Genomic DNA, 71,171 nt, shown 5'->3' with positions numbered 1-71,171 from the left:
CCACCCCCAGCGCCTTATGTGCCACTCACTCACCGGCATTCAGCTGCACCAACTGCCATCCTCTGGGCACCTCTGTCCCTCCCTCCCAGTACCCCCCTCAGTGCCACCCTGGATCCCCAGTACCCCCCTCAGTGCCACCCAGGATCCCAAGTACCTCCTCAGTGCCACCATGGAAATTGCCAGTACCCCCTCAGTGCCACCCTGGATCCCCAGTACCCCCCTCAGTGCAACCCTGGCTCCCCAGTACCCCCCTCAGTGCCACCCAGGATCCCAAGTACCTCCTCAGTGCCACCATGGAAATTGCCAGTACCCCCTCAGTGCCACCCTGGGTCCCCAGTACCCCCCTCAGTGCCACCCTGGCTCCCCAGTACCCCCCTCAGTGCCACCCAGGATCCCAAGTACCTCCTCAGTGCCACCCTGAATCCCCAGTACCCCCTCAGTGCTGCCCTGGATCCTCAGAACCCCCTCAGTGCCACCATCGCTCCCAGTACCCCCCTCAGTGCAACCCTGGCTCCCCAGTACCCCCCTCAGTGCCACCCTGGATCCCCAGTACCCCCTCAGTGCCACCCTGGCTCCCCAGTACCACCTCAGTGCCACCCTGGCTCCCAAGTACCCCCTCAGTGCCACCATGGAAATCGCCAGTACCCCCTCAGTGCCACCCTGGATCCTAAGTACCCCCTCAGTGCCACCCTGGCTCCCCAGTACCCCCTCAGTGCCACCATGAAAATCGCCAGTACCCCCTCAGTGCCACCCTCGATCCCCAGTACCCCCTCAGTGCCACCCTGGCTCCCAAGTACCCCCTCAGTGCCACCATGGAAATTGCCAGTACCCCCTCAGTGCCACCCTGGATCCCCAGTACCCCCCTCAGTGCCACCCTGGCTCCCCAGTACCCCCCTCAGTGCCACCCAGGATCCCAAGTACCTCCTCAGTGCCACCCTGAATCGCCAGTACCCCCTCAGTGCTGCCCTGGATCCTCAGTACCCCCTCAGAGCCGCCATCGCTCCCAGTACCCCCCTCAGTGCAACCCTGGCTCCCCAGTACCCCCCTCAGTGCCACCCAGGATCCCAAGTACCTCCTCAGTGCCACCATGGAAATTGCCAGTACCCCCTCAGTGCCACCCTGGATCCCCAGTACCCCCCTCAGTGCCACCCTGGCTCCCCAGTACCCTCCCCAGTACCCCCCTCAGTGCCACCCAGGATCCCAAGTACCTCCTCAGTGCCACCATGGAAATTGCCAGTACCCCCTCAGTGCCACCCTGGATCCCCAGTACCCCCCTCAGTGCCACCCTGGCTCCCCAGTACCCCCCTCAGTGCCACCCAGGATCCCAAGTACCTCCTCAGTGCCACCCTGAATCCCCAGTACCCCCTCAGTGCTGCCCTGGATCCTCAGAACCCCCTCAGTGCCACCATCGCTCCCAGTACCCCCCTCAGTGCAACCCTGGCTCCCCAGTACCCCCCTCAGTGCCACCCAGGATCCCAAGTACCTCCTCAGTGCCACCATGGAAATTGCCAGTACCCCCTCAGTGCCACCCTGGATCCCCAGTACCCCCCTCAGTGCCACCCTGGCTCCCCAGTACCCCCCTCAGTGCCACCCAGGATCCCAAGTACCTCCTCAGTGCCACCCTGAATCCCCAGTACCCCCTCAGTGCTGCCCTGGATCCTCAGAACCCCCTCAGTGCCACCATCGCTCCCAGTACCCCCCTCAGTGCAACCCTGGCTCCCCAGTACCCCCCTCAGTGCCACCCAGGATCCCAAGTACCTCCTCAGTGCCACCCTGAATCCCCAGTACCCCCTCAGTGCTGCCCTGGATCCTCAGAACCCCCTCAGTGCCGCCATCGCTCCCAGTACCCCCCTCAGTGCAACCCTGGCTCCCCAGTACCCCCCTCAGTGCCAGATTCCCAGTGTCACTGCCACCCAACTATTCCAATACCCAATGCTGTGCCTGCAATGCTGCCCCTACTAACCCAGTTAGGCCCGCCCCCAGTGCCCCCTATGCCCCCGTGCCATGGTACTTAGCCGCCCAAGCTCTTACGTTGGTCAGAGACAGTTTGCCGGTAGCGGGAAGAGACAGAGACTCACCTGGGCGCCCCCTGCTTGTACCCACAGACTTGCCCCACATACCTGTTGGCTTGGTGCCCCCGGGCAGCACTTACCATTATCACTGCTGCTATTCTCCTCCCCCGTTATTGGCTCTGAATGCTCATTGGATGTCTTCTCTGTGGCCCGCCCACCCCGCAGGGTCATGGACAGCTGGCGCTTGATCTTCTTCATCCGATCCATGGTTCCCTGCGGGGGGGAAGGTTGGGCGGTGAGGTTCCGGGCAGGAGAGAAGGGGCCCCCCCGGAACTGGAAAAATGGGGTGATTTAACAGGGGGGCCCCCCCGGAACTGGAAAAATGGGGTGATTTAACAGGGGGGCCCCCCCGGAACTGGAAAAATGGGGTGTTTTAACAGGGGGGCCCCCCGGAACTGGAAATATGGGGTGATTTAACAGGGGGCCCCAGCGGAACTGGAAATATGGGGTGATTTAACTGTGGGGCCCCCCGGAACTGGAAATATGGGGTGATTTAACTGTGGGGCCCCCCGGAACTGGAAATATGGGGTGATTTAACTGTGGGGCCCCCCCGGAACTGGAAAAATGGGGTGATTTAACAGGGGGGCCCCCCGGAACTGGAAATATGGGGTGATTTAACTGTGGGGCCCCCCGGAACTGGAAATATGGGGTGATTTAACTGTGGGGCCCCCCGGAACTGGAAATATGGGGTGATTTAACAGGGGGGCCCCAGCGGAACTGGAAATATGGGGTGATTTAACAGGGGGGCCCCAGCGGAACTGGAAATATGGGGTGATTTAACTGTGGGGCCCCCCGGAACTGGAAATATGGGGTTATTTAACTGTGGGGCCCCCCGGAACTGGAAATATGGGGTGATTTAACAGGGGGCCCCCCCCGGAACTGGAAATATGGGGTGATTTAACAGGGGGGCCCCCCCGGAACTGGAAATATGGGGTGATTTAACAGGGGGCCCCCCCCGGAACTGGAAATATGGGGTGATTTAACAGGGGGGCCCCCCCGGAACTGGAAATATGGGGTGATTTAACAGGGGGGCCCCAGCGGAACTGGAAATATGGGGTGATTTAACCGGGGGGCCCCTTCCATTTCCCCAGTGAGCAACCAGCTCTCTCAACCTGACTCTCTGGGGCATGTGTAACAAATAACCCTGTCACTGTACCCCAGTCCTGTTACCCCTGCACCCCCAGTCCTGTTACCCCTGCACCCCAGTCCTGTTACCCCTGCACCCCCAGCCCTGTCACTGTACCCCAGTCCTGTTACCCCTGCACCCCCAGCCCTGTCACTGTACCCCAGTCCTGTTACCCCTGCACCCACAGCCCTGTCACTGTACCCCAGTCCTGTTACCCCTGCACCCCCAGCCCTGTCACTGTACCCCAGTCCTGTTACCCCTGCACCCCCAGCCCTGTCACTGTACCCCAGTCCTGTTACCCCTGCACCCCCAGCCCTGTCACTGTACCCCAGTCCTGTTACCCCTGCACCCCAGTCCTGTTACCCCTGCACCCCCAGCCCTGTCACTGTACCCCAGTCCTGTTACCCCTGCACCCACAGCCCTGTCACTGTACCCCAGTCCTGTTACCCTGCACCCACAGCCCTGTCACTGTACCCCAGTCCTGTTACCCCTGCACCCCCAGCCCTGTCACTGTACCCCAGTCCTGTTACCCCTGCACCCCCAGTCCTGTCACTGTACCCCAGTCCTGTTACCCCTGCACCCCAGCCCTGTCACTGTACCCCAGTCCTGTTACCCCTGCACCCCAGCCCTGTCACTGTACTCCAGTCCTGTTACCCCTGCACCCCCAGCCCTGTCACTGTACCCCAGTCCTGTTACCCCCTGCACCCCCAGCCCTGTCACTGTACCCCAGTCCTGTTACCCCTGCACCCCCAGCCCTGTCACTGTACCCCAGTCCTGTTACCCCTGCACCCCCAGCCCTGTCACTGTACCCCAGTCCTGTTACCCCTGCACCCCCAGCCCTGTCACTGTACCCCAGTCCTGTTACCCCTGCACCCCCAGCCCTGTCACTGTACCCCAGTCCTGTTACCCCTGCACCCCCAGCCCTGTCACTGTACCCCAGTCCTGTTACCCCTGCACCCCCAGCCCTGTCACTGTACCCCAGTCCTGTCACTGTACCCCAGCCCTGTCACTGTACCCCAGTCCTGTCACTGTACCCCAGTCCTGTCACTGTACCCCAGTCCTGTTACCCCTGCACCCCCAGCCCTGTCACTGTACCCCAGTCCTGTCACTGTACCCCAGCCCTGTCACTGTACCCCAGTCCTGTCACTGTACCCCAGTCCTGTCACTGTACCCCAGTCCTGTCACTGTACCCCAGTCCTGTCACTGTACCCCAGTCCTGTTACCCCTGCACCCACAGCCCTGTTACCCCTGCACCCACAGCCCTGTCACTGTACCCCAGTCCTGTTACCCCTGCACCCACAGCCCTGTCACTGTACCCCAGTCCTGTTACCCCTGCACCCACAGCCCTGTCACTGTACCCCAGTCCTGTTACCCCTGCACCCCCAGCCCTGTCACTGTACCCCAGTCCTGTCACTGTACCCCAGTCCTGTCACTGTACCCCAGTCCTGTTACCCCTGCACCCACAGCCCTGTTACCCCTGCACCCACAGCCCTGTCACTGTACCCCAGTCCTGTTACCCCTGCACCCCCAGCCCTGTCACTGTACCCCAGTCCTGTCACTGTACCCCAGTCCTGTCACTGTACCCCAGTCCTGTCACTGTACCCCAGTCCTGTTACCCCTGCACCCCCAGCCCTGTCACTGTACCCCAGTCCTGTTACCCCTGCAGATTATTCAGCCCCAGTTATTGCCCACAATGCACCGCTCCCTGCTGTTTCTCCCTCCTGGGCCTAATGCCCCCAGTTGCCCCGGCCGGTGGGGCAGTAAGGGGAGGGGGGGTATCTCACCCTGATCGCGTACCGTTGGGGCCGATATCCCGGGTTGGGGAGTCAGTGAGTCGGTTCAGGCCCTGCGGCTTCCCTGTAATCTCCTGCCATTGTCCGACTCCCTCCCGTTACTCCTCCCACTCCTCCAGCCCCGCCCCCTCCGCACTGAGCCCCGCCCTCCCCGGGAAACCGCACTGGCACCTACTGACTCCTCCACCCCCTGGCACCCACAGCCTGGCACCTACAGCCTGGCACCTACAGCCTGGCATTCACCTACCGACCCCCCCACCCCCTGGCACCTACAGCCTGGCATTCACCTACCGACCCCCCCACCCCTGGCACCTACAGCCTGGCATTCACCTACCGACCCCCCCACCCCCTGGCACCTACAGCCTGGCACCTACAGCCTGGCATTCACCTACCGACCCCCCCACCCCCTGGCACCTACAGCCTGGCATTCACCTACCGACCCCCCCACCCCCTGGCACCTACAGCCTGGCATTCACCTACCGACCCCCCCACCCCCTGGCACCTACAGCCTGGCATTCACCTACCGACCCCCCCACCCCCTGGCACCTACAGCCTGGCATTCACCTACCGACCCCCCCACCCCCTGGCACCTACAGCCTGGCATTCACCTACCGACCCCCCACCCCTGGCACCTACAGCCTGGCATTCACCTACCGACCCCCCCACCCCCTGGCACCTACAGCCTGGCACCCACCTACCGACCCCACCCCCTGGCACCTACAGCCTGGCATTCACCTACCGCCCCCCCACCCCTGGCAACCTACAGCCTGGCATTCACCTACCCGACCCCCCCACCCCCTGGCACCTACAGCCTAGCATCACCTACCGACCCCCCACCCCCTGGCACCTACAGCCTGGCATTCACCTACCCGACCCCCCACCCCCCTGGCACCTACAGCCTGGCACCACCTACCGACCCCCACCCCCTGGCACCTACAGCCTGGCATTCACCTACCGACCCCCACCCCTGGCACCTACAGCCTGGCACCTACAGCCTGGCATTCACTACCGACCCCCCCACCCCCTGGCACCTACAGCCTGGCATTCACCTAACCGACCCCCACCCCCTGGCACCTACAGCCTGGCATTCACCTACCGACCCCCCCCCACCCCCTGGCACCTACAGCCTGGCACCCACCTACCGACCCCCACCCCTGGCACCTACAGCCTGGCATTCACCTACCGACCCCCCCACCCCCTGGCACCTACAGCCTGGCATTCACCTACCGACCCCCCCACCCCCTGGCACCTACAGCCTGGCATTCACCTACCGACCCCCCCACCCCCTGGCACCTACAGCCTGGCATTCACCTACCGACCCCCCCACCCCCTGGCACCTACCAGCCTGGCACCCACCTACCCGACCCCCACCCCCTGGCACTACAGCCTGGCATTCACCTACCGACCCCCACCTGGCACCTCAGCCTGGCACCTACAGCCTGGCATTCACCTACCGACCCCCACCCCCTGGCACCTACAGCCTGGCATTCACCTACCGACCCCCCCACCCCCTGGCACCTACAGCCTGGCATTCACCTACGACCCCCCACCCCTGGCCCTACAGCCTGGCCCACCTACGCGCCCCACCCCCTGCACTACAGCCTGGCATTCACCTACCGCCCCCCCACCCCCTGGCACCTACAGCCTGGCATTCACCTACCGACCCCCACCCCCTGGCACCTACAGCCTGGCATTCACCTACCGACCCCCCCACCCCCTGGCACCTACAGCCTGGCATTCACCTACCGACCCCCCCACCCCTGGCACCTACAGCCTGGCATTCACCTACCGACCCCCCCCCCCCCTGGCACCTACACCCTGGCACCTACAGCCTGGCATTCACCTACCGACCCCCCCACCCCCTGGCACCTACAGCCTGGCATTCACCTACCGACCCCCCACCCCCTGGCACCTACAGCCTGGCATTCACCTACCGACCCCCCCACCCCCTGGCACCTACAGCCTGGCACCCCTACCGACCCCACCCCTGGCACCTACAGCCTGGCATTCACCTACCGACCCCCACCACCCCTGGCACCTACAGCCTGGCATTCACCTACCGACCCCCCCACCCCTGGCACCTACAGCCTGGCATTCACCTACGACCCCCCCACCCCCTGGCACCTACAGCCTGGCATTCACCTACCGACCCCCCCACCCCCTGGCACCTACAGCCTGGCACCCACCTACCGCCCCCACCCCTGGCACCTACAGCCTGGCATTCACCTACCGACCCCCCCACCCCTGGCACCTACAGCCTGGCATTCACCTACCGACCCCCACCCCCTGGCACCTACAGCCTGGCATTCACCTACCGACCCCCCCACCCCCTGGCACCTACAGCCTGGCTTCACCTACCGACCCCCCCACCCCCTGGCACCTACAGCCTGGCATTCACCTACCGACCCACCCCACCCCTGGCACCTACAGCCTGGCACCCACCCCCTGGCACCTACAGCCTGGCATTCACCTACGACCCCCCCACCCCTGGCACCTACAGCCTGGCACCCACCTACCGTCCCCCACCCCCTGGCACCTACAGCCTGGCATTCACCTACCGACCCCCACCCCTTGGCACCTACAGCCTGGCATTCACCTACCGACTCCCCCACCCCCTGGCACCTACAGCCTGGCATTCACCTACTGACTCCCCCACCCCCTGGCACCTACAGCCTGGCATTCACCTACCGACCCCTGGGCACCACCCTGTAAGCCTGGGGCATTCACCTACCGACCCCCCCACCCCTGGCACCTACAAGCCTGGCATTCACCTACGACCCCCCCCTGGCCCCACCCCCTGGCACCTACAGGCCTGGCATTCACCTACCGACCCCCCGACCCCCTGGCACCTACAGCCTGGCATTCACCTACCGACCCCCCCACCCCCTGGCACACCTACAGGCCTGGCCATTCACCTACCGACCCCCCCCAACCCCCTGGCACCTACAGCCCTGGCATTCACCTACCGACTCCCCAACCCCTGGCACCTACAGCCTGGCATTCACCTACCGACCCCCCCACCCCCTGGCACCTACAGCCTGGCATTCACCTACCGACTCCCCCACCCCCTGGCACCTACAGGCCTGGCATTCACTACTGACCCCCCCACCCCTGCACCTACAGCCTGGCATTCACTACCGACTCCCCCACCCCCTGGCACCTACAGCCTGGCATTCACCTACCGACCCCCCCAACCCCTCGGCACCTACAGCCTGGCATTTACCTACCGACTCCCCACCCCCTGGCACCTACAGCCTGGCATTCACCTACTGACTCCACCACCCCCTGGCACCTACAGCCTGGCATTCACCTACCGACTCCCCACCCCCTGGCACCTACAGCCTGGCATTCACCTACTGACTCCCCCACCCCTGGCACCTACAGCCTGGCATTCACCTACCGACTCCCCCACCACCTGGCACCTACAGCCTGGCATTTACCTACCGACTCCCCCACCTCCTGGCACCTACACCGGGCACTCAGCCTGGCATTCACCTACCGACTCCCCCACCCCCTGGCACCGCTCAGCCTGGCATTGACCTACTGACTCACCCACCCCTGGCACTGCACTGGACACACAGACTGGCACTGTATTGGGCACACAGACTGGCACTGTATCGGGCACACAGACTGGCACTGCACTGGGCACACAGACTGGCACTGTATTGGGCACTGGCACTGTATCGGGCACACAGACTGGCACTGTATCGGGCACACAGACTGGCACTGCACCGGGCACACAGACTGGCACAGTATTGGGCACACAGACTGGCACTGTATCGGGCACACAGACTGGCACTGCACCGGGCACACAGACTGGCACTGTATCGGGCACACCGACTGGCACTGTATCGGGCACACAGACTGGCACTGTATCGGGCACACAGACTGGCACTGTATCGGGCACACAGACTGGCACTGCACCGTTCACACAGACTGGCACAGTATTGGGCACACAGACTGGCACTGTATTGGGCACACAGACTGGCACTGTATCGGGCACACAGACTGGCACTGTATTGGGCACACAGACTGGCACTGCACCGGGCACACAGACTGGCACTGTATTGGGCACACAGACTGGCACTGTATTGGGGCACACAGACTGGCACTGTATCGGGCACATGTTTGGCACATAGACTGGCACTGTATCATGCACACAGACTGGCACTGCACCGGGTACAGAGACTGGCACTGTATTGGGCACACAGACTGGCACTGTATTGGGCACACAGACTGGCACTGCACCGGGCACACAGACTGGCACTGTATTGGGCACACAGACTGGCACTGTATTGGGCACACAGACTGGCACTGTATCGGGCACACAGACTGGCACTGTATTGGGCACATAGACTGGCACTGTATCATGCACACAGACTGGCACTGCACCGGGTACAGAGACTGGCACTGTATTGGGCACACAGACTGGCACTGTATTGGGCACACAGACTGGCACTGTATCGGGCACACAGACTGGCACTGTATTGGGCACACAGACTGGCACTGTATCGGGCACACACACTGGCACTGTATTGGGCACACAGACTGGCACTGTATTGGGCACATAGACTGGCACTGTATCAGGCACACAGACTGGCACTGCAGTGGGCACAGAGACTGGCACTGTATTGGGCACACAGACTGGCACTGTATTGGGCACATAGACTGGCACTGTATCAGGCACACAGACTGGCACTGCACCGGGCTCAGAGACTGGCACTGTATTGGGCACACAGACTGGCACTGTATTTGGCACACAGACTGGCACTGTATCAGGCACACAGACTGGTACTGCACCGGGCACAGAGACTGGCACTGTATTGGGCACACAGACTGGCACTGTATTGGGCACACAGACTGGCACTGTATTGGGCACACAGACTGGCACTGTATCGGGCACACAGACTGGAACTGTATTGGGCACACATACTGGCACTGTATTGGGCACACAGACTGGCACTGTATCGGGCACACAGACTGGAACTGTATTGGGCACACAGACTGGCACTGCACCGGACACAGACTGGCACTGTATTGGGCACACAGACTGGCACTGCACCGGGCACACAGACTGGCACTGCATGGGCACAGAAGCTGCCCATCCATGCCCGCCTACCCACCCCTGGCACTGATGAGATTGGTTCTGCCCCTCAGAAGCTGCCCACCCTTACCCATAATTAATGGGGGGCTGCCCCAGTTACAGGAATGAATAAGGAAGAGGGGGCAGAACATGAAGGGGCTCAGTGCCTCCTATTGGTTTCTGCAGGCTCCCTCTTGTGGCCTCTCAGGGCAGTGCAGCTCAGTGTGGGAGAGAGGAGGGGAGGAGTAGTTTCACATTATTACTGGCCAATGGGAAACCTGGGATTATGCCAGTTAATCATCTCCTCGGGGGTCTCATTGGGGCCAAGGGTTCCCTGTGCCAGGGGGGTGCCCAGTTGCCATCTTCTTGCTGCCTCTAAAGTGCCAGTGGGGCTGATTGGGACTTGGCACATGTGCCCCCTCAGGGCAGTACAGGGGGGGCCTGGGAATGGGCAAAAATATGGCATCTGTGAGCCAGGGTTACTTAGGGCAGAAGTGGGGTACTGATTAGTTCCAGTGGGGGGCACCCCCCAATCTGATGGTGCAGGCGACGTTAGGGCAGATCTTATATGTATGTGCCACACACTGAACCCCTCTGTGCCAATCAGCCTTAGGCTGAATCTGCCCTCCCCTGGCCTCTCTCCCTACCCTTCCCTGGCCTCTCTCCCTACCCCCGGCCTCTCTCCCTACCCTCCCCTGGCCTCTCTCCCTACCCCCGGCCTCTCCCTACCCTCCCCCCCCCCGGCCTCTCTCCCTACCCTCCCCTGGCCTCTCTCCCTACCCCCCGGCCTCTCCCTACCCTCCCCTGGCCTCTCTCCCTACCCTTCCCTGGCCTCTCTCCCTACCCCCGGCCTCTCCCTACCCTCCCCTGGCCTCTCTCCCTACCCCCGGCCTCTCCCTACCCTCCCCTGGCCTCTCTCCCTACCCTCCCCCGGCCTCTCCCTACCCTCCCCTGGCCTCTCTCCCTACCCCCCCGGCCTCTCTCCCTACCCTTCCCTGGCCTCTCTCCATCCCCTTCCCTTGCCTCTCTCCCTCCCCTCCCCTGGCCTCTCTCCCTTCCCTTCCCTGGCCTCTCTCCCTCCCCTGGCCTCTCTCCCTACCCTCCCCTGGCCTCTCTCCTTCCCTTCCCTGGCCTCTCTCCCTCCCCTGGCCTCTCTCCCTACCCTCCCCTGGCCTCTCTCCCTCCCCTGGCCTCTCTCCCTTCCCTTCCCTGGCCTCTCTCCCTCCCCTGGCCTCTCTCCCTACCCTCCCCTGGCCTCTCTCCCTCCCCTGGCCTCTCTCCCCTACCCTCCCCTGGCCTCTCTCCCTCCCCTGGCCTCTCTCCCTACCCTGGCCTCTCTCCCTCCCCTGGCCTCTCTCCCTCCCCTGGCCTCTCTCCCTTCCCTGGCCTCTCTCTCCCTACCTTTCCCTGGCCTCTCTCCCTCCCCTTCCCTGGCCTCTCTCCCTCCCCTTCCCTGGCCTCTCTCCCTCCCCTGGCCTCTCTCTCCCTACCCTCCCCTGGCCTCTCTCCCTCCCCTCCCTGGCCTCTCTCTCCCTACCCTCCCCTGGCCTCTCTCCCTCCCCTCCCCTGGCCTCTCTCCCTCCCCTGGCCTCTCTCTCCCTACCCTCCCCTGGCCTCTCTCTCCCTCCCCTCCCCTGGCCTCTCTCCCTCCCCTGGCCTCTCTCTCCCTACCCTCCCCTGGCCTCTCTCCCTCCCCTCCCCTGGCCTCTCTCTCCCTACCCTCCCCTGGCCTCTCTCCCTCCCCTGGCCTCTCTATACCGATGCCAATAATGAGTCAGGAGTCAGATGTAGGTAGGTAGGAGGACTCTCCCCATTTATTGATAGGCAGCAGTCTAGGTGCAGTTGTTCTGGAACAAGGTGACAGTGACCCCCAGGAGAGACTTCAGTTGGCTCTGCAGGGAGGAGATAGTCAGACCAGACTGGACGCTGTTGGCATTGTTTGGAGCGATGGAGCCCTCGGCTTTGGTTGGGCGCCCGTTGTTGTCCAGGCAGCAGAAGGCGCTCCAGACGTGGCTGGGAATGTTGACTCTCTGGACCCCATTGACGGAGATCCAGTTGTTTCCGGGAACGACCCCAGTAATGACGTGCATCTTGCCGCAGCCGGCAGCAATGTTCCTCACCCTCATCTCGTTGTTCCTCCAGGCTCCGCTGTTCAGGGGGCCGTGCATGGGTGCCACGTTGGTCAGGGTGTAGGTGACCAGCTGTCCTGCCCCAGCGGGATGGTCGGCGTTAGGGTTCAAGTGCCCCTTGTGGTAGTTGCTGCCGGTATAATCGGAATTGATCGCCTGGACTTTTTTTATGTGGTCTGCGGCTGTTCCGGTGAAACCCAGGGAACGAATTGCTGACTCGGTGTCGGGCTGAAGCATGATCTGCCTGGGGAGCCTTGTGTCCACCAACTGCAACGGAGAGGGATTCATCAATCCACCATATGGGGGTCCCTAATGTGGGGGGGCTCAGGCAGTCCCTATCTCCCCCAATGGGTACATGAGGTTCTTTATTCACCCTGGTCAAGATATAAGGATCTGGTACTGGACCTTTTCATCTTCATCTTCCACAAACCACCACCAGACACCCTATGTCCCCCCAAAAAGCCCCACAGAGAAGAAACATTTCAGTGGGTATGGGATAGACCTGGGGCTGTAGGTAGGACATCCCTCATTAATGTCATTTCCCGCCCTATTGAATGGGGTCCATGACCTTCTGCATTGGCAGGAGACCATCTCAGTTTCTAATCAAGATTGACCCCTACACCCCTGTACTTACCCTTATACAGGGCATGTTCTTCTCTGGCCATGGGGAGGAGAGCAGCCCACGAAGGAATCAGGGTTGGTAGCACAGGGATAGAGACAGAAGAAAGTGTAGGAGCATGGGGATAGGTAGGAAGCCATCTCAGCCAACCATGGAAGAGATTAGAAGAGGGTTCTCACCTGTGGCTCTAAACGGAAAGTCTGGTCACTCCCGGTGGTGTCCCCAGGTCGGGTGTCCAGGATATAAGCTGAATATAGAGGATAATGGTTCACCTTGTGGTACAAGGAAGCAAAGAAAGGATTGTTGTTGGTCTCGTACATCTGGCAGATTGGAGTAATCTGGCTGGAAAGGCTATCAAAGCCCACCGGGGGGGCGCTAGCGTAGAACTGCCCTCGGCAATCACTGAAGCTGGGGCTCACTTTGGCCAAGGCCCCATTAATGAGAGCCAAGAGCAATAAGCCAAGAGTAGCCATGGCGCTAAGTCTAGTGAGGAACCTGCTGTGCACGTTGTGTTGGCCACCGACTGAATAAAGCCCCACAGATCGAAGGCACCAAACCCCCAGGTGGTTTATACATTCACCCTGCACTGTTGTTTTTTCCAGACCGAGTTCAGATATAGATTCCATAGACACCTGTTGAGTTCTCACCCAAGTCATAATCACTAAGTGAACCCATAAGTGGGTCAGAGATATCTGTGGGCTCCAAACTCGGACCTTTCTCTAAACCACTCCTTGTTGTTGTTCCTGGAACCTTTATACCCTCAAAAAAAACACCTACTGCCCCTCATATACTGTAGGGCAAAGACTTCCATCCTGGGGCCTTCAGGTGTTGTCACCGTGCTGTCCTATGGCTACTAGTGATGAGCAAAAATTAGCGAATCTTTCAAAAGATTCACAAAACGGCAAAAAATTCACAAATGGTGAAAACGTCATGCCCGCGGCTATTCTTTTGTCGCCCCCGGCTATTCTTTTGTCGCTCCAGGCTATTCTGTTGTCGCCCGCGGCTATTCTTTTGTCTCCCCCGGCTATTCTATTTGACATGCGACTATTCTTTTGACGCCCGCCACTATTCTTTTTGACGTGCGACTATTCTTTTTGACGTGCAACTATTCTTTTTGATGTGCGACTATTCTTTTGTCACCCGCGGCTATTCTTTTGTCGCCCGCGGCTATTCTTTTGTCGCCCGCGGGTATTCTTTTGTCACCCGCGGCTATTCTTTTGTCACCCGCGGCTATTCTTTTGTCGCCCGCGGCTATTCTTTTGTCTCCCCGGCTATTCTTTTGTCTCCCCGGCTATTCTTTTGTCGCCCGCGGGTATTCTTTTGTCGCCCGCGGCTATTCTTTTGTCGCCCGCGGCTATTCTTTTGTCGCCCCGCCTATTCTTTTGTCGCCCCTGGCTATTCTTTTGTCGCCCGCTACTATTCTTTTTGACGTGCGGCTATTCTTTTGTCACCCGCGGTTATTCTTTTGTCGCCCGCGGCTATTCTTTTGTCGCACCCGGCTATTCTTTTGTCGCCCCAGGCTATTCTTTTGTTGCCCCCGGCTATTCTTTTGGACGTGCGACTATTCTTTTGTCACCCGCGGTTATTCTTTTGTCGCCCGCGGCTATTCTTTTGTCGCACCCGGCTATTCTTTTGTCGCCCCTGGCTATTCTTTTGTCGCCCCCGGCTATTCTTTTTGTCGCCCCTGGCTATTCTTTTGGACGTGCGACTATTCTTTTGTCACCCGCGGTTATTCTTTTGTCGCCCGCAGCTATTCTTTTGTCGCACCCGGCTATTCTTTTGTCGCCCCTGGCTATTCTTTTGTCGCCCCCGGCTATTCTTTTTGTCGCCCCTGGCTATTCTTTTGGACGTGCGACTATTCTTTTGTTGCGTGCGACTATTCTTTTTGATGTGCAACTATTCTTTTGTCACCCCCGCCTATTCTTTTGTCGCCCGCGGCTATTCTTTTGTTGCCCGCGGCTATTCTTTTGTCGCACACGGCTATTCTATTGTCGCCCCCGGCTTTTCTTTTGTCGCCCCTGGCTATTCTTTTGTCGCCCCCGACTATTTTTGAACGTGTGGCAAATTTTTCCATCCGTTTTGCAAAACAATTTGCCAATGGCGAAACGCGGAAATTCGCCACAAATCCATGCCTGCCGAAACATTTCGCCCATTACTAATGGCTACCAATGCTAGTCAGAGCCACAGGCTACTAGAGACACAACACGGCTAAAATGGGATGTTCTCCACGTGTCTCCAGTTCTCCAAGTGTCTCCAAGTCTTGTATCTCAGTAACATCAGCAATGAACTCTCACATAAACCACACAATTGCATTTTATTAGAAGCTGCTCCTTTGGTTTCTGGTAATTTCATTACAAAATAGCGTTATTTTGGGCCAAGAAAAGACAACTGTCCATCAAGTCCAACCCTTTAGTGTTTATTTGGAGCAGTCGGACAAGCGCCTAGAGATGACAGTTAGTGAGGAGTCGTGACGCACTTCGCATGATGCAGAAGATAAGTGAGTCTGTTGGTGGGAAGGGACTTCGAGAATGGTGGCCATACTGTAGGAACCATCTTCATCTGGCCCTGAGGGTCCCATAGTTACCTGCCCAGAGGGTATCTGGCCGCCCAACTTCCAAGTGACCTCAATCACTGCAGGATAAAATTTGCTGACTAAACACATAATATGGACTATGGGGGCTCTGGTCAGAGATTCCTCACTTCTCAGAAGAGTTACAGAAGGTTTCAACACATCGTTGCCTGCAAAATGTAGGAGATAAGATCAGTTGTAGGGGAGATCCCTTAGGTCTTGAGTCTTCTTCAAAGAGCCCCAGTTCAATATCTAATATTGCCACTGAATTGGTCATTTGGTTGCCCACCATCTCCTGTCTTACCCAGTATTGCCCACCGTCTCCTGTCTTACCCAGTATTGCCCCCATCTTCTGTCTTACTCAATATTGCCACCCATCTCCTCTCGTACCCAGTATTACCCACTATCTCCCACTATCTCCCATCTTCCCTGGTCTTATATCCACCATCTCCTCTCTTACCCAGAAGGTTTCCCACCATCTTCTGCATTTCCTGGTCTGTTACCCACCGGCCCCTCTCTCCACCATTATATGAATTACCAGCTTCAGTCTAGACCAGTGAGCGATGCCCAACTCGTGCCCCGCCCCAGTGTGGCACAACCAATGAGCATTCATTTAAAGGCAGAAGAAAGCAGACAAGAAAGCAGAGAAGAACGTTGGAACCGCACAAACACAAGAGGAGAGTAGAGTGGACCTTTCCTGCAGAAGATACTGAGAAAGTTCTACACAAATTAACGCACCCCCAGAGACACTGAGGAAGGTTCCGCCCCCCCAGACCGGATTAGAGCGCTCCTGGGACACCATGCAATAGTACCGGGCACTGTCGTTAGTTGTGACCCGCGGGATCAGTAGGAAGTGAGTGTTGTTCCCGATGTCTCTCATTGGCTGGAAGTGTTGAGAGAAGGCATCTCCCCGGTGGATGGTGGCATTGCTGTAATGAAGGAGGATGAAGGACGGGGGGCCACCAGGCATCTGCTGGAACCAATGAACACTCAAGTTCTGAATTTGTTGGCCACTCAATGAACAGCTCAGTTGGGCAGTGCCCCCCTCTGTTGCCACCATTCTCCTGGGCTGATGGACCTCAATCTGAGCGCAACCTTCAGAAAAAGGCACAGAGTTAATTTCCCCCAAATGTCTCAGGGAGTCCCCCAAATACCTCAGGGAGGCCCCAAATACCTCAGGGAGACCCCAAATGCCCTAGGGAGTCCCCAAATGCCCCAGGGAGAAACCAAATGCCACAGGGAGTCCCCCAAATACCTCAGGGAGACCCCCAAATACCTCAGGGAGACCCCAAATGCCTCAGGGAGTCCCCCAAATGCCTCAGGGAGACCCCAAATGCCCCAGGGAGACCCCAAATGCCTCAGGGAGTCCCCAAATTTCTCAGGGAGTCCCCCAAATGCCTCAGGGAGTCCTCGAAATGCCTCAGGGAGTCCCCCAAATGCCTCAGGGAGTCCCCAAATGCCTCAGAGAGTCCCCCTAATACCTCAGGGAGTTCTCAAAATGCCTCAAGGAGTCCCCCAAATGTCTCAGGGAGTCCCCCAAATGCCTCAGGGAGTCCCCAGATCCCTCAGGGAGTCCCTCAAATACCTCAGGGAGACCCCCAAATACCTCAGGGAGACCCCCAAATACCTCAGGGAGACCCCAAATGTCTCAGGGAGTCCCCCAAATGCCTCAGGGAGTCCCCCAAATGCCTCAGGGAGTCCCCAAATGCCTCAGGGTGACCCCCAAATGCCTCAGGGTGACCCCCAAATGCCTCAGGGAGTCCCCAAATTTCTCAGGGAGTCCCCCAAATGCCTCAGGGAGTCCTCAAAATGCCTCAGGGAGTCCCCCGAATGCCTCAGGGAGTCCTCCAAATGCCTCAGGGAGTCCCCAAATGCCTCAGGGAGTCCCCCTAATACCTCAGGGAGTTCTCCAAATGCCTCAAGGAGTCCCCCAAATGTCTCAGGGAGTCCCCAAATCCCTCAGGGAGTCCCTCAAATGCCCCAGGGAGTCGCTGAAATGCCTCAGGGAGACCCCAAATGCCCCAGGGAGTGCCCCAAATGCCTCAGAGAGTCTTCCAAATACCACAGAGGGTTCCCCAAAAAGCCAGACGTAATTTCTCAAATGGCACAGGGAGTGCCCCAAATGCCCCACAGCAATTACTACCATAAAGCCTCCAGGGCCCAGTTACTTGCACCACAGCAATGTTACTGTTTGACTTGGTCCAGCTAAAGATACTGTTTTACCATTGGACCATTCACACATGGCTGTGGCCTCCATGACAATTAAAGGGCACATTAGAACACAGTTTGGTACAAGACTTCCATGTTGGGGCCAATGGCCTTGAGGCTGGAGGCTGTGTCTGTATTTACGGCTTGGGATTTACTTACAGCTCAGTGCGAGGGAGACGAGAAGCAACGTCAGATCTGCAGACTCCATGGCGGGGGATTCCCAATCCCTGTGTGAGAGGAAGGGGGCAGTTGTTAGGGGCAGTTGTTAGGGACAGGTGTGAGGGGCAGTTACACCGACCGGCAGAGCAAAACATCACATTAAGCTGCGCTCACAGGAAGAGAGGGGGGTGCTGGGGGCAGTGAGGGGGGCACTGGGGGGTCTCCTGCTGGGGGTTTGGTCTCCTGGGAAAGTTCCCACCAATCAGCCGTGACCAACTGAAGGGTGAAAACAACATAGAAAAGCAAAAAGAGCCGTTTGGAAGAAAAAACACAAAACTGTGTAAAGAAACAGTGAGGTACCGGGAACCATGGAGAGACAGATGGAGGCACAGGGACACACGGAGGGACAGATGGAGGCACAGGGAAACACGGAGGGACAGATGGAGGCACAGGGACACACGGAGAGACAGATGGAGGCACAGGGACACACGGAGGGACAGATGGAGGCACAGGGACACACGGAGGGACAGATGGAGGCACAGGGACACACGGAGGGACAGATGGAGGCACAGGGACACACGGAGGGACAGATGGAGGCACAGGGACATGTAGGGAGAAGAAATAAACCAGATCTATAAGGATTTACAATAGGGGGTTTTAGATTTGGTTTTGGTTTGAGACCCCCCCATGCACCCCCACATTTGGTTGAGCCCGTAAGTACTGGGGTCACAAATACATGAAATTAACTCCATTTAATAACAGACTGTATGTGACTGGGGGGGTGAGTGATTGGCACCCACATATTGTACCCCCCAAGTAGTCACTGGGCTTGTGCCTCCGAGGGATGTATATCGTCCACAGGAGAACAATATATAGAAAAGTGTCAGAACGAGAGGAGAGCACTTCCTTTGATTTCTACAAAAGCGATACCCGCGGTTTAGGGGATTGCACACAGGCGAATATATATATATTGATCACCATAATAGTCTATTTATATTGGGGTACGGGGGTGCACACAGCAGAACAATACGCATTACATAAAATCACTTTCTATCTGGCGCTGTCAAACCCAATAATAAGACTTACCTAAGGCTATTCTGATAGATTGCTTGCATGGATGGCCTGCTGGCACCTCTACCGCACGTATAAGCTCCTGCGCACCTTGGCGATGCGGTCCACTCCACCGCCTCCTATAATAGCAGGCATGTTGGGCATATTTCCGGTGGGAACTGGCATGCCATTTCTGGCATGGCCACCCTAATACTGCGATGGGGCTTGGCGGATCGGATCTCGAAGAGTGAATCACGCTGTCTATTGAACTGCATGTATAAGTCTCGGCCTGGTGGAAATGGACGGCATGGTAATCTTAATGGCAATTCTGCTAATACGCTGGAAATTGGTGCTGGCAATGGATTCTAGTCTCTATTTCGCTTGGTCATGCGGATCTGGCATATGGGCTAGGCTATGGTGCTGGCGTGGACTCGCATGCTTGCTGGCATACGGATCTTGGCGGACTGGTGAACAATGTGACTCATGCCATGGTCTGGCATGGTATTCTGCGACAATGACTATGGCATTGCTGGCCATGGATCTGTCTATCTCTCTCCTATCTATATCTCCATCTGCATATAAGGCGGTGAAAGGATAGCCACACCAATTTGAGTACATCCGCCACAGGTTTCATCATATATGTCATTCGGGCTGGAACACTATAGTATTAGATACTACAGGTGACACCGACTTGTGAGACAGCAAGCGACCTGTGCCTGTGGTGCCCACAGATAAGACAGACCTTGTATTACCTGTCTAGCGACTGGTCTTGAGTGAGGACAGACAGAGAGTAATCTAGGACGAGGACGAGAAAACCTTTGTCGCAGAGATCTAGCCACTCTGTTGATTTACAGACAGAGCAGACAGCCGTGTTTGATGACAGTCTCAGCACTGTGTGTGAACAGAATAGAGAAGACAATGGACAGCCAGAGATCGGAGCCTCAGTTGATCGACTAGCTAGCTACTGTGTGTCGATATCAGATAGAGAGACAGACAGAGAGTTAGCATCTCTTGTGAGACAATCTTTAGTACTGTGTGTCCGCAAGACGAGACAGAGAACAGGACAGCGAGACAGCCTGTGAAGACCAGTGCATAGTTACCTGTGTGAGCAGACTTGCACAGAAGCGAGACCCGATCAAAGAGACAGCCTGTCAGACAGTCTAGTACTGGTGAGCGACAAGTCAAGAGACAGTCAGCGACGGTGTGAGTGACAGTGCGTTGAGACAGTTCACCCACGTGTGTGAGACAGACAGAGAGACAGCCTGTGAGACAGTCAGCACTGTGTGTGAGACAGAGAGACAGACGCCTGCATAATATCAGTGAGATTCTCCCATTGGCCGCCAGCTGTGCCTCCTTCGCCCTCCCTCACCGGCACGCTATTACTGACCGCTGGCCAGACCTAAGTGCCACAATCATGCCAGAGATTCATTCACTCTTCACACTGACAGATGTGCTCCAATGAGAAGCGTGCACATTGTGCACTCTGGTGAGCAAGTATAGCATGCGCAGCCCAAGGCTCTGTCTGGGCCACGAGCCCGGCACTGTGGCGATTTTACTCCTACCCTGATAGTCCGATTGGTGGTGGGACAGGGGAGCGGGTGGCAGTGCAGCTGCATCAGGCTGGCAGTTACCTGTGTATGTGTTACGTGCCTCACTGTGCGTGAGAGCAAAACAAGCCTGCCTTACCAAGTAACAGCACGCCAAGAAGCCACGCAATAATTGTATCCACTGATAACCCCCGCATTCCCCCGCCCCCCTCCCCCCAGGAACTAAATGCATGAGCAGGTTTCTGTCTGACCGCCCTAACATCTAAATGGTGAGCGGCTCCTGTTATGTGCCCACACTCACACTCACACTTACACCAACCTATACACTCACCCACCATCATTACACTCACACCTCACGCTATACACTCAGCGAGGCTCACACTTATACACTCACCCACGCGTATACACTCACCACTATTACACTCACAACTCAGCCGTCATTACACTCGAGCCCACTTCACCCACCTATTTTACACTTCGCCCACCATTATAACACTCACACTGTACCGTAATTAACAATCTGCACACTCCACCTATACAACTCAGCATCATCTTACGCCTGTTGATACACTCACATTTTCTCACCGTATCACACTCACCCCACCTATACGAGCGTCACCCACCTATACCACTCACAACTTACTGGAGCACTCACACTCACACATATCACTCACACTCTCACCGGAGTACACTTCACTCACCTATACACTCACAACTTCACCTCCTCATACTACTCACCCATATACACTCACACTTACCTATACCACTTCACCACCTAGTACAGCTACGCCACCTATACACTCATCCCACCTATAGCACTGCTACAGCTGTACCGCAGTTATATCACTCACCCACCTCCATACACGTCACACTCCCCTATACCCACTTCACCCACTATACGACCCTGCGACCCACCTATACACTCACAGCGCTGCGACCTGGCTCGCTAATATACACTCACCCCACCTATACACTCACCCTACCTATACACTCACACGTTACTATAACACTCACCCACTATATACACTTTCACTTACTTAACCTTATTTACACTCTTACACTCAACCTTGTCCACACACCGTCACCCACCTAATTACACTCACACCTAACAGTAATAATCTACTCCACCATCTTCTTTCCTCACCCACCCATTGTGATACACTCAAACCCATACCTATACACTCACACTTACACGCCACCCAGCCCGAGCTAATTTATCCGCGCTCTACGACTCACCTCCACTCTGTGAGTGTAAAGCTCACCACATCCTTATACACTCACACCTGAGTCCACACTTCTCCTCTCGCGCGTACCTCTACAACTTCATTGCCACACATATTATATGCAACTCGACACTTCACATCTCACACTTCCCCATCTCACACTCACGCTATACACCGCCGCCCCACCCACGTAATTACACTACACCCACGCGTGACTTACAGCTCCACACTCACCCACACACCTATAGCTAACATACACCACTCACACCCACACTTACTACTCAGCACTTACAACACTCACAGCTCCACACCTTACACTCAACCCCACCTATACACTCAGCACAAACTCCACCTATAAATCCACTCACCTCACCTTGGACGTTATACACTCACACTCCCCACCAGTTATACACTTCTACCACTCACCCACCTATACACTCAGGCCACCGGTATACACTCACGAAAACTTAACCTATACACTTTCACACTCACGCCCGTATTACACTCACCCGAGCCTAATACTACACATTCACCCACCTATACACTCCACACATCACCAAACCTATACACTCACCACCTTTGCATAAGACTACAACCCACCTTAAACACTCACACTCATCCCACCTTTATTACACTCAGTCCTTCCCTACTATCATACTCGACCCACCCTATAACCTTCACACTCATTCTCTAGTACACAAATCGACCCAAAACAATAAACAACAACCCACATATACACTCACACTCACCCACCAAATATACAACATCAACCCACCATAATTTACACTCACAACTTACCTATTACACTCACAACTCACCTATACACTCACCCAAACCATAGACACTCACCCATCCTCTATAACACCTCCCCTCACCCACCTTATACACTCACCCAACCCTATAAACTCACCCACCTTATACACTCACACTCACACCCACCCATATACTACTCACCGCACCTATACACTCACACTTTACCTATACCACTCACACTCACCGTATTTAGCACAATACACCCAACCTCATAAAACTCACCCACTTGTATACACCTCACACTCGACCCACCGTGAGTACACTCACCCAACCAATTATTCAGCACTCCACACCCTTGCCAATATCACCAGACTCAATTACATCTTCCTACACGTCCCACCTGATACACGTCACCCACCCTATACAAAACTCCACCACCTATACACTCACCACTCACCTTATTACACTTCTGACACTTACACTCAACTCACCCTATACCACTCACCCACGCCGTAACCCCCTACACCTTCAATTCCCCACCTTTAGGTTCGCGACTACCACACCCTCTCACGCCGCAACATTCCTTACCATATACACTCACCACTCTATCTTCACGCCACTTACTTACGCGCGAAATCACACTTACCTAACACTCAGCACTGCACCTAACCTCAGCACTCACACCCTAAAATACCAAACTCACTACAATCGACCGCATTTTACACTCACCCACCTATACACTCACCCCACCTATACACTCACACGTTTCACCTCCATACATTTCACTCTCACCATAGGTACTATCTCAACAGTACTCACGCTATACACTTCACACTATACATCTCAGCCCCAACCTTATACACTCACCCCCACCTATACCACTCCACACTTACACTCACACTTACACTCACCTATACAACTTATCAGCCACTCTACACTCCCCAGCCACATACTGCACCTATCACCACTCACATACACAACATAAACCCTAATTTTATTACCAACTATTTGCAGGTCATCCCACCCTTAAACTGCTATATATTAGCACCAGCAATCATGCTACAATCCAGATCTGGAAGTTGTAATATCGACGCTTTGTCCCAGTATAAACTCATCCAACCTCTGCTCCTCCGTGGACGCATCCCTAAGGCCCAAGAAACTTGCCCCCATAACAGTCCCCCCTATTCTTCAGGCTATTTTCCGGCCCAACCCCCACCATTGCATCCGGTGAAGGCCCCCCAGCTCACCTCCGTGAGGTAACACCCCTCTCATCCCCAAGCGAGCCTCCTCCCACCTAAAAGATTGCGTTTTAACAAGGAAGTCATAATAACCGCACAAAAAAATCTCCCGAACTACACTTGCCAAACTCAACACTAAGGAAAGCCCTCGTCACCCCACTACCCAAATCAACCTCCAAAGGACAAGTCAGGGCATTCCCTCAGACGCGGAGGAAAATATAATTAACCACCACCACCCAAATCACTGTCTCCCTCTCACCGTGAAGGAATTCCCTCGACCTCTCGCGTACACCTTAACCCACATTTTCCCCCGGGGCCAGGGGCCATTCCCATTACTTTCCCCACATCTTAGCACTGCCCTCACGCGTGAGCGAGAGCGCCCCGTACCCTTCCGCAACCAACCTCTCCCGCTTGGCAGGGGTGACGCCTTTGTTCCACCCAACCCCTTCACTTGCGACTCTCATCACCAGGGAAGATACCTCCACTACCTCATACATTACCCCCGGAGTATAAAACTTAGTACTCGGTCAGACCCATGCAACCTCTCAAATACCTCTACTCAACTGCCGTCCTCATCTCCGTAGAATTAGCCGACCTATCCCCACACAATGCTGAGTCACCAACCGACAAAGAGAGATACCCCCAGCCCAATTAGAAGATAAGCAAATTAGGCACCGGTGCCTCATTCCCAGACGTCAAAGAATCCCCAAAGTGCGAACCCAGAACCCCCTCCACTTCCCTACACCTATGAAGTTGCCTAGGAGGAAAAAAAACAAGCAACTCTACGTCTCCCAACGCTTCGCGCTCGTCTGGGTTACATCTGCTACGTGCGGCCTCAATTCTCTATGCTCAAAACCCCTTCCAAAAAAGAAGCTTAGACCTCTCTTTGTCCGACCCTTGCATTTGGAGCCGGGATCATGACCCGAAGTGTCAATATTTTTCCCAACACTTCCCTTGTCACTTAGCCCCTCACCGTGAGGAACCCCCTACTCCACATACATCCCCTGCGGTTATTTCTTTGGCTGCCTCGCCCGCTTGCTATCAGTCTTTTGTTTCGCCGTTAGTCATATCCCGCGCCCTCATTCCCTTTTATGCACCCTTGCCTCAAAACTGCCGCCTATCTCACCGTGAGGAAACCCCTCCTTATCTCTCTAACATCCGGATGCCCGGCAGTGATTCCCAACCCATCACCCCTCACCGTGAGGAGAAGCCCCATGCTCCCTAACGAGGCCTCTATTTCCATCTATCAAATTCTGTGGCCCTCCGTGGCCCAGAGCGGGCCATCTCCTCTCATATCTATTAACTACACTGTTAGACCCAATTCTTTTTTGCGATACTACCCCCTCAACGGTCCGCTATTGCAGAATTAGTTACAGTGCAAGAACCAAATTTTTTCCATCCATCTTAGCGAAACTAATCCCCGCCCCAATCTATATGGCGGACAACACCAACAATATCAAGTCATCCTTCCGCGCAATCGGAAACGGCCTGATGCCGCTCAAAGGGCATTCTCCCCATTATTCTCCCCCACTCCCTCACTATCGTCACGTCAGAAAGTGCGAAGACCCATCTATACTTTTGAGCCTGTTATACCAGACTGGGTAGGCGCCGACTTCTGCGGTATCTAGGTCTGATAACAGCATGCGCCAAACTCCCAGCGGCTCGTACTGGGTTAACTCCGCGCTCTCATCATATATTATGTGCTTAAGAGAATGCCCCTCCAGCCCCATACCGTACTATCGCTGGCAACCTGCGCCTAAGGGCATCTCTCCCCAGACTCACAAGTTCATCTCTGTATTTCTTGTCGCGCCGAAGTATCGCAGGCACATCACTGACCTTGTGTAACGAATATCCTCACTGTTCCCACCTATTACCCAACATCAATGCGCCATTAAAAACAACCATGGGTCTCACACGCCCACAACACAACTGAGGAGAACTTTAGTGGCCTCTTACCGGCCAATCGTCCCCTTTTCATCCTGCCCCTTCTTACTACCCTGAAGTGAGGTAGGTATCCTTAGACCCTCCAAACAACTTTTCTAGCACACATAGTACGCAAACATCTCTATCTCTCGAAGTCAGTTAGGCTGTGTCTAGAATACCCAGATACAGTGGAGGCAAGACCGCGCTGAGTGATGAAAAGGATATAATATCTAATGCAGAGCGGCCAGTTATCCCGCCAATCAGACATGCCAAAATCTCACCGTGAGCGTATATACCCATCACCAAGCGGCCCCACATACCAATCATATATGCCCAAACATACCCACCATTCTCCCGATGAAAAGGGAAACTGCAGGTTGTAACGGAAATTCCCCATTCATTAACCAACCGCAGAGTTTCCCAGTACTTAAGACCACAACACATCCCACACCAACGTGAGTAACTACTTCCGCCGGAGTTTTAACCATCCCCCCAGGCACTTTAAGAGCACCAACAAATAATAACCTGTCCCGGACAAGCGGCGGCGATATAACCATCCAAATCACCAACCCTACACTGCACCCTCACCGTGTACTCTGCACCACTAACGATACACTACCACCTCTCACCCACCTAAACCTCTATAAAAAATCCCCCCCCTTGCAGTTGAACCTGGCGGTCTCCCTCGGGCGCGAGTAGCAACCACCGTATGTGAGCCAAATTGCATTCCACACCCACATCCCCTCTTCTGCTTACCATGAGGCGTCGCTCGGGATTACTAGATCTAACGGCCGGGTTAATATGCCAGGAACCACCCCCTAATCGCTCCTAACCTCCTCCCACAACCCCCTACGTGGGAAATCGAAGTGGGTAAAGGCCAAGAAGGTTATTGCCCATAATTTTCGGCACCAACAACCAATGTATAGGAAAGCCCCCATTGAGCGGTGACTACATCTTATCAGCCAACGTTGCGAATCTCTGTTAGACACACTCTGTAAGTGGAATGACCCACCACCCCAGAAACCCCGGGCTACCAACCACTCCCCGGTCCGACAAATGAACAGGTGACATTTACACCCTAACACCCCCATATCCACTGCCGATCGCCGACTTCAACACATCCAGAGTGGACCTTGATTCTCTCCACATAACGTACAAACACCAGACTCTCTTCCCTTAATACACCTATAAAATGAGTGGCAAGTGGTAGCACTTTGTCCCCCGCGCGGCAGAGGGAGAGGCGGGCCCCCTCCAAGCACATCTGACCGCTTCGACCGTGGAGGTTAACACCTACGTCACTTAACCCGACCAATCCTATAGCTTATGGACCATAGCCCGCCCCGGCCTAAGACGAGATCAAACAACGCCTACACCCATTCGCGCGCCTCCATAGTGCCCAATCCAGGGTGCCATGTGCAATTCTCGGCCACCACCAACGTAGAGCGCAGCACGAAATAGACCGGACGACCCTCTACACTCGATCGACACGTCGCTGAGCGACAATCCCCACAAGATGGGCTAAGCTGACCTAAACACTGCCGTCTTAGGCGGCATTCGTGAAATAAACCCACAAGCTCTAACACTCCTTCCTCTATACTACATATTCTGGTTGCCGTTGCCACCTCTTAACCACATTGCAAGTCATGTTGGATTAATAGTGTATGATACAACTACAGACCTAATCGTTATAATACTCCAAACACAAATCCACCAAACACACAGAGCCAGCACTCCGCGAATTCAAACTAAATAACCTTCCAAAGGTGCCCGATTGCGCTCGTACTTTAAGCGACTCAAACCTAGCGGCGACGAGTTCCATCGCTCCCCACTACTTTCAACTTCACCATGCAACCGTTCCTAACATAATGCATTTAACACACACCCTGTATCGCGCGAGATGCCCACATAGAGTGACACTCTCACTCTAGTCAACTGTACTTATGGCGCGCGAGCCTGATATCCGACTTAGGCACCACGAGCTTATTCGATTCAAACAATTGGTAATATCCTTCAATATGTAATAATATAAATTGTTGATTCTTGGTCGAGCGTGCTTCGTGGAGCTTCTGTGAGCATCGGTATTTAAAACACACAATCCCAGCATCTTTCACGTTAATATGCCCTATCAACTAAGGAAGTGAAGACATTCACTTGTATACCCATTCTCTTATCGCCAAATCATCAACAATCCCGGGGCGGCATTCCCCACCTTACCCCCACCTAAGTCATCCCGCCCTCACTACACATTCCCCCAGGTCCAGGCCAAGCTAACCCATCCCCGGCTCCAGCCTCTCTCTAAACCCTTGAAGAAAACACAATCGCGCCGCGCACCTGTAGCAGAGACAAGCGGTGTGATATGCCCCACTCCTAAACGCCACTAACATTAAACGATCTAGACCCGTGCACCAGGTTGCGTGGAACCGATCAACTCACGTCTAAAATACACCATCTAAACTATTTCTCACCCAAGGACACCCGCCCCCACGTCATTCCTTGCCACATCCACAATCATGGCTCCTTCCCCCCCACTCTACCCTGCCTCCTCCTACGTTCTCGTCATAAGAAGAGGATAAACGGCTAGCACTGCTCAGACGGCGGTACCCCAACCCAACATTATCCTCCCAGAGAAACGAGTTGTCCCGGTAGTTCAGGGCCCCGTCTCCCCCACCAGCCCAACCCGGTCCTACACTCTAGCAATACCCCTCACCGTGAGGATAACCCCACTACCCAACATACACCGGCAGGGCATTCCACTAATGTCAATACTAACCCCTACAACCTAGTTCTTTAACCTACATCCAGCTGCAGAAGACCCCGACCCAACATCCCCGGGCAAGTGCTCAATTACCCGCGCAAACCCCGTCCCTGAGCTTTTAAGCCTTCTCCAATGGACCACAGCATGTCCCAAGCTGTAACCGCAACCCTCAGTGTGACCCAACGTATAACAGCCATAGGATTTATTACTCCCGGACCCGGACCTATATGGGCAATTTGGCGACCCCTCGTCGGAACCTCCTCCCTGCCCGTCTACTCGTGAATGAAAAGCCCCCTAGCACCATATTTCTGTCAATCATGGACTCCCCCTCACCCTAAGGCCTGCCGCCCTACAAAAATGAAGACATAATAACCCCAAACATAGCCCGCACCACTCTTAACTTTCGTCCACCGCACTATTTCTTCTCTATACTCGTGGATGCCGAACCACCCAATCGCCCCCAATTCTGCCCACTAAGCCCCCACCATCCCCCACCGCGCACGGGCTGTAGGGGGTGGCTGTCCACCGCAACTGGGGGCCCTTTCGCCGGCCTGTGGCACTGCAACGTGTGGCCTTGCAGCCCGTGCGGACCCGAGACCCCCTAGCCCCCCAGCCCCATCATCCCCCCCACAGCCGGCATTCCCGCACCTGCCGAACCCCTCTGCTCCAACTGCCCCCCCGTCGCCCAGGGTCACCGACACTGTATTAGCCCGTCTTTAATCTCGGCAATCTGAGTCACCAACACCTCAGTGGTTCAGGGCAATTTGTACCAGCCCTGCCTCACTCCATACAAGTACGCGTCCCCAGACACCCTTCAGGTCTGCTCTCTCACCGCTGGTACATTGCCAAGCCTCACCCCAATGTCAATGGCTTTTTAAAACATTACCCAACATCCCTCATTGTCAAAATGGGTTCCTCCAACACCCGCCACTATGGTCGCCTCTACCCAACTGTCCTCAAATATAGCACAGACCACTCAGCACCACTTGACCCACTAAGGGGGCACGATTGATTACCCTAGACGAACCCCCCTACCCAACATCCCCCGGCAGGGACTACCGGCACGCCACGAACCCCCTCACTGCCCGTCAATGCGCCAGGGAAATACCCCCCTACCAAACATCCCGCTGGCAGGGCATTCCCCAACCCCCTCACTGCCCTCACCGTGAGGAACCCCCTACCCAACACCCCCCGGCAGGGCATTCCCCAACCCCCTCACTGCCCTCACTGTGAGGCATTCCCCAAGCGCTCTGGGGGCACCCGACAGTGGGTAATGCCCTGCTGCCCAGGCTCTAGGCCCAGTTGTCCTACTGACCCATTGCTACTCTGACAGTGGGCACAACAGTGAGGGCATCTGGGCATGTAAGAGTTGCACATTCACCCCTCCGATCACCCCATACATTAGGGGGTGGGGCCACTAGAGATCACAGCTGCTCTGCCCAAGTGCAGGGCACAAGTGCTATGCCAATAGGATGCCAGTGGGCACAGTGATAAATACCCGGCTGCAGGGTGAGAGGATATGGATATATGTCTATGTACATGCCCCCTGCAGTGGCCCCTCAGCACCCCCCCCCCAATACCACAAAGAGGCAGTTGCTATCAGTCAGCAGGAGGTTAATGATTTATTACCCCAAATAAATAGGTTGTGAGCAAACAAATCCCCTATATAAGGGCACAGAGTGGCACCCGGGGGCATTAGTACAGTGAGAGCCACACACGGTGCCATGAAGAGTCTCCTCTGCGCCATTCTCTTTGCCTTCCTCGCGGGCACCGATGCCAAGGTCTTCGCCAAATGTGACCTGGCCAAGGTGCTGAAAGCCGGGGGCCTGGACGGTTACTATGGCTACAGCCTGGCTAACTGTATGTACCAACATCTGCCCAGTTCTTCCTGCCCAGTGTGACACCCCCTTGTGCCCGCTAATGCCCTCCTTGTTTCAGGGATGTGCCTGTCGTACTACGAGAGCCGCTACACCACCAACGCCATGTACGACAACGGCTGGAGCCGGGATTATGGGGTCTTCCAGATCAACAGCTACTGGTGGTGCAACGACGGCAAGACCTCCGGAGCGGTGGCAGCCTGTGGCATCAGCTGTAGCAGTATGTGCCCACGTGTCTGTGTGCCCGCGTGTCTGTGTGCCCGTGTGTCTGTGTGCCCGTGTGTCTGTGTGCCCGTGTGTCTGTGTGCCCGTGTGTCTGTGTGCCCACGTGTCTGTGTGCCCGTGTGTCTGTGTGCCCACGTGTCTGTGTGCCCATGTGTCTGTGTGCCCGCGTGTCTGTGTGCCCACGTGTCTGTGTGCCCGTGTGTCTGTGTGCCCGCGTGTCTGTGTGCCCATGTGTCTGTGTGCCCATGTGTCTGTGTGCCCACGTGTCTGTGTGCCCATGTGTCTGTGTGCCCGCGTGTCTGTGTGCCCGTGTGTTAGTTATAGGGGTTAGTTACAGTACCCCAATGTGTCCCCGCTCTAGGGTAGGTAGGGCCGGGGTTAGTTACAGTACCCCAATGTGTCCCCGCTCTAGGGTAGATAGGGCCGGGGATAGTTATAGTACCCCAATGTGTCCCCGCTCTAGGGTAGGTAGGCCCGGGGTTAGTTACAGTACCCCAATGTGTCCCCGCTCTAGGGTAGATAGGGCCGGGGTTAGTTACAGTACCCCAATGTGTCCCCGCTCTAGGGTAGATAGGGCCGGGGTTAGTTACAGTACCCCAATGTGTCCCCGCTCTAGGGTAGATAGGGCCGGGGTTAGTTACAGTACCCCAATGTGTCCCCGCTCTAGGGTAGATAGGGCCGGGGTTAGTTATAGTACCCCAATGTGTCCCCGCTCTAGGGTAGATAGGGCCGGGGATAGTTACAGTACCCCAATGTGTTACCGCTCTAGGGTAGATAGGGCCGGGGTTAGTTACAGTACCCCAATGTGTTACCGCTCTAGGGTAGATAGGGCCGGGGATAGTTACAGTACCCCAATGTGTTCCCGCTCTAGGTAGATAGGGCCGGGGTTAGTTAAAGTACCCCAATGTGTCCCCGCTCTAGGGTAGATAGGGCCGGGGATAGTTACAGTACCCCAATGTGTTACCGCTCTAGGGTAGATAGGGCCAGGGATAGTTACAGTACCCCAATGTGTCCCCGCTCTAGGGTAGATAGGGCCGGGGATAGTTACAGTACCCCAATGTGTCCCCGCTCTAGGGTAGATAGGGCCGGGGTTAGTTACAGTACCCCAATGTGTCCCCGCTCTAGGGTAGATAGGGCCGGGGATAGTTACAGTACCCCAATGTGTCCCCGCTCTAGGGTAGATAGGGCCGGGGATAGATATAGTACCCCAATGTGTCCCCGCTCTAGGGTAGATAGGGCCAGGGATAGTTATAGTACCCCAATGTGTCCCCGCTCTAGGGTAGATAGGGCCGGGGATAGTTATAGTACCCCAATGTGTCCCCGCTCTAGGGTAGATAGGGCCGGGGTTAGTTACAGTACCCCAATGTGTCCCCGCTCTAGGGTAGGTAGGCCCGGGGTTAGTTACAGTACCCCAATGTGTCCCCGCTCTAGGGTAGGTAGGGCCGGGGTTAGTTACAGTACCCCAATGTGTCCGCTCTAGGGGTTAGATAGGGCCGGGGATAGTTACAGTACCCCAATGTGTCCCCGCTCTAGGTAGATAGGGCCGGGGTTAGTTATAGTACCCCAATGTGTCCCCGCTCTAGGGTAGATAGGGCTGGGGTTAGTTACAGTACCCCAATGTGTCCCCGCTCTAGGGTAGATAGGGCCGGGGTTAGTTACAGTACCCCAATGTGTCCCCGCTCTAGGGTAGATAGGGCCGGGGTTAGTTACAGTACCCCAATGTGTCACATATAATAATTTTTTACATTTTCCCCAGATTTAATGAATGATGACATCACAGATGACATCACATGTGCCAAGAGAGTCGTGCGAGACCCCAATGGCATGGGGGCCTGGTGAGTTCTGACTTGGGGCAAATGGCAGTGGTCTAGGGGGGCTCATGTACATCACATGGTCTGTTTGTGGTCTAGGGGGGCTCATGTACATCACATGGTCTGTTTGGGGTCTAGGGGGGCTCATGTACATCACATGGTCTGTTTGTGGTCTAGGGGGGGCTCATGTACGTCACATGGTCTGTTTGGGGTCTAGGGGGGCTCATGTACATCACATGGTCTGTTTGGGGTCTAGGGGGGGCTCATGTACATCACATGGTCTGTTTGGGGTCTAGGGGGCTCATGTACATCACATGGTCTGTTTGGGGTCTAGGGGGGCTCATGTACATCACATGGTCTGTTTGGGGTCTAGGGGGGCTCATGTACATCACATGGTCTGTTTGGGGTCTAGGGGGGCTCATGTACATCACATGGTCTGTTTGGGGTCTAGGGGGGCTCATGTACATCACATGGTCTGTTTGGGGTCTAGGGGGGCTCATGTACATCACATGGTCTGTTTGTGGCTAATAATAAATCCATGTATTTCTGGCAGGGTTGCATGGAATAATTACTGCAAGAACAAAGACGTCAGCAGTTTTGTAAGTGGCTGTGTTCTGTGAGGAAGAGCCGACCCCCTGCAACTCCCGGCAACTCCCGGCACCTCCCGGCAACTCCCGGCACCTCCCGGCAACTCCCTGCAACTCCCTGCAACTCCCGGCAACTCCCGGCAACTCCCTGCACCTTTCACTCAGCTTTGCAATTTGTTATTTCTTAACATTTCCACATATAAAAGCTGTGAAACCATTTCCCTGGGCTCTTGTGTTCTCTCTATGCCCCCCGTACTGTACTGCCTGTATATACACCCCCTAGCCCCCCTGTATATACACCCCCTAGCCCCCCTGTATATACACCCATAGCCCCCCTGTATATACACCCCCTAGCCCCCCTGTATATACACCCATAGCCCCCCTGTATATACACCCCCTAGCCCCCCTGTATATACACCCCTAGCCCCCATGTATATACACCCCTAGCCCCCCTATATATACACCCATAGCCCCCCTGTATATACACCCCCTAGCCCCCCTGTATATACACCCATAGCCCCCTGTATATACACCCCCTAGCCCCCCCTGTATATACACCCATAGCCCCCCTGTATATACACCCATAGCCCCCCTGTATATACACCCCCCTAGCCCCCCTGTATTTACACCCCTAGCCCCCATGTATATACACCCCTAGCCCCCCTGTATATACACCCCCTAGCCCCCTGTATATACACCCTAGCCCCCCTGTATATACACCCCCTAGCCCCCCCTGTATATACACCCCCTAGCCCCCCTGTATATACACCCCCTAGCCCCTTGTATATACACCCCCTAGCCCCCCTGTATATACACCCCCCTAGCCCCCCCTGTATATACACCCCCTAGCCCCCCCCCTGTATATACACCCCCTTGTTGGGAGAGCACCCTACACTTGACTTGTTGGGAGAGCACCCTACAGTTGACTTGTTGGGATAGCAGCCTACAGTTGACTTGTTGGGAGAGCACCCTACACTTGACTTGTTGGGGGAGCACCCTACAGTTGACTTGTTGGGAGAGCACCCTACACTTGACTTGTTGGGAGAGCAGCCTACACTTGACTTGTTGGGAGAGCACCCTACACTTGACTTGTTGGGGGAGCACCTTACAGTTGACTTGCTGGGAGAGCAGCCTACACTTGACTTGTTGGGAGAGCAGCCTACACTTGACTTGTTGGGAGAGCAGCCTACACTTGACTTGTTGGGAGAGCACCCTACACTTGACTTGTTGGGGGAGCACCCTACAGTTGACTTGTTGGGAGAGCAGCCTACACTTGACTTGTTGGGAGAGCACCCTACAGTTGACTTGTTGGGAGAGCACCCTACAGTTGACTTGTTGGGAGAGCAGCCTACACTTGACTTGTTGGGAGAGCACCCTACACTTGACTTGTTGGGAGAGCACCCTACACTTGACTTGTTGGGAGAGCAGCCTACACTTGACTTGTTGGGAGAGCAGCCTACACTTGACTTGTTGGGAGAGCAGCCTACACTTGACTTGTTGGGGGAGCACCCTACACTTGACTTGTTGGGAGCGCAGCCTACACTTGACTTGTTGGGGGAGCACCCTACACTTGACTTGTTGGGAGAGCAGCCTACACTTGACTTGTTGGGGGAGCACCCTACACTTTACATGTTGGGAGAGCAGCCTACACTTGACTTGTTGGGAGAGCAGCTTACACTTGACTTGTTGGGAGAGCACCCTAGACTTTACATGTTGGGAGAGCACCCTAGACTTTACATGTTGGGAGAGCAGCCTACACTTGACTTGTTGGGAGAGCAGCCTACACTTGACTTGTTGGGAGAGCAGCCTACACTTGACTTGTTGGGGGAGCAGCCTACACTTGACTTGTTGAGGGAGCACCCTACACTTTACATGTTGGGAGAGCAGCCTACACTTGACTTGTTGGGAGAGCACCCTACACTTGACTTGTTGGGAGAGCAGCCTACACTTGACTTGTTGGGAGAGCAGCCTACACTTGACTTGTTGGGAGAGCACCCTACACTTGACTTGTTGGGAGAGCAGCCTACACTTGACTTGTTGGGAGAGCAGCCTACAATTGACTTGTTGGGAGAGCAGCCTACACTTGACTTGTTGGGGGAGCACCCTACACTTGACTTGTTGGGAGCGCAGCCTACACTTGACTTGTTGGGAGAGCAGCCTACACTTGACTTGTTGGGAGAGCACCCTACAGTTGACTTGTTGGGAGAGCACCCTACAGTTGACTTGTTGGGAAAGCAGCCTACACTTGACTTGTTGGGAGAGCACCCTACACTTGACTTGTTGGGAGAGCACCCTACACTTGACTTGTTGGGAGAGCACCCTACACTTGACTTGTTGGGAGAGCACCCTACAGTTGACTTGTTGGGAGAGCAGCCTACACTTGACTTGTTGGGAGAGCACCCTACACTTGACTTGTTGGGGGAGCACCCTACACTTGACTTGTTGGGAGAGCACCCTACACTTGACTTGTTGGGGGAGCAGCCTACACTTGACTTGTTGGGAGAGCAGCCTACACTTGACTTGTTGGGGGAGCACCCTACACTTGACTTGTTGGGAGAGCACCCTACACTTGACTTGTTGGGGGAGCAGCCTACACTTGACTTGTTGGGAGAGCAGCCTACACTTGACTTGTTGGGGGAGCACCCTACACTTGACTTGTTGGGAGCGCAGCCTACACTTGACTTGTTGGGGGAGCACCCTACACTTGACTTGTTGGGAGAGCAGCCTACACTTGACTTGTTGGGGGAGCACCCTACACTTGACATGTTGGGAGAGCAGCCTACACTTGACTTGTTGGGAGAGCAGCCTACACTTGACTTGTTGGGAGAGCAGCTTACACTTGACTTGTTGGGAGAGCACCCTAGACTTTACATGTTGGGAGAGCACCCTAGACTTTACATGTTGGGAGAGCAGCCTACACTTGACTTGTTGGGAGAGCAGCCTACACTTGACTTGTTGGGGGAGCAGCCTACACTTGACTTGTTGGGGGAGCACCCTACACTTGACTTGTTGGGGGAGCACCCTACACTTTACATGTTGGGAGAGCAGCCTACACTTGACTTGTTGGGAGAGCAGCCTACACTTGACTTGTTGGGAGAGCAGCCTACACTTGACTTGTTGGGAGAGCAGCCTACACTTGACTTGTTGGGAGAGCACCCTACACTTGACTTGTTGGGAAAGCAGCCTACACTTGACTTTTGGGGGAGCAGCCTACACTTGACTTGTTGGGAGAGCAGCCTACACTTGACTTGTTGGGAAAGCAGCCTACACTTGACTTGTTGGGAAAGCAGCCTACACTTGACTTGTTGGGGGAGCAGCCTACACTTGACTTGTTGGGGGAGCAGCCTACACTTGACTTGTTGGGAGAGCACCCTACACTTGACTTGTTGGGAGAGCAGCCTACACTTGACTTGTTGGGAGAGCAGCCTACACTTGACTTGTTGGGAGAGCAGCCTACACTTGACTTGTTGGGAGAGCACCCTACACTTGACTTGTTGGGAGAGCAGCCTACACTTGACTTGTTGGGAGAGCAGCCTACAATTGACTTGTTGGGAGAGCAGCCTACACTTGACTTGTTGGGGGAGCACCCTACACTTGACTTGTTGGGAGCACAGCCTACACTTGACTTGTTGGGGGAGCACCCTACACTTGACTTGTTGGGAGAGCAGCCTACACTTGACTTGTTGGGGGAGCACCCTACACTTTACATGTTGGGAGAGCAGCCTACACTTGAATTGTTGGGAGAGCAGCTTACACTTGACTTGTTGGGGAGAGCACCCTAGACTTTACATGTTGGGAGAGCACCCTAGACTTTACATGTTGGGAGAGCAGCCTACACTTGACTTGTTGGGAGAGCAGCCTACACTTGACTTGTTGGGAGAGCAGCCTACACTTGACTTGTTGGGAGAGCAGCCTACACTTGACTTGTTGGGAGAGCAGCCTACACTTGACTTGTTGGGAGAGCAGCCTACACTTGACTTGTTGGGAGAGCAGCCTACACTTGACTTGTTGGGGGAGCAGCCTACACTTGACTTGTTGGGAAAGCAGCCTACACTTGACTTGTTGGGGGAGCAGCCTACACTTGACTTGTTGGGAAAGCAGCCTACACTTGACTTGTTGGGGGAGCAGCCTACACTTGACTTGTTGGGAGAGCAGCCTACACTTGACTTGTTGGGAAAGCAGCCTACACTTGACTTGTTGGGAGAGCAGCCTACACTTGACTTGTTGGGAGAGCAGCCTACACTTGACTTGTTGGGAGAGCAGCCTACACTTGACTTGTTGGGAGAGCAGCCTACACTTGACTTGTTGGGAGAGCAGCCTACACTTGACTTGTTGGGAGAGCAGCCTACACTTGACTTGTTGGGAGAGCAGCCTACACTTGACTTGTTGGGAGAGCAGCCTACACTTGACTTGTTGGGAGAGCAGCCTACACTTGACTTGTTGGGAGAGCACCCTACACTTGACTTGTTGGGAGAGCAGCCTACACTTGACTTGTTGGGAGAGCACCCTACAGTTGACTTGTTGGGAGAGCACCCTACAGTTGACTTGTTGGGAGAGCAGCCTACACTTGACTTGTGGGGAGAGCAGCCTACACTTGACTTGTGGGGAGAGCAGCCTACACTTGACTTGTTGGGAGAGCAGCCTACAGTTGACTTGTTGGGAGAGCAGCCTACACTTGACTTGTTGGGGGAGCAGCCTACACTTGACTTGTTGGGAGAGCACCCTACACTTGACTTGTTGGGAGAGCAGCCTACACTTGACTTGTTGGGAGAGCACCCTAGACTTGACTTGTTGGGAGAGCACCTTACACTTTACATGTTGGGGGGGCACCCTACAGTTGATATGTTGGGGGGGGGCACCCAGGAGCAGGAACTGGGGAAAGGGGGGAACATGGCTATGGTTTAGCAGCACGGCTGTAAGTGCAGCTAAAAGTCCATCTGGGTGCAGTTTGGACTATGAGAGAGTAAATGTGGGGATCTGACATTTGGGTGATACTGGTTTTATAAGGACACCCCTTTACGTACCCCATCAGAACCCCTATATATAGTTAGTAATTATGGAAAGAGCTGGAGATGCAGGATATTTAGAATCAGAACCAAACCCAAATAACTGATACTAACAGAACCAAATCCAGGGAAGAACTCTCTATCCTCAGGACTTTCTACCCGACCATAACGGGTACTTCCAGCTCATTCTCTTCCTTAGAGCCCCCTTTACCTGCTGGTTCCTCAGACTGTATATAATGGGGTTCAGCAGGGGGATCCCGGTGGAATATACCATGGAAGCTGCCATGTTGAGTGCCTGGGGGGGGGCATTACTGGGCAGCAGGTACATGAAGATCAGTGCCCCATAGTACAGCACCACAACCATAACATGGGAAGTGCAGGTGGAGAAGGCCTTCAGTCTGCCCGTTGGGCACGGGGTCCTAACGATGGCCATGCCAATGAAGAAGTAGGATGTGAGGATGAGGCCCAGGCAGCCGAACCCAAATACAAGGGCCGAGAGGGTGGCACAGATATCACTGGTCCTGGTGTCAGAGCAGGAGAGCCGTATCAGAGGCCGGACCTCACAGTACCGGTGGTTTATAGATTTTGCCCCACAGAACCGAAGGCCCAAAATGAGGCTGGTATGGACGGTGGCATTGAGCACCCCGCACAGCCAGGCGAAGGCGCCCAAAAGCACGCAAACCCTCTGGCTGATGATGAGCGTGTAGTGCAGAGGTTGGCATATTGCCACGTAGCGATCCAATGCCATGGCTGCCAGCAGGGTGCATTCTACCGTGGCACAGAGGGTGAACAGGTGGGCCTGCGCCATGCAGCCCGCAAAGGAGATGGTGCTGCTCTGCAGAGCGATGCCAACCAGGGTGCCGGGCACAGTGATGGACACGTAGAACATCTCCAGGAGGGACAAGTTGGCCAAGAAGAAGTACATGGGGGTGTGAAGGTGGGCATCCCCTGCAATGGCGACAATAACTAGGCAGTTCCCTAGCAACGTCAGCAGAAAAATAACCAAATACGCGATAAACGCCAGCCCCCCGAAACTAAAGAGATAAGACAGACCCAGAAGGGTGAATTCCATGACGACGGTCTGATTGCCCAGCTCCAGGGTTTCCCCATAACCAGCAGCCCCCATAAATGCCCCCTGTCTAATCGTGCTCCCCAAACTAATGGGGCCACCCCCAGCTAACAGGGGTATTGGATATTATACAAACAGGTGTCAGTCAAAGCCAGGGGGCCCCCCGTTGGGCAAGGTGTCACCCTGGGCAATAGTGGACAGACTGGGCATCTGAAACAGTGTTTGTTTATAGCAGTGGTGCCCAGTGGGTAGACGGTGACTTGGCAGCAGATCTGGGGAGCAGGGACCCCCACAGAACGCAAATGCCCCCACCATGCCGGGCACCAATCAGAAGCTCCTCGTTCATTATAGTCGATTTACCATTCTAACAGCAAAATGGTGGTCTTGGTGGGACTCTTCGTTGGTGGAGCTCAGAGATGCCAAGGGAAGAACGGGCAGAAGAGCTGACAATCATCAGCCGGGGGATAAAATTCACTCGAGGTCCAGTAGGAACTTTACAGCTGCTACATTTTGTGGGTGAGCAGAACCGGGGGTGAGTGACCAGCGCCGGGGAGTTTGGATCTCCCCAATATCTGTGCCTGGGGGTAAGCCCTAAATGGGTCTTCCCTTTACCCAGTGGTTCCGTGAATATGGGGGTTCTGCACTCTGTAACGTTCCTCAGTTCCGTCAGGTTCAGAACCCCCCACACTCTGGAACTCCCTGGTTCCTCTCCGGTGCAGTCGCTGTTTCCAAGGATATTAGGAGAGAGAAGCTGAGAGGGGGCACCGAGGGTGGCACCAGTCTCTGGGCAGAGAGGGCATGGGTGCTGGGGCTCAGAAACCTCTGTGGGTCCCTCACAGAATAATAATAATCAGTGTATTCAGGAGCAGGAACACCCACATATGTGTAAAATGGAGAAGAAACGCCTGACTTATCAATGCTGCGGTTGTGCCCCCCGAGGGCCCCAGGGCCCCTGCTGAATATGAGGCTCCTCATGAGAGACTCGTGCCTTGTGTTGTGTCAGCTCAACTGAAAAGCCAATAATGATGTGAACCAATAGCGTTGGTTTGAGATCTAATGATCTAATGGATCTATTGGGTTTCCCCAACACCAAACTGGGGGTCAGCGACCCAAGCAACCAGGAAGGTAACCAGGTAGGTACCTGAACCAATAGTGTGGCTTTTAGACAGTAATGACCCAATGGATTATGGCGCTTGGCCTATTGGGTTTCCAAACACCAAACTGGGGGTCAGCGACCCAAGCAACCAGGTAAGTAACCAGGTAGGTAACTGAACCAATAGTGTGGGTTTTAGACAGTAATGACCCAATGGATTGTGGCGCTTGGTCTATAGGTTTCCCCAACACCAAACTGGGAGTCAGCGACCCAAGCAACCAGGAAGGTAACCGGGTAGGTACCTGATCCAATAGTGTGGGTTTTAGACAGTAATGACCCAATGGATTGTGGCGCTTGGCCTATTGGGTTTCCCCTACACCAAACTGGGGGTCAGTGACCCAAGCAACCAGGAAGGTAACCAGGTAGGTACCTGAACCAATAGTGTGGGTTTTAGACAGTAATGACCCAATGGATTGTGGCGCTTGGCCTATTGGGTTTCCCCTACACCAAACTGGGGGGTCAGCGACCCAATCAACCAGGAAGGTAACCAGGTAGGTACCTGAGCCAATAGTGTGGGTTTTAGACAGTAATGACCCAATGGATTGTGGCGCTTGGCCTATTGAGTTTCCCCAACACCAAACTGGGGGTCAGTGACCCAATCAACCAGGAAGGTAACCAGGTAGGTACCTGAACCAATAGTGTGGGTTTTAGACAGTAATGATCCAATGGATTGTGGCGCTTGGCCTATTGGGTTTCCCCAACACCAAACTGGGGGTCAGCATCCCAAGCAACCAGGAAGGTAAGCAGGTAGGTACCTGAGCCAATAGTGGGCGCGGGTCTATTCTTTGACATTCTGACAATGGTGCCCTTGATAAACATTATCATCTGATTTACTGAGCAGGGGGCATCACCCCGGGGAACTGCTCCAGCTTGCGTGCCTAATTGCCCCGTTATTATAGCGCCAATCCCAGTAATTATCAGAGCAATCACGGTGCCAGGAGAGAACTGCCCACAAATAGTAATGATTGGGTGGATAATGAGGGTAATTGGGCAGTAACCGCAGATGAGCCTAAGAGATCCCAGTTGGCATTGAGATGCATCTTGTTGCCTGGTAAAGGCCATATAAACCCTCGGAAGGAGTGTGCCAGGGGAGACAGCAAGCACCGGCCTCGCCACTCTCGCCATCCAACTGGGCACAACTGGCTTCATGCACTGAAGATAAAGGCAAGTCCAATGTGGCACTTTACTGTTTGTGTGGGTTGGTACGTTGGGCACAATTTGTTGGGTAAAGCTCTATAAGGAACGTAGCTGTAGGGACACCTCTATGGTAAATTGTTCCTTCTCATCTCGGGGTTGCCCCATGTCCCTTCCTTCTACACAGAGTAACCCCAGGCTCCGCCTCTGTCTCCCCAGACGTGGGTGCAATGGTTTGCCCCTTGCTGCTCCTGCTGATCCCCCTGCCCTTTGTTCATGTACTGGGCCAGTCCGGCTGCCTTCTCTCTCCCCCCACCCTCACTGCTTACACCGAGGAAGGAGACGTCACTTTGGGCCTCATCGTTCCTATTAACACCATTTCTTCTCGGAAAGTCCTTTCTTTTAAAGATCGGCCGGCACCGCCCCAATGTGACCTGTAAGTACTGCCACCAACCCCTATCCCTAATACACTAACCCAAACCCTAAGGGCAGGAGAGGGGGGCAACATGAATAACACCCCATGCACAGGTAAGTAGAGCAACATGTTGCCCACCAACCCCTTGGATCTTACTCCCAGTGGCCCCAAAGCACATGTTCTGCCCAACAGAGCCTCCTGTAAGCTGCCACTCCATATGGGGCTACCAAATAGCCAATCACATTTAGTACCCCAGGTACATGGTTGTGTTGCTCCCCAACCAGTGGCTCACTGGTAAAACAAAGTTGAGGACCCCCAATATCAAGAGTGATGATCAAGTTGCCCCATATTATAGCAATGAGGCACCCCTCTGGCCGGCCCGATACTGAAGGACTCTACGTTACATTGCAGATTTCGGAGAGATCAGTACAAGTCCATCCTTGCTCTGCTCTTTGCCATTGAAGAAGTCAATAAAGACCCCCATCTTCTACCAAACGTCACCCTTGGGTTCCACATGTTGGACTCCTGCTTCGCTGAGGATTTTTCCCTCCGAGCAACGTTGCAGGCGGTGACAGGGAACAACAAAAATGCCCCAAACTTCAAATGTGCCCCCCGGACAAAAGTACCAGCTATTCTTGGGGACCCTTTGTCAACCTCCTCGGTGCCAATGGCTAGAGTCCTCGGGCTTTGGAGAGTGCCACAAGTAAGCAAATATGGCGAGACCTCATCAGTTAGTAGCACTAAGGGTCATTACCCTATTGGGGGGGGTGGTAAAAGTTATAAAGTTTGCCCCCAGATCTAGTAACCCATAGAAACCAGAAAGTAGCATCTGCTGGTCACATGACTGGAAGCAAACTTCTGGTTGCCGTGGGTTAGTGGACAAGGGGCCTACATTACCCCTTATGGGTGGATATATAGTGAATTTTTGGGTTTCTTTCCTAGTCTTTGCTCACAGTAACAGTCACACTTGTCCCCCTTGGCCCAAACACCAGTACCTAGTTTTAAATCTCCCCCAGCTACTCCAACCGAGCCAGGCTTCAAGCTTCCAGCTATCATTGAGGAGTGGAGGTCCCAGCCTTGAGTGTCCATCTGAACCATGGTGGTCTCTAGGATTTGTGTGATGAGCAGAAGGAGCCATCGCTCCACCACTGCAATGCACCCATTCTCTATGGGCAATTCTATCTGAGAAAGAAGTTGTTGGGTCAACTCTAGTGGCCAAAGTGGCTAAAAATAAACCCATTTGTAGGAAAGGTAAGTAATGCCCAGAAGATCAAGGAATGATGATGATATTTAGCTCTGGAGGTCCCAGCCTTGAGTGTCCATCTGAACCATGATGGTCTCTAGGATGTGTGTGATGAGCAGAAGGAGCCATTGCTCCACCACTGCAATACACCCAATCTCTATGGGCAATTCTATCTGTGAAAGCAGCTGTTGGTTGAGTCAACTCTATTGGCCAAAGTGGCCAAAGATAAACCCATTTGTGGGAAGGTAAGTAATGCCCAGTAGATCAAGGAATGATTATGTTTAGCTCTTTAACAGGGGCTGCTTGGCCTTTAAAGGCAAGGTCTTCACGCCAACATTTGAAGACCAGAACTTGTGTTGTTGATAGCCTCTGAGACCAAGCAGTAGCCCCACGTATCTGTCCAACGTGGCCAAGGTTATGTAATACGTGTCCATCCGTTTCCCAGGTCAGCTATGCAGCATCGTTCCCATCTCTGAGCAACAAAGTGGAATTTCCATCTTTTCTAAGAACCATCGTGAGCACCGAGGGGCAGCCGTACGCCCTGGTCGAGCTGTGTAAAACATTCGGATGGAACTGGATTGGGGTATTAATCTCTTCGACAGATTATGCCGTTCAAGGTGGGGTCGTTTTCAAGAGAGAGGCGGCCAAGAATGGGATCTGCATTGCTTACTATGAAACGATTGCCCTGGAGACAATCAGCCAAAGGATCCCTTCAGTGATGAAGAATGTCCGGGGCATAACGGCCACCGCCATTGTCCTCTTCTGCTCCCCTGCAGAAGTCAGTGCCATCTTAACCGAAGCCCTTCAGCAAAATGTCACCGGAAAGATCTGGATCGGGGTAGAAGCTTGGTTTACTTCTCCGGTCTTTTTCAAGCCAGAGTTCTGGAACCTTCTTAATGGTACCATCGGGATCTCCAGAAGCAGAAGGATCCTCCCATATTTCCCTCAGTTTCTCCAAGACTTCTATCCTTCCAGATACCCAAGGATGCTCAACATCCAGCAGTTCTGGGAAAGAACCTTTAACTGCAAATGGACCTCAGCAAACGGCACCCTTGGCCCAAACATTAAGGCTTGCACTGGGTCCGAGAGGCTGATAACAGATGATATTACAGAATACAATGACCCGGTCTCACAGTATGTGTATATGGCCCACAGCGCTCTCTTTGCCCTGGCTAATGCTCTCCATGATCTGATGGCCTGCAGACCTGGGGAAGGTCCATTCTCTGGTGGATCCTGCGCCAATAAACAAGATTTCCAGCAGTGGCAGGTCAGTAACAGCACTCTGACTTTTATCCATAGAGGTTCCTCATACATGTATGTGCCTGCACCAGTGGAGCTTACAGTCTAAGGTCCCTATCCCATTCATACAAAACATTGGCAAAGAAACACGGTCTCCAAAAGGGGCCTCCCACCCAATATATGAGTCAGCCAGTTTATCACTTCTTCATCTCTAAAGGTCCTTCCCAAACACATTGGCAAAGGAACACGGTCTCCAAAAGGGGCCTCCAACCCAATATATGAGTCAGCCAGTTTATCACTCCTTCATCTCTAAAGGTCCTTCCCAAACACATTGGCAAAGGAACACGGTCTCCAAAAGGGGCCTCCAACCCAATATATGAGTCAGCCAGTTTATCACTCCTTCATCTCTAAAGGTCCTTCCCAAACACATTGGCAAAGGAACACGGTCTCCAAAAGGGGCCTCCAACCCAATATATGAGTCAGCCAGTTTATCACTCCTTCATCTCTAAAGGTCCTTCCCAAAAACCTTATATCTGGTACATAACACATTAAATCTGAAGACTCCCCCCCTTCCTTTTAGAGAGGTCTTCTCCTGCCTTCTTACATTCACATCTTATTATAAGGTGATAGGGCAAACAATAGTGCCGAATTCTCCAGAAAGACCAATGTGATGGTTCTCCCAACAGCTCCTGTACTACCTAAAGAAGGTCCAGTTTGTGAACACAGCTGGGGAACTGGTGGCATTTGATGTCAATGGAGACAGCTATGGGTACTTTGATATTCTGAACTGGCGTTTGGACGGAAACCTCACTAGTCGCTATGTGAATGTTGGGACATTCAACAACTACATGAATAGTGAGCAGAAGCTTTCCATCAATGCAAGCTTCATCCTATGGGCAGATGGACTGGCCAAGGTCAGCAGGGCAAGCTCTATTATTGTTCTATTGCAGATGAGATGGGTTTTAGACAGTAATGACCTAATGGATTGTGGCGCTTGGCCTATTGGGTTTCCCCAACACCAAACTGGGGGTCAGTGACCCAATCAACCAGGAAGGTAACCAGGTAGGTACCTGAACCTACCTTGGAGATGATCTGGCCTCAGCACTGCTGGTCCACACCGCGTGTAATACACCTTCTCCGGTGGAACCTTCTTGGCTCCGGCTTCACTCTATGCTCCAAAAGAGTGTGGTTGCAGCAGTTGTGGAGAAGGAACTAGGTGGAGGCCTTCTGGTTAGCAATGAGCTTAAGTTTTCCTTTAAAACATATTAACTCAACTTTAGAAGAGAAGGTAAAGGAACCGTGAAGGATAAATATCTAAAAAATACTAAGCTAGCCCTTCCTATGTCATGTTATAGAGTTGGCCAAGTCCAGCTTGGACTTGTCCTTCAAAACATGGGACATGAAAGATGATGCTAAGAGGTAAATATTCATGTTGGGTTCCTCTCAAAGAGGGTCTACTAGAACCTTGAATCCAACCAGGTCACGGAACCTTGCACAGGTGAGGCTCCCACCCTTTTACCGTGTCATGTATGGGGAGAGCCGATTGGCTGTGAGGGTCACCATGAGAGCCTGAAGGCCTGAGCACTGATGGTTCATTGTTATCATACGTTTCTTACAGGTCTTTATGTCTTGCCCCCTGGAACAATTGATTTTTTCTTCCATTTTCCTTTTGTTCCACAAGGTTCCGAGCTCAGTCTGCACCGAGAGTTGCCCCCCCGGCTACAGGAAAGCCCCACGTACCGGCCAACCGCTGTGCTGCTTTGACTGTGTCTTGTGCCCAGATGGAATGATTTCCACCCAGATAAGTAAGTCTGTCATTTCCTTAGTCATATTCTGTTATAATGACACATGGGGGTTATGATAACTTAGTAAAAAATGAATAGTTATCAAGTTAGGGGGAGATTTGGGGTGAGTGCTTATTTGTGCCCTGGGTACCCCTGGAACTATAGTGGGGTGACTGTTACCCCAATGTTTCTATATATCTGTAACCTTGTTATGGGCTAAGGGGGCCCAGCCTGAAGGCCAGTTAGGGGGGGATTTGGGGTGAGTGCTTATTTGTGCCCTGGGTACCCCTGGAACTATAGCGGGGTGACTGTTACCCCAATGTTTCTATATATCTGTAACCTTGTTATGGGCTAAGGGGGCCCAGCCTGAAGGCCAGTTAGGGGGGGATTTGGGGGCTTATTTGTGCCCTGGGTACCCCTGGAACTATAGCGGGGTGACTGTTACCCCAATGTTCTATATATCTGTAACCTTGTTATGGGCTAAGGGGGCCCAGCCTGAAGGCCAGTTAGGGGGGGATTTGGGGGCTTATTTGTGCCCTGGGTACCCCTGGAACTATAGTGGGGTGACTGTTACCCCAATGTTTCTATATATCTGTAACCTTGTTATGGGCTAAGGGGGCCCAGCCTGAAGGCCAGTTAGGGGGGGATTTGGGGTGAGTGCTTATTTGTGCCCTGGGTACCCCTGGAACTATAGCGGGGTGACTGTTACCCCAATGTTTCTATATATCTGTAACCTTGTTATGGGCTAAGGGGGCCCAGCCTGAAGGCCAGTTAGGGGGGGGATTTGGGGTGAGTGCTTATTTGTGCCCTGGGTACCCCTGGAACTATAGCAGGGTGACTGTTACCCCAATGTTTCTATATATCTGTAACCTTGTTATGGGCTAAGGGGGCCCAGCCTGAAGGCCAGTTAGGGGGGGAAATTTGGGTTGGGTGTAAGTTGAATGAGAAACAGGGATAAAAATGTCCAGAAATCTCCATGCTGATTGGCTGATCTGGTGAGATTTATGAGATGATGGGAAACATTATCTCCATGAAATAAAATGGCATTACGACTCTAACTGCTGAGCAGCCCATAGAGCGCATGTAATATCTGGTTCCTAGTGGTTATTATTCATAGATTCATTTCTCCATTCCTCCTACAGACTCTATCGATTGCACAAGTTGCCCCCTGGATCAGTGGCCGAACAGTGAGAGAAACCAGTGCCTCCCTAAAGTGATTGAGTATCTTTCCTACCAGGAGCCACTGGGGCTGGTTCTGGCCTTGGTCTCCATGACCTTCTCGCTCATGACCGTAGCGGTTCTTTGCGTGTTCCTCAGGTTCCGAGACACCGTAATAGTGAAAGCCAACAACCGCAGTCTCAGTTACGTTCTCCTCCTCTCGTTGACATTCTGTTTCCTCTCATCCTTGACTTTTATCGGTTCCCCAACCGCAGTGACCTGTTCACTCAGACAAAGCATATTTGGGGTCATCTTTTCCCTCTGTGTCTCCTGCATCTTAGCCAAAACCATCATCGTGGTCATGGCTTTCAAAGCCACCAGACCAGACAGCCGACTGAGGCAGTGGGTGAGCTCCAAGACCACCGTACTTGTTGTAAGTCTTTCCACAATGGTGCAAGTCATTCTCATCGCCCTATGGCTCATCATTTCCCCGCCTTTCCTGGAGCACACTGTCCAAAGCATCACCGGGAAGGTTCTCCTGGAATGTAATGAGGGTTCCAGCCCCATGTTCTACTCAGTGTTGGGGTATCTCGGCTTTCTAGCCTTCCTCAGTTTTGTTGTTGCCTTCCTTGCCAGATCGCTACCAGATAATTTCAACGAAGCCAAGTATATCACCTTTAGCATGCTGATCTTCCTCAGCGTGTGGGTGTCCTTTATACCGGCCCATCTCAGCACTAAGGGCAAGTATATTGTCGCTACTGAGGTTTTTGCCATTATAGTCTCAGGCTCTGGCCTTCTGGGTTGTATATTTTGCCCAAAATGTTTTATTATTCTCCTTAGGCCATCGATGAATACCAAAGAATTTTTAGTCTCATCAAGGTCCAATTTTGATTGAATGTATAAAAAATATGTAGTTCTTCAAAAATAAACTCAATGAAGAAGCTGTAGTTTTGTCCTTAGACCAGTGATCCCCAACCAGTTGCTCATCAGCCCCTTGGATGTTGTTCCCAGTGCATAAAAAACTGGTTTACTGCCAAACAGGACCTCCTGTAGTCTACCAATCCACATTGGGCTACCAAATAACCAATCACAGTCTTTATTAGACACCCTTTTTTCATGCTTATGTGGTTCACCAACAATTTCTACATTCGAATGAGGCTCAAGGGTCAAAAAGGTTGGGGATCCCCTGCCCCATACAATACATATATAAGAGAGAGCAGCCTCCAGTAAGGCCCCCCTGGCCACTGGTGTAACGAGAAGCCAGATGTGACTGTAAAGAAGAGATGGGCAACCTGATGGTTATCCATAATAGCAGGAATATAGTTATACATATAAGTTCTTACACTCAGGGCTGTATTTAGGTTCGGTTGGGCCACCCTAGGCCCTCACCATAGTGACGTCACTTTGTATATTTGTCATTATATTATGTTATAGTTCCCATTGGACTATACCCAATAGCAATAGAGTGGCCAAGGCATGGTAGTTAAGAAGAATACACTGTTCCTCCATAGTTGCACCCAGTTGGTGATGCCAACATCCCATTACCCACTGCTCCTTGTGATACATCAGAAACACCAACCTTCTCTATCTCCTGCCAAACCTCACACAAGGAAAGTCCTTCATCCCCTGCAAATTCCATATTTGAGTGCTCCTTACACAGTGGCTTAGCATTGCCCCCAACAGACCAAACAGTTAAGGCTATAGGCACAGGGCAATGTAACCATCAGTAAATAAGGTAACAAATAACAAGAACGAAGCATGTAAGATGCATTTCTCCTGCTCTACATACAATTTCATGGGTTAAGTGTTCATATAAACCTTCACAAAATGGGCTAAGAATTAGTGAGAAGTGGGGCAACTCTAGAGAACCCTTGAAGAACCCTTGAAGATGTTATGAAGGAGGCACTGAGTAGTAAGAACAGAAAGAGTGGTTGGGTGAAGACTTAAGGTGGCCATACATGTGAAGATCCGCTCGCTTGCCTGATCAATATCTGGCCAATTTCAGGCCAGATATCGGTCGGGCATGCCCCCCATTTCTGCCCCTACACGGGCCAATAAGCTGCTGAATCGGTCCAAGGGACCCATATCGGCAGCTACAATCGGCCAATGTATGGGGGCCTTAAGGGAACAATGTTCAGCAGAGGTCAAGATGCAGTTTAACCTGCAATCTTAGAACTTTCCCATGCTCTTTCCAATTAGATGAATTAGACCCTTTCTCCAAAAAAAGTAGAATATCTCAAGTATAAGACCTTTGCACTGTATTTACACCTATAGTAGTGATGGGCTGTGTTGCACTAAAGGTCCCCATACACAGGCCGATTGTAGCTGCCGATATGGGTCCCTTGGACCGGTTCGGCAGCTTATCGGCCCGTGTATGGGCACTCCTGACGGGCCTGCCTGACCGATATCTGGCCTGAAATTGGCCAAATATTGATCGGGCAGGTTAAAAAATTTAGTTGGATCGAGGACCGCATCGGCTTGTTGATGCGGTCCCCGAACCGACTGCCCCATTGCCGCCATTATAAGGGCCAAACGATCGAATTAGCCTACATTTTCCCCGATATCGCCCACCCGTAGGTGGGGATATCGGGAGAAGATCCGCTCAGTTGGCAACCTCGCCAAGCAAGCGGATCTTCACGTGTATGGCCACCTTTATTCTTCACCCAATCACTCCTTCTGTTCTACTACTCAGTGCCTCCTTCATAACCTCTTCAAATGTGTTCCTTCAAGGGTTCCCCAGAGTTCCTCCACTTCTCACCAATTCTCAGTCCATTTTGTGGCCTTAATTCAATGGGTTCCTATAGACAGACGTACATCCGAGCATTCAATGGCAACGTATTAATGTAATAGTCACACCTGGCCACTAAGTTGACCCAGAGTTTTGAGTTACGTTGTGCAGTGTGTGATGGGAATTGATGGATTTATAGGATCCTGTGCTCCAAACTCTTCGGATGACTTCTATCCTGCCAAACACCTCAACAATTACCCCTCTTGGTGCCTTATATTTGCCTTGGTCGGCAAAATAGAACCAACTCACCATCCCAATTACACCAAAGTGCCTTACTCCAGCGACGGTAACTAATATATTTAATAAACGTGGCCTGCCCAGAACCCTAAGAATAATGAGAAGTAGAAGTTTTCACTCTACACCAAGTGTTTCCCATTTACTCAAGGGTTTCCGTTATTTTGTCAGTTACCAGTGCCGTCTGGTGAGAGGAAGTGGCTTTACTGGTTGAGACAAGGAAGACTGAGCTAAGGAAGCAGCTGGCTCTCGATACCGGCTTTGTTCATGCAACTAAATATAGATATTATGTGAATACAGGGAACAGCCTTACCGGAGAAGGCTAAATACAAGAACATTCACTTACATCCAATCACAGTACAATACAAGGCTCTGTTTGTAAGAGCTTACAATCAAACACAAGAAGGGCTGGAAAAACACAGGGTTTGGTTTGGTGGCGGTGGCTTATAAAGTGGCTAGAGGGCTTGGTTGGATAGGCTTCCCTAGAGACAATGTTGGGAGGCTTGAGGAACAGTTGGAGAATTAGTGAGAAGTGGAGCAACTCTAGAGAAGAAGTCTTGAAGGAACACAGTTGAAGAAGTTATGGAAGAGGTGCTGGGTAGTAGAACAGAAGGAGTGGTTGGGGGGAGTTTAAGGGATGTTCAGCAGAGGTCAAGGTGCAGGTACTTCAAGACGGTCAATTTAACCTGCACATCTTAGAACTTTCCCATGATGAATGAGATGGATTAGATCCTTTCTCCAAAAAAGTAGACCTTTCCTTTGTATTTACATCTATAAACGCCTTTTGAACAACACTCGGACTGGTAGTCCAAACAGGCTCTGGCATTCCCAGTACCCAGAGGCACAAACAGCCCCCCAGCCCAATAAATAGTGACTGTCTGTGGCACCTTACAGCCCCCCTGGCATTCCCAGTACCCAGAGGCACAAACAGCCCCCCCCCCCAGCCCAATAAATAGTGACTGTCTGTGGCACCTTACAGCCCCCCTGGCATTCCCAGTACCCAGAGGCACAAACAGCCCCCCAGCCCAATAAATAGTGACTGTCTGTGGCACCTTACAGCCCCCCCTGGCATTCCCAGTACCCAGAGGCACAAACAGCCCCCCCCAGCCCAATAAATAGTGACTGTCTGTGGCACCTTACAGCCCCCCTGGCATTCCCAGTACCCAGAGGCACAAACACCCCCCCAGCCCAATAAATAGTGACTGTCTGTGGCACCTTACAGCCCCCCTGGCATTCCCAGTACCCAGAGGCACAAACAGCCCCCCCAGCCCAATAAATAGTGACTGTCTGTGGCACCTTACAGCCCCCTGGCATTCCCAGTACCCAGAGGCACAAACAGCCCCCCCAGCCCAATAAATAGTGACTGTCTGTGGCACCTTACAGCCCCCCTGGCATTCCCAGTACCCAGAGGCACAAACAGCCCCCCCCCAGCCCAATAAATAGTGACTGTCTGTGGCACCTTACAGCCCCCCTGGCATTCCCAATACCCAGAGGCACAAACAGCCCCCCCCCAGCCCAATAAATAGTGACTGTCTGTGGCACCTTACAGCCCCCCTGGCATTCCCAGTACCCAGAGGCACAAACACCCCCCCAGCCCAACCCAACCCAGAGCCACCAGGATAAGGTCTCTTATGAAACCCAAGTACCCTGTAGGGCAAAGGGATTGACCACCTTGACCTTCATACTACACAAGTCATTCATGTACACTGAGCAGTTCTTGATCCATTTCCAACTGGGTATTTTGGAATTAAATAATTGCCTTGGTTGATGGAATTCATCGATTATTTGGGGAGGCCCAAGCCTTCATAAGCTTCATGGCTGATGTTTGAACTTCTTGGTTCCTCAAACTGTAGATCAAAGGATTCAACATAGGGGTCCCCACACTGTAGAACAGAGCCAAGAATCGGTCCATTTGAACAGAATAAAGGGACCGGGGCCGTAAGTACATGATGGAGGCTGAGCCATAGAAGAGAGTCACGGAGGTCAGGTGACACACACAGGTGGAATAGGCTTTCCCTCTGCTTTCGCCTGAGTGCATCCTCAGGAGAGTGGAGAGGATCCGAGTGTAAGACAGAAGGATGAGCAGGAAGGGCACAAGGAGGATGGCGACACAAACGCCGGCAATGGAAAGCTCATTATGGGAAGTGTCGGTACATGCCAACTTCAGGACTGGCGGAATGTCACAGAAGAAATGGTCGATGACGTTGGGGCCACAGAAGGGGCGCGTGAAGATAAACGTGGTCTGTTCCAATGAGAGAAGGAGGCCAGAAACCCAGGCGGAAGCGGAAAACTGGAGGCACCTCCTGCGACTCATGACCATGGTATAATGTAGAGGCCGGCAGATGGCGGAGTAGCGGTCGTACGCCATGAAAGCCAATAGGAAGCACTCGGCGGTGCCAAGGGCCAGAAACAGGTACATCTGTACGGCACAGCCAAGGAATGACACCCTTTTGTCCTCAGACAGGAGATTGGCCAGAATCTTGGGCACCGTAACCGACGAATACACCATCTCCAGAGCCGAGAGGTTCCAGATGAAGAGATACATTGGGGTGTGGAGCGAAGAGCTCGCACTAATGATGGACACGACCGCCCCATTACCTGCCAGGATGGCCACGTACACGCAGAGAAACAGCAAGAAAAAGGTAAGGCGAATATCAGTAAACGCAGAAAAACCCAAGAAGGACAAAATGGGTCACTGAGGTGGCATTGGCCATCCGTAACTGTCAGCCAATGTGACCCAATGTGTCATTAATTGACTGTGCAAGAGGTAATGGCTGAGTCAGGGGGCTGGGGGGGGGCGAGTAGCAGAATAATAGACCTTCCTTCATCACAAGCTGAAGCAGTTAGTGCGGGGGACATTTTGCCGGAAAGAAATGTTCTGCACTGAACAGAAACAGAACCAACACCGAGGTCCAGAACATTATCCTTCAGAGTTACCCTTGGGGTCCTTGGGGTCAGGTTTTGGCAGCAGGGATGGAGCACTCTAGTTCTTACTTATAACTGGAGGCTGTACTGTCTGTAGGGTACAGATCCAGACTCTGCCAGAACCCAAAGAACCCACAGAACCCACAGAACCCACAGGTTGCCAGTCTGGTAGTGTAAATGCTGTTGGTGGCTGCACTTATCCTTCTTTATATCCGGCAAAGAAACCAAATCCCCACTGAGCTACACGCGGAACAGAAGTCTCTCTCATGGGAACATCAGGGTCGGAACCATCCCTTGGGCCTCACTGGTACCAATTTATTTCATTATTATACACGGTACTAATTAATCCCGCCATCCAGGCTTTCACAACTCTTTAAGATCTGTTTTTTTTGGGGTACAAGGGCCCCTGAAATGGCCAAGAGTATTGGGGGAAGGATTAATATTTGGAGGGGGGACCCGGTTCTGATGCAACAGATGAAGATGGCGACCACATGATCACAGGAATTAGGGTTGGACCGGAGTGTGCGGGGCCCCACCAGACTGCCACCCCAGGGGCCCCCCCAAGCACTCATATCTCATAGTTACCTAAGTCTGGTTGGAGTGCCAGTGCTTCCTAGTGGGCATCAGTTCTGGGTCAAAAGGGCCCATGAGGGCTCAGTCCCACCAGGTTTTTTCATGGTGTCTCGCTGGCCCCGTCCAACCCTGACCTTTAACCTCTACAGCGAATGCGGCACAATCAGTTCAGAACCAACCGGGTTTGTACCATAAACAAGGGAAAGGGGATTAGTGGATCTACGCCACGGTAAAACGGTGAAAAATTTTTGAAACACGTTTGTTGCGTGGCTTTATTGTTATGCGCATCTTTTTTATGCAAGAGTGCCTATTTTGACGCAGACACACCCATTTTGCCTTGACCACGCCTATTTGACACAGCCACGCCCAATTTGATGCGACCACACCTATTTTGACGTGGCCGCGGCTTTCTTTGACGCGCGACAAATTTTTTCGTGGTGAATTTTCACTCCAGTTTCACAAAACAATTTGCCAATGGTAAAATTGCGGAAATTCGCTGCGAATCCATGCCTGCCAAATAGATTCGCTCATTGCCATTTCTGGGGCAATATCCCAAACCAGACCAAGTGGGCACTCAATATAGCAGGGATCCCCAAACTTTCTTGCTTGTGAGCCACACTCAAAAAAGTGTTGGGGAGCCACACAAGCATGAAAAAAGTTCTTTGGGGATGCCAAATAAGGGCTGTGATTGGTTATTTGGTCGCCCCATGTGACTGCTCGCCTGCAGGAGGCTCTGCTTGGGGTAAAACGGTGTCTCTGGGCTTCCAAAAGTTGCCCCCAAGCCAGGATTTTAAAATAAGCACCTAGATGTTGCCCCCGAGCCACTGGTTGGGGATCACTGCTATATAGAGAGTCTGCTATAATGTTCCATGGGGTTCTATGTTCTAATGTTTCATGAGGTTCTATGTTCCCCGAGGCTCTATGTTCTAACGTTCCACGAGGTTCTATGTTCTAATGTTCCATGAGGTTCTATGTTCTAACATTCCATTAGGTTCTATGTTCTAATGTTCCATGAAGTTCTATGCTCTAACGTTCCATGAGGTTCTATGTTCTCATGTTCCATGAGGTTCTATGTTCTAACGTTCCATTAGGTTCGATGTTCTAATGTTCCATGAGGTTCTATTTTCTAACATTGCATGAGGTTCTATGTTCTAACATTCTATGAGGTTCTATGTTCTAACATTGCATGAGGTTCTATGTTCTAACATTCTATGAGGTTCTATGTTCTAACATTTCATTAGGTTCTATGTTCTAATGTTCCATGAGGTTCGATGTTCTAACATTGGCATGAGGTTGCTAACGTTCTGAACATTCTATGAGGTTCTATGTTCTAATGTTTCCATGAGGTCCCAGCTGGTTAGGGATCCCATTATTGGAATAAACATGAGGAACTAGGACAATAACGTTTAAAACGAACTGTAACTTCCTGTAAATCAGTAAACACCATTGTGGAAATATGGTCCTTGTTTGAATTATCTAATTACGCTCATGGAACTATAAATGAGTTTGTTTTGGGAACCGGGCCCGGGTTGATTTCTCTAGAGGCCCAATCAGGGGAAGTTTGTTCTTTCCCAAGAGGAACAGAGAGCCGTCCGGGGTCAATCACTAAGTAACAGGTGGTGGGAGGTATTTCTCACCTGATAGCCAATCAGGAAGACCCCAAGGGAGGAGCTGCACTCTTGTGCGCTATGTTCTAGGAATGGTTCCATGTCTCCCTCACTGAAAGGACCAGCCTGAGCTTTCTTGTATACGCTATGTTCTAGGTATGGTTCCATGACTCCCTCACTGAAAGGACCAGCCTTAGCTTTCTTGTATACACTATGTTCTAGGAATGGTTCCATGTCTCCCTCACTGAAAGGACCAGCCTCAGCTATCTTGTATACGCTATGTTCTAGGAATGGTTCCATGACTCCCCTCACTGAAAGGACCAGCCTTAGCTTTCTTGTATACACTATGTTCTAGGAATGGTTCCATGTCTCCCCCACTGAAAGGACCAGCCTTAGCTTTCTTGTATACGCTATGTTCTAAGGAATGGTTCCATGACTCCCTCACTGAAGGACCAGCCTCAGCTTTCTTGTATACGCTATGTTCTAGGAATGGTTCCATGTCTCCCTCACTGAAAGGACCAGCCTTAGCTTTCTTGTATACACTATGTTCTAGAATGGTCCCATGACTCCCTCACTGAAATGACCAGGCCTTAGCTTTCTTGTATACACTATGTTCTAGGAATGGTTCTATGTCTCCCTCACTGAAAGGACCAGCCTTAGCTTTCTTGTATACACTATGTTCTAGGAATGGTTCCATGACTCCCTCACTGAAAGGACCAGCCTTAGCTTTCTTGTATACACTATGTTCTAGGAATGGTTCCATGTCTCCCTCACTGAAAGGACCAGCCTCAGCTTTCTTGTATACGCTATGTTCTAGGAATGGTTCCATGACTCCCTCACTGAAAGGACCAGCCTTAGCTTTCTTGTATACACTATGTTCTAGGAATGGTTCCATGTCTCCCTCACTGAAAGGACCAGCCTCAGCTTTCTTGTATACACTATGTTCTAGGAATGATCCATGACTCCCTCACTGAAAGGACCAGCCTGAGCTTTCTTGTATACGCTATGTTCTAGGAATGGTTCCATGACTCCCTCACTGAAAGGACCAGCCTGAGCTTTCTTGTATACACTATGTTCTAGGAATGGTTCCATGTCTCCCTCACTGAAATGACCAGGCTTAGCTTTCTTGTATACACTATGTTCTAGGAATGGTTCCATGTCTCCCTCACTGAAAGGACCAGCCTCAGCTTTCTTGTATACCCTATGTTCTAGGAATGGTTCCATGACTCCCTCACTGAAAGGACCAGCCTTAGCTTTCTTGTATACACTATGTTCTAGGAATGGTTCCATGTCTCCTCACTGAAAGGACCAGCCTCAGCTTTCTTGTATCAACTATGTTCTGGAATGGTTCCATGACTCCCTCACTGAAATGACCAGCTCAGCTTTCTTGTATACACTATGTTCTAGGAATGGTTCCATGACTCCCTCACTGAAATGACCAGCCTCAGCTTTCTTGTATACACTATGTTCTAGGAATGGTTCCATGTCTCCCTCACTGAAATGACCAGCCTCAGCTTTCTTGTATACACTATGTTTCTAGGATGGTTCCATGAACTCCTCACTGAAAGGACCAGCCTGAGCTTTCTTGTATACACTATGTTCTAGGAATGGTTCCATGTCTCCCCTCCACTGAATGACCAGCCTCAGCTTTCTTGTATACACTATGTTCTAGGAATGGTTCCATGACTCCCTCACTGAAAGGACCAGCCTCAGCTTTCTTGTATACCCTATGTTCTAGGAATGGTTCCATGTCTCCCTCACTGAAATGACCAGTGTTTTATGCTTTGTTTTGGAGTGATACCCTGGTTTATAGAATGTCTTTACTGTGTATCTGTGTCCTTCAGGATCTCATTCTGATGTTAGTATACTGGGCAAGCCCAAGCCCAAATATGGGCAACCAAATACTTCCAAACGTCTTCTGTAAGTAAATGAGCCCATGTCTGATCTCTGGGGTAACCTACTGACCTGCTGAATAAACTCCTCTAGACCCAACACTGACACCACTAAACTCCCACTATGACATCTAGTGGTCCCTGAAATGATTTGGCCAAAAATAAATCTATATCTTCTATGTAAGATAAGAAACAAACAGCCAATCCCTTCCATTTCAGTAACAAACAGCCAATCCCTTCCATCCCAGTAACAAAACAGCCCAATCCCTTCCATCCCAGTAACAAACAGGCCAATCCCTTCCATTCCACTAACAAACAGCCAATCCCTTCCATCCCAGTAACAAACAGCCAATCCCTTCCATTCCACTAACAAACAGCCAATCCTTCCATCCCAGTAACAAACAGCCAATCCCTTCCATTCCACTAACAAACAGCCAATCCCTTCCATCCCAGTAACAAACAGCCAATCCCTTCCATTCCACTAACAAACAGCCAATCCCTTCCATTCCACTAACAAACAGCCAATCCCTTCCATCCCAGTAACAAACAGCCAATCCCTTCCATTCCACTAACAAACAGCCAATCCCTTCCATCCCACTAACAAACAGCCAATCCCTTCCATTCCAGTAACAAACAGCCAATCCCTTCCATTCCAGTAACAAACAGCCAATCCCTTCCATTCCAGTAACAAACAGCCAATCCCTTCCATTCCAGTAACAAACAGCCAATCCCTTCCATCCCACTAACAAACAGCCAATCCCTTCAATCCACTAACAAACAGCCATCCCTTCCATTTCCAGTAACAAAACAGCCAATCCCTTCCATCCCACTAACAAACAGCCAATCCCTTCCATTCCACTAACAAACAGCCAATCCCTTCCATTCCAGTAACAAACAGCCAATCCCTTCCATTCCAGTAACAAACAGCCAATCCCTTCCATTCCAGTAACAAACAGCCAATCCCTTCCATTCCAGTAACAAACAGCCAATCCCTTCCATCCACTAACAAACAGCCAATCCTTCCATTCCAGTAACAAACAGCCAATCCCTTCCCATTCCAGTAACAAACAGCCAATCCCTTCCCATTCCAGTAACAAACAGCCAATCCCTTCCATTCCAGTAACAAACAGCCAATCCTTCCATCCCACTAACAAACAGCCAATCCTTCCATCCCACTAACAAACAGCCAATCCTTCCATCCCACTAACAACAGCCAATCCCTTCCATCCCACTAACAAACAGCCAATCCCTTCCATCCCACTAACAAACAGCCAATCCCTTCCATTCCAGTAACAAACAGCCAATCCCTTCCATTTCCAGTAACAAACAGCCAATCCCTTCCATTCCAGTAACAAACAGCCAATCCTTCCATTCCAGTAACAAACAGCCAATCCCTTCCATCCCACTAACAAACAGCCAATCCTTCCATTCCACTAACAAACAGCCAATCCTTCCATCCCAGTAACAAACGCCAATCCCTTCCATTCCACTAACAAACAGCCAATCCCTTCCATCCCACTAACAAACAGCCAATCCCTTCCATTCCAGTAACAAACAGCCAATCCCTTCCATTCCACTAACAAACAGCCAATCCCTTCCATTCCACTAACAAACAGCCAATCCCTTCCATTCCACTAACAAACAGCCAATCCCTTCCAAACAGCCAATCCCTTCCATTCCAGTAACAAACAGCCAATCCCTTCCATCCACAAACAGCCAATCCCTTCCATTCCACTAACAAACAGCCAATCCCTTCCATCCCACTAACAAACAGCCAATCCCTTCCATCCCACTAACAAACAGCCAATCCCTTCCATCCCACTAACAAACAGCCAATCCCTTCCATCCCACTAACAAACAGCCAATCCCTTCCATCCCACTAACAAACAGCCAATCCCTTCCATTCCAGTAACAAACAGCCAATCCCTTCCAGCCAATCCCTTCCATTCCACTAACAAACAGCCAATCCCTTCCATCCCACTAACAAACAGCCAATCCCTTCCATTCCACTAACAAACAGCCAATCCCTTCCATTCCAGTAACAAACAGCCAATCCCTTCCATTCAGTAACAAACAGCCAATCCCTCCATCCACTAACAAACAGCCAATCCCTTCCATTCCAGTAACAAACAGCCAATCCCTTCCATCCCACTAACAAACAGCCAATCCCTTCCATTCCACTAACAAACAGCCAATCCCTTCCATTCCAGTAACAAACAGCCAATCCCTTCCATTCCCACTAACAAACAGCCAATCCCTTCCATCCCACTAACAAACAGCCAATCCCTTCCATCCCAGCCAATATTAACAAACAGCCAATCCCTTCCATTCCAGTAACAAACAGCCAATCCCTTCCATTCCAGTAACAAACAGCCAATCCCTTCCATTCCAGTAACAAACAGCCAATCCCTTCCATTCCACTAACAAACAGCCAATCCCTTCCATTCCACTAACAAACAGCCAATCCCTTCCATCCCACTAACAAACAGCCAATCCCTTCCATTCCAGTAACAAACAGCCAATCCCTTCCATCCCACTAACAAACAGCCAATCCCTTCCATTCCACTAACAAACAGCCAATCCCTTCCATTCAACTAACAAACAGCCAATCCCTTCCATTCCCAGTAACAAACAGCCAATCCCTTCCATTCCAGTAACAAACAGCCAATCCCTTCCATTCCACTAACAAACAGCCAATCCCTTCCATAACAAACAGCCAATCCCTTCCATTCCACTAACAAACAGCCAATCCCTTCCATTCCAGTAACAAACAGCCAATCCCTTCCATCCCACTAACAAACAGCCAATCCCTTCCATTCCCATCCCTTCCATTCCACTAACAAACAGCCAATCCCTTCCATCCCACTAACAAACAGCCAATCCCTTCCATTCCAGTAACAAACAGCCAATCCCTTCCATTCCACTAACAAAACAGCCAATCCCTTCCATTCCAGTAACAAACAGCCAATCCCTTCCATTCCAGTAACAAACAGCCAATCCCTTCCATCCCACTAACAAACAGCCAATCCCTTCCATTCCACTAACAAACAGCCAATCCCTTCCATTCCAGTAACAAACAGCCAATCCCTTCCATTCCACTAACAAACAGCCAATCCCTTCCATTCCAGTAACAAACAGCCAATCCCTTCCATTCCACTAACAAACAGCCAATCCCTTCCATCCCACTAACAAACAGCCAATCCCTTCCATCCCACTAACAAACAGCCAATCCCTTCCATCCCACTAACAAACAGCCAATCCCTTCCATTCCAAAACAAACAGCCAATCCCTTCCATCCCACTAACAAACAGCCAATCCCTTCCATCCCAGTAACAAACAGCCAATCCCTTCCATCCCACTAACAAACAGCCAATCCCTTCCATTCCAGTAACAAACAGCCAATCCCTTCCATTCCAGTAACAAACAGCCAATCCCTTCCATCCCACTAACAAACAGCCAATCCCTTCCATTCCAGTAACAAACAGCCAATCCCTTCCATCCCACTAACAAACAGCCAATCCCTTCCATCCCACTAACAAACAGCCAATCCCTTCCATCCCACTAACAAACAGCCAATCCCTTCCATTCCAGTAACAAACAGCCAATCCCTTCCATTCCAGTAACAAACAGCCAATCCCTTCCATTCCAGTAACAAACAGCCAATCCCTTCCATCCCACTAACAAACAGCCAATCCCTTCCATCCCACTAACAAACAGCCAATCCCTTCCATCCCACTAACAAACAGCCAATCCCTTCCATTCCAGTAACAAACAGCCAATCCCTTCCATTCCAGTAACAAACAGCCAATCCCTTCCATCCCAGTAACAAACAGCCAATCCCTTCCATTCAATTAACAAACAGCCAATCCCTTCCATTCCACTAACAAACAGCCAATCCCTTCCATTCCAGTAACAAACAGCCAATCCCTTCCATCCCAGTAACAAACAGCCAATCCCTTCCATCCCACTAACAAACAGCCAATCCCTTCCATCCCACTAACAAACAGCCAATCCCTTCCATTCCAGTAACAAACAGCCAATCCCTTCCATTCCAGTAACAAACAGCCAATCCCTTCCATCCCACTAACAAACAGCCAATCCCTTCCATTCCAGTAACAAACAGCCAATCCCTTCCATCCCACTAACAAACAGCCAATCCCTTCCATTCCACTAACAAACAGCCAATCCCTTCCATTCCAGTAACAAACAGCCAATCCCTTCCATTCCAGTAACAAACAGCCAATCCCTTCCATCCCACTAACAAACAGCCAATCCCTTCCATTCCAGTAACAAACAGCCAATCCCTTCCATCCCACTAACAAACAGCCAATCCCTTCCATTCCACTAACAAACAGCCAATCCCTTCCATTCCAGTAACAAACAGCCAATCCCTTCCATTCCAGTAACAAACAGCCAATCCCTTCCATTCCACTAACAAACAGCCAATCCCTTCCATTCCAGTAACAAACAGCCAATCCCTTCCATTCCAGTAACAAACAGCCAATCCCTTCCATTCCAGTAACAAACAGCCAATCCCTTCCATCCCACTAACAAACAGCCAATCCCTTCCATTCCAGTAACAAACAGCCAATCCCTTCCATCCCACTAACAAACAGCCAATCCCTTCCATTCCACTAACAAACAGCCAATCCCTTCCATCCCACTAACAAACAGCCAATCCCTTCCATCCCACTAACAAACAGCCAATCCCTTCCATCCCACTAACAAACAGCCAATCCCTTCCATTCCAGTAACAAACAGCCAATCCCTTCCATTCCAGTAACAAACAGCCAATCCCTTCCATTCCAGTAACAAACAGCCAATCCCTTCCATTCCAGTAACAAACAGCCAATCCCTTCCATCCCACTAACAAACAGCCAATCCCTTCCATCCCACTAACAAACAGCCAATCCCTTCCATCCCACTAACAAACAGCCAATCCCTTCCATCCCACTAACAAACAGCCAATCCCTTCCATTCCAGTAACAAACAGCCAATCCCTTCCATTCCAGTAACAAACAGCCAATCCCTTCCATTCCAGTAACAAACAGCCAATCCCTTCCATTCCACTAACAAACAGCCAATCCCTTCCATCCCACTAACAAACAGCCAATCCCTTCCATCCCACTAACAAACAGCCAATCCCTTCCATCCCACTAACAAACAGCCAATCCCTTCCATCCCACTAACAAACAGCCAATCCCTTCCATTCCACTAACAAACAGCCAATCCCTTCCATTCCAGTAACAAACAGCCAATCCCTTCCATCCCACTAACAAACAGCCAATCCCTTCCATTCCAGTAACAAACAGCCAATCCCTTCCATTCCAGTAACAAACAGCCAATCCCTTCCATTCCAGTAACAAACAGCCAATCCCTTCCATTCCAGTAACAAACAGCCAATCCCTTCCATCCCACTAACAAACAGCCAATCCCTTCCATCCCACTAACAAACAGCCAATCCCTTCCATTCCAGTAACAAACAGCCAATCCCTTCCATTCCAGTAACAAACAGCAAATCCCTTCCATCCCACTAACAAACAGCCAATCCCTTCCATCCCACTAACAAACAGCCAATCCCTTCCATTCCAGTAACAAACAGCCAATCCCTCCATCCCACTAACAAACAGCCAATCCCTTCCATTCCACTAACAAACAGCCAATCCCTTCCATCCCACTAACAAACAGCCAATCCCTTCCATCCCACTAACAAACAGCCAATCCCTTCCATTCCACTAACAAACAGCCAATCCCTTCCATCCCACTAACAAACAGCCAATCCCTTCCATCCCAGTAACAAACAGCCAATCCCTTCCATCCCACTAACAAACAGCCAATCCCTTCCATTCCAGTAACAAACAGCCAATCCCGTCCATTCCAGTAACAAACAGCCAATCCCTTCCATCCCACTAACAAACAGCCAATCCCTTCCATCCCACTAACAAACAGCCAATCCCTTCCATCCCACTAACAAACAGCCAATCCCTTCCATTCCAGTAACAAACAGCCAATCCCTTCCATCCCAGTAACAAACAGCCAATCCCTTCCATTCAACTAACAAACAGCCAATCCCTTCCATTCAACTAACAAACAGCCAATCCCTTCCATCCCAGTAACAAACAGCCAATCCTTCCATCCCAGTAACAAACAGCCAATCCCTTCCATCCCAGTAACAAACAGCCAATCCCTTCCATCCCACTAACAAACAGCCAATCCCTTCCATCCCAGTAACAAACAGCCAATCCCTTCCATTCCACTAACAAACAGCCAATCCCTTCCATTCCAGTAACAAACAGCCAATCCCTACCATTCCAGTAACAAACAGCCAATCCCTTCCATTCCAGTAACAAACAGCCAATCCCTTCCATTCCACTAACAAACAGCCAATCCCTTCCATCCCACTAACAAACAGCCAATCCTTCCATTCCAGTAACAAACAGCCAATCCCTTCCATTCCAGTAACAAACAGCCAATCCCTTCATCCCACTAACAAACAGCCAATCCCTTCCATTCCCACTAACAAACAGCCAATCCCTTCCATTCCCACTAACAAACAGCCAATCCCTTCCATTCCACTAACAAACAGCCAAATCCCTTCCATTCCACTAACAAACAGCCAATCCCTTCCATCCCACTAACAAACAGCCAATCCCTTCCATCCCACTAACAAACAGCCAATCCCTTCCATTCCAGTAACAAACAGCCAATCCCTTCCATTCCAGTAACAAACAGCCAATCCCTTCCATTCCAGTAACAAACAGCCAATCCCTTCCATTCCAGTAACAAACAGCCAATCCCTTCCATCCCACTAACAAACAGCCAATCCCTTCCATCCCACTAACAAATAGCCAATCCCTTCCATCCCACTAACAAACAGCCAATCCCTTCCATCCCCACTAACAAACAGGCCAATCCCTTCCATTTCCAGTAAACAAACAGCCAATCCCTTCCATTCCAGTAACAAACAGCCAATCCTTCCATTCCAGTAACAAACAGCCAATCCCTTCCATCCACTAACAAACAGCCAATCCCTTCCATCCCACTAACAAACAGCCAATCCCTTCCATCCCACTAACAAACAGCCAATCCCTTCCATCCCACTAACAAACAGCCAATCCCTTCCATCCCACTAACAAACAGCCAATCCCTTCCATTCCACTAACAAACAGCCAATCCCTTCCATTCCAGTAACAAACAGCCAATCCCTTCCATCCCACTAACAAACAGCCAATCCCTTCCATTCCAGTAACAAACAGCCAATCCCTTCCATTCCAGTAACAAACAGCCAATCCCTTCCATTCCAGTAACAAACAGCCAATCCCTTCCATTCCAGTAACAAACAGCCAATCCCTTCCATCCCACTAACAAACAGCCAATCCCTTCCATCCCACTAACAAACAGCCAATCCCTTCCATTCCAGTAACAAACAGCCAATCCCTTCCATTCCAGTAACAAACAGCCAATCCCTTCCATTCCAGTAACAAACAGCCAATCCCTTCCATTCCAGTAACAAACAGCAAATCCCTTCCATCCCACTAACAAACAGCCAATCCCTTCCATCCCACTAACAAACAGCCAATCCCTTCCATTCCAGTAACAAACAGCCAATCCCTTCCATCCCACTAACAAACAGCCAATCCCTTCCATTCCACTAACAAACAGCCAATCCCTTCCATCCCACTAACAAACAGCCAATCCCTTCCATCCCACTAACAAACAGCCAATCCCTTCCATTCCACTAACAAACAGCCAATCCCTTCCATCCCACTAACAAACAGCCAATCCCTTCCATCCAGTAACAAACAGCCAATCCCTTCCATCCACTAACAAACAGCCAATCCCTTCCATTCCAGTAACAAACAGCCAATCCCTTCCATCCAGTAACAAACAGCAATCCCTTCCATCCCCTAACAAACAGCCAATCCCTTCCATCCCACTACAAACAGCCAATCCCTTCCATCCCACTAACAAACAGCAATCCTCCACCACTAACAAAGCCAATCCCTTCCATCCACTAACAAACAGCCAATCCCTTCCATCCCAGTAACAAACAGCCAATCCCTTCCATTCAACTAACAAACAGCCAATCCCTTCCATTCAACTAACAAACAGCCAATCCCTTCCATCCCAGTAACAAACAGCCAATCCCTTCCATCCCAGTAACAAACAGCCAATCCCTTCCATCCCAGTAACAAACAGCCAATCCCTTCCATCCCACTAACAAACAGCCAATCCCTTCCATCCCAGTAACAAACAGCCAATCCCTTCCATTCCACTAACAAACAGCCAATCCCTTCCATTCCAGTAACAAACAGCCAATCCCTTCCATTCCAGTAACAAACAGCCAATCCCTTCCATTCCAGTAACAAACAGCCAATCCCTTCCATTCCACTAACAAACAGCCAATCCCTTCCATCCCACTAACAAACAGCCAATCCCTTCCATTCCAGTAACAAACAGCCAATCCCTTCCATTCCAGTAACAACAGCCAATCCCTTCCATCCCACTAACAAACAGCCAATCCTTCCATTCCAACTAACAAACAGCCAATCCCTTCCATCCCACTAACAAACAGCCAATCCCTTCCATTCCAGTAACAAACAGCCAATCCCTTCCATTCCAGTAACAAACAGCCAATCCCTTCCATCCCACTAACAAACAGCCAATCCCTTCCATTCCACTAACAAACAGCCAATCCCTTCCATTCCAGTAACAAACAGCCAATCCCTTCCATCCCACTAACAAACAGCCAATCCTTCCATTCCAGTAACAAACAGCCAATCCCTTCCATTCCAGTAACAAACAGCCAATCCCTTCCATTCCACTAACAAACAGCCATCCCTTCCATTCCAGTAACAAACAGCCAATCCCTTCCATCCCACTAACAAACAGCCAATCCCTTCCATCCCACTAAACAAACAGCCAATCCCTTCCATCCCACTAACAAACAGCCAATCCCTTCCATTCCACTAACAAACAGCCAATCCCTTCCATCCCACTAACAAACAGCCAATCCCTTCCATTCCACTAACAAACAGCCAATCCCTTCCATCCCACTAACAAACAGCCAATCCCTTCCATTCCAGTAACAACAGCCAATCCCTTCCATTCCAGTAACAAACAGCCAATCCCTTCCATTCCAGTAACAAACAGCCAATCCCTTCCATTCCACTAACAAACAGCCAATCCCTTCCATTCCAGTAACAAACAGCCAATCCCTTCCATCCCACTAACAAACAGCCAATCCCTTCCATCCACTAACAAACAGCCAATCCCTTCCATTCCAGTAACAAACAGCCAATCCCTTCCATTCCCAGTAACAAACAGCCAATCCCTTCCATTCCAGTAACAAACAGCCAATCCCTTCCATTCCAGTAACAAAACAGCCAATCCCTTCCATTCCAGTAACAAACAGCCAATCCCTTCCATCCCACTAACAAACAGCCAATCCCTTCCATTCCAGTAACAAACAGCCAATCCCTTCCATTCCAGTAACAAACAGCCAATCCCTTCCATTCCAGTAACAAACAGCCAATCCCTTCCATTCCAGTAACAAACAGCCAATCCCTTCCATTCCACTAACAAACAGCCAATCCCTTCCATTCCAGTAACAAACAGCCAATCCCTTCCATCCCACTAACAAACAGCCAATCCCTTCCATCCCACTAACAAACAGCCAATCCCTTCCATTCCAGTAACAAACAGCCAATCCCTTCCATTCCAGTAACAAACAGCCAATCCCTTCCATCCCAGTAACAAACAGCCAATCCCTTCCATCCCAGTAACAAACAGCCAATCCCTTCCATCCCACTAACAAACAGCCAATCCCTTCCATCCCACTAACAAACAGCCAATCCCTTCCATTCCAGTAACAAACAGCCAATCCCTTCCATTCCAGTAACAAACAGCCAATCCCTTCCATTCCAGTAACAAACAGCCAATCCCTTCCATTCCAGTAACAAACAGCCAATCCCTTCCATCCCAGTAACAAACAGCCAATCCCTTCCATTCAACTAACAAACAGCCAATCCCTTCCATTCAACTAACAAACAGCCAATCCCTTCCATCCCAGTAACAAACAGCCAATCCCTTCCATCCAGTAACAAACAGCCAATCCCTTCCATCCCACTAACAACAGCCAATCCCTTCCATCCCAGTAACAAACAGCCAATCCCTTCCATCCCAGTAACAAACAGCCAATCCCTTCCATCCCAGTAACAAACAGCCAATCCCTTCCATCCCACTAACAAACAGCCAATCCCTTCCATCCCAGTAACAAACAGCCAATCCCTTCCATCCCACTAACAAACAGCCAATCCCTTCCATTCCACTAACAAACAGCCAATCCCTTCCATTCCACTAACAAACAGCCAATCCCTTCCATTCCACTAACAAACAGCCAATCCCTTCCATCCCACTAACAAACAGCCAATCCCTTCCATTCCAGTAACAAACAGCCAATCCCTTCCATTCCAGTAACAAACAGCCAATCCCTTCCATTCCAGTAACAAACAGCCAATCCCTTCCATTCCAGTAACAAACAGCCAATCCCTTCCATCCCAGTAACAAACAGCCAATCCCTTCCATTCCACTAACAAACAGCCAATCCCTTCCATCCCAGTAACAAACAGCCAATCCCTTCCATCCCAGTAACAAACAGCCAATCCCTTCCATCCCAGTAACAAACAGCCAATCCCTTCCATCCCACTAACAAACAGCCAATCCCTTCCATCCCAGTAACAAACAGCCAATCCCTTCCATTCCACTAACAAACAGCCAATCCCTTCCATCCCACTAACAAACAGCCAATAACAGTCGGACTCCGGTTGTTTTGAAAAATGTGAATCTTTACTCAAATGCCAAAGGCAACGTTTCAGGTTTTAATCCTAGCCCTTTACTCAGCCAATCACAGTGACTTGAACACAGTGGGTGGAGCTTTATTTACACTCTGAAGCCCTCCCCTCCCCCCCCCCCCCCCATAGGCGCAGGGAGACACAGGGGCTTATTCCTCTCTTAGCAATGTCTGACTGGGGGGATTCACAGACTGTACTGGTATCCATACAGCCCTGCAACTGCCTAATGGTTCCTACAGTACATGGGGGCCTTATTGCCTGGGTCTGGTACTGACCCCAACTGGGGGGGGCTGTTTGTGCCTCTGGGTACTGGGAATGCCAGGGGGGCTGTAAGGTGCCACAGACAGTCACTATTTATTGGGCTGGGGGGGCTGTTTGTGCCTCTGGGTACTGGGAATGCCAGGGGGGCTGTAAGGTGCCACAGACAGTCACTATTTATTGGGCTGGGGGGGGGCTGTTTGTGCCTCTGGGTACTGGGAATGCCAGGGGGGCTGTAAGGTGCCACAGACAGTCACTATTTATTGGGCTGGGGGGGGGCTGTTTGTGCCTCTGGGTACTGGGAATGCCAGGGGGGGGGGCTGTAAGGTGCCACAGACAGTCACTATTTATTGGGCTGGGGGGGCTGTTTTGTGCCTCTGGGTACTGGGAATGCCAGGGGGGCTGTAAGGTGCCACAGACAGTCACTATTTATTGGGCTGGGGGGGGCTGTTTGTGCCTCTGGGTACTGGGAATGCCAGGGGGGGGGGCTGTAAGGTGCCACAGTCACTATTTATTGGGCTGGGGGGGGGGGCTGTTTGTGCCTCTGGTACTGGGAATGCCAGGGGGGCTGTAAGGTGCCACAGACAGTCACTATTTATTGGGCTGGGGGGGGGGCTGTTTGTGCCTCTGGGTACTGGGAATGCCGGGGGGGCTGTAAGGTGCCACAGACAGTCACTATTTATTGGGCTGGGGGGGGGCTGTTTGTGCCTCTGGGTACTGGGAATGCCGGGGGGCTGTAAGGTGCCACAGACAGTCACTATTTATTGGGCTGGGGGGGCTGTTTGTGCCTCTGGGTACTGGGAATGCCAGGGGGGCTGTAAGGTGCCACAGACAGTCACTATTTATTGGGCTGGGGGGGGGGGCTGTTTGTGCCTCTGGGTACTGGGAATGCCAGGGGGGCTGTAAGGTGCCACAGACAGTCACTATTTATTGGGCTGGGGGGGGGGGCTGTTTGTGCCTCTGGGTACTGGGAATGCCAGGGGGGCTGTAAGGTGCCACAGACAGTCACTATTTATTGGGCTGGGGGGGGGCTGTTTGTGCCTCTGGGTACTGGGAATGCCAGGGGGTGCTGTAAGGTGCCACAGACAGTCACTATTTATTGGGCTGGGGGGGGGGCTGTTTGTGCCTCTGGGTACTGGGAATGCCAGGGGGGCTGTAAGGTGCCACAGACAGTCACTATTTATTGGGCTGGGGGGGCTGTTTGTGCCTCTGGGTACTGGGAATGCCAGGGGGCTGTAAGGTGCCACAGACAGTCACTATTTATTGGGCTGGGGGGGGCTGTTTGTGCTCTGGGTACTGGGAATGCCAGGGGGGCTGTAAGGGGCCACAGACAGTCACTATTTATTGGGCTGGGGGGGGGCTGTTTGTGCCTCTGGGTACTGGGAATGCCAGGGGGGCTGTAAGGTGCCACAGACAGTCACTATTTATTGGGCTGGGGGGGGGGCTGTTTGTGCCTCTGGGTACTGGGAATGCCAGGGGGGCTGTAAGGTGCCACAGACAGTCACTATTTATTGGGCTGGGGGGGGGGCTGTTTGTGCCTCTGGGTACTGGGAATGCCAGGGGGGCTGTAAGGTGCCACAGACAGTCACTATTTATTGGGCTGGGGGGGGGGGCTGTTTGTGCCTCTGGGTACTGGGAATGCCAGGGGGGCTGTAAGGTGCCACAGACAGTCACTATTTATTGGGCTGGGGGGGGCTGTTTGTGCCTCTGGGTACTGGGAATGCCAGGGGGGCTGTAAGGTGCCACAGACAGTCACTATTTATTGGGCTGGGGGGGGGCTGTTTGTGCCTCTGGGTACTGGGAATGCCAGGGGGGCTGTAAGGTGCCACAGACAGTCACTATTTATTGGGCTGGGGGGGGGGCTGTTTGTGCCTCTGGGTACTGGGAATGCCAGGGGGGCTGTAAGGTGCCACAGACAGTCACTATTTATTGGGCTGGGGGGGGGTGTTTGTGCCTCTGGGTACTGGGAATGCCAGGGGGGCTGTAAGGTGCCACAGACAGTCACTATTTATTGGGCTGGGGGGGGGGGCTGTTTGTGCCTCTGGGTACTGGGAATGCCAGGGGGGCTGTAAGGTGCCACAGACAGTCACTATTTATTGGGCTGGGGGGGGGTGTTTGTGCCTCTGGGTACTGGAATGCCAGGGGGGCTGTAAGGTGCCCAGACAGTCACTATTTATTGGGCTGGGGGGGCTGTTTGTGCCTCTGGGTACTGGGAATGCCAGGGGGGCTGTAAGGTGCCACAGACAGTCACTATTTATTGGGCTGGGGGGGTGTTTGTGCCTCTGGGTACTGGGAATGCCAGGGGGGCTGTAAGGTGCCACAGACAGTCACTATTTATTGGGCTGGGGGGGCTGTTTGTGCCTCTGGGTACTGGGAATGCCAGGGGGGCTGTAAGGTGCCACAGACAGTCACTATTTATTGGGCTGGGGGGGTGTTTGTGCCTCTGGGTACTGGGAATGCCAGGGGGGCTGTAAGGTGCCACAGACAGTCACTATTTATTGGGCTGGGGGGGGCTGTTTGTGCCTCTGGGTACTGGGAATGCCAGGGGGGCTGTAAGGTGCCACAGACAGTCACTATTTATTGGGCTGGGGGGGGGGGGGCTGTTTGTGCCTCTGGGTACTGGGAATGCCGGGGGGGCTGTAAGGTGCCACAGACAGTCACTATTTATTGGGCTGGGGGGGGGCTGTTTGTGCCTCTGGGTACTGGGAATGCCGGGGGGGGCTGTAAGGTGCCACAGACAGTCACTATTTATTGGGCTGGGGGGGCTGTTTGTGCCTCTGGGTACTGGGAATGCCGGGGGGGCTGTAAGGTGCCACAGACAGTCACTATTTATTGGGCTGGGGGGCTGTTTGTGCCTCTGGGTACTGGGAATGCCAGGGGGGCTGTAAGGTGCCACAGACAGTCACTATTTATTGGGCTGGGGGGGGGGGCTGTTTGTGCCTCTGGGTACTGGGAATGCCAGGGGGGCTGTAAGGTGCCACAGACAGTCACTATTTCTTGGGCTGGGGGGGCTGTTTGTGCCTCTGGGTACTGGGAATGCCAGGGGGGCTGTAAGGTGCCACAGACAGTCACTATTTTATTGGGCTGGGGGGC

At 52.3% G+C, this 71,171-nt stretch overlaps 6 protein-coding genes and 1 pseudogene across 10 annotated transcripts in view; 2 read left to right on the top strand and 5 right to left on the bottom strand.

Annotated features, from left to right (window-relative positions):
• Positions 1–5,114, bottom strand: part of cdk16 (cyclin-dependent kinase 16) — an 11,719-nt gene extending 6,605 nt beyond the window's left edge. For 3 of the 5 annotated variants that reach the window (XR_004223833.1, XR_004223835.1, XM_031906810.1), the window contains exons 1-2: positions 4,983–5,114; positions 2,153–2,285 (exon numbers count right to left, since the gene is read on the bottom strand). Coding sequence is in view for 2 of the 5 variants with exons in the window: in XM_031906810.1 (XP_031762670.1) it covers positions 2,153–2,279 (127 nt within the window). In the remaining 3 variants the exon portion in view is untranslated. 5 annotated transcript variants of the gene reach the window in all.
• Positions 5,115–11,862: 6,748 nt separating this feature from the next.
• On the bottom strand, positions 11,863–13,347 carry LOC100145419 (uncharacterized loc100145419). The gene is given in 2 exon segments (NM_001126880.1): positions 11,863–12,470; positions 13,002–13,347. Coding segments are annotated over 2 exon segments (858 nt in total). The 5' UTR covers positions 13,296–13,347; the 3' UTR covers positions 11,863–11,906.
• A 1,770-nt stretch (positions 13,348–15,117) lies between these two features.
• On the bottom strand, positions 15,118–18,441 carry LOC100488699 (immunoglobulin omega chain). Its single transcript, XM_002943238.4, has 3 exons — positions 17,759–18,441; positions 16,130–16,486; positions 15,118–15,561 (listed from the first exon to the last, which is right to left on the bottom strand). The coding sequence occupies exons 1-3, from the start codon at positions 17,805–17,807 to the stop codon at positions 15,239–15,241; spliced, it is 729 nt and encodes a 242-aa protein (XP_002943284.2). The 5' UTR covers positions 17,808–18,441; the 3' UTR covers positions 15,118–15,238.
• Positions 18,442–29,931: 11,490 nt separating this feature from the next.
• On the top strand, positions 29,932–32,966 carry LOC116407060 (lysozyme C-1-like). The gene is made up of 4 exons (XM_031892361.1): positions 29,932–30,107; positions 30,186–30,344; positions 32,106–32,184; positions 32,714–32,966. Exons 1-4 carry the CDS (start codon positions 29,972–29,974, stop codon positions 32,778–32,780), a joined length of 441 nt encoding a protein of 146 aa, XP_031748221.1. The 5' UTR covers positions 29,932–29,971; the 3' UTR covers positions 32,781–32,966.
• A 4,932-nt stretch (positions 32,967–37,898) lies between these two features.
• LOC105945708 (olfactory receptor 5B21-like) lies at positions 37,899–38,825 on the bottom strand. Its single transcript, XM_031891001.1, has one exon. The coding sequence runs from the start codon at positions 38,823–38,825 to the stop codon at positions 37,899–37,901; it is 927 nt and encodes a 308-aa protein (XP_031746861.1).
• Positions 38,826–39,135: 310 nt separating this feature from the next.
• Positions 39,136–47,839, top strand: LOC100488863 (extracellular calcium-sensing receptor). Its single transcript, XM_031891000.1, has 8 exons — positions 39,136–39,307; positions 41,329–41,545; positions 41,936–42,129; positions 43,151–44,034; positions 44,693–44,920; positions 45,688–45,811; positions 46,933–47,711; positions 47,789–47,839. Exons 1-8 carry the CDS (start codon positions 39,136–39,138, stop codon positions 47,837–47,839), a joined length of 2,649 nt encoding a protein of 882 aa, XP_031746860.1.
• Positions 47,840–51,610: 3,771 nt separating this feature from the next.
• Positions 51,611–53,904, bottom strand: LOC101732124 (annotated as a pseudogene).
• Between the last annotated feature and the right edge of the window lie 17,267 nt (positions 53,905–71,171).

Source organism: Xenopus tropicalis, chromosome 8 (assembly GCF_000004195.4).
Source record: "Xenopus tropicalis strain Nigerian chromosome 8, UCB_Xtro_10.0, whole genome shotgun sequence".
Classification (NCBI taxonomy): domain Eukaryota; kingdom Metazoa; phylum Chordata; class Amphibia; order Anura; family Pipidae; genus Xenopus; species Xenopus tropicalis.
This window is presented reverse-complemented; position numbering and strand designations above follow the sequence as displayed.

Excerpts from the sequence above, each read along its gene's own strand:
- LOC105945708 (XM_031891001.1), bottom strand. The coding sequence starts at position 38,825 with ATGGAATTCACCCTTCTGGGTCTGTCTTATCTCTTTAGTTTCGGGGGG.
- LOC100488863 (XM_031891000.1), top strand. The coding sequence starts at position 39,136 with ATGCCGGGCACCAATCAGAAGCTCCTCGTTCATTATAGTCGATTTACC. Across the intron at positions 41,546-41,935 it reads GCACCGCCCCAATGTGACCT|ATTTCGGAGAGATCAGTACA; the intron begins GTAAGTACTGCC and ends GTTACATTGCAG. Across the intron at positions 45,812-46,932 it reads AATGATTTCCACCCAGATAA|ACTCTATCGATTGCACAAGT; the intron begins GTAAGTCTGTCA and ends TTCCTCCTACAG.
- LOC116407060 (XM_031892361.1), top strand. The coding sequence starts at position 29,972 with ATGAAGAGTCTCCTCTGCGCCATTCTCTTTGCCTTCCTCGCGGGCACC. Across the intron at positions 30,108-30,185 it reads TGGCTACAGCCTGGCTAACT|GGATGTGCCTGTCGTACTAC; the intron begins GTATGTACCAAC and ends TCCTTGTTTCAG. Across the intron at positions 32,185-32,713 it reads CCCAATGGCATGGGGGCCTG|GGTTGCATGGAATAATTACT; the intron begins GTGAGTTCTGAC and ends TATTTCTGGCAG.
- LOC100488699 (XM_002943238.4), bottom strand. The coding sequence starts at position 17,807 with ATGGAGTCTGCAGATCTGACGTTGCTTCTCGTCTCCCTCGCACTGAGC. Across the intron at positions 16,487-17,758 it reads CGTCTCCCTCGCACTGAGCT|GTTGCGCTCAGATTGAGGTC; the intron begins GTAAGTAAATCC and ends CTTTTTCTGAAG. Across the intron at positions 15,562-16,129 it reads CTTCCTCAGTGTCTCTGGGG|GCAACGATGTGTTGAAACCT; the intron begins GTGCGTTAATTT and ends TACATTTTGCAG.